A 72,089-nucleotide genomic window follows, 5' to 3' on the forward strand; every position below is an offset into this window, starting at 1 on the left:
GATTCTTGCCAATGATTCACTGATAGAAAAATACAGCTGAAGCCTTCAATGCTTTATTCACAATGACTCTTTTGTCCAGTTCTTTCACAGAAAATCTGACTACTAAAAAAAGGTTTAGCTTTTTTTTAGACCAGCTGCTTGTGCCACTATCCAGCTCCTCTGTCTAAAATTTCTTTTTCGCTTGTACATCTCCCTATTCAGACATTGCACTGACATCCACCCTCTCACCAACTCCTCCTCTATTTACTTGCTCTGAAGTTTTTCAAAGTAGTGATATCTTGGCATTTTAGTGAGGAGATGGATGACGCTGACGTTTGCCCCATGTCAGGTATCATAGAATAACTGAGCTATGAAGGCATCTCTGGAGATCATCTAGTAAAAATCCTGTGCTCAGACCAAGATCAACTGGAGTACATAAGTGTATATATTTTACTGTCTGTAAATAGAGTAGAATCATAGAATCATAGAATGGTTAGGGTTTGAAGGGACCTTGAGTGATCATCTAGTACATCTCCCCCTGCTCAAGCTGATCCACCTAGTCAGGTCGCATAGAAACATGTCCAGATGGGTCTTGAAGACCTCCAGGGAAGGAGACTCCACAACCCCTCTGGGCAGCCTGTGCCAGGGCTCCCTCACCCTCATAGTGAAATAGTTTTTTCATATGTTTAAATGGAACTTTTTGTGTCCCAGCTTTATCCCATTACCCCTTGTCCTGTTGCTAGCTACAATAGAAAAAAGGCATGTCCCAACCTCCTGACACCCACCCTTTAGATATCTGTAAATATTAATGAGATCCCCAGAGAGTAGGTTGTGGTCTTTCCACAACAGTTTGACTAGAGAGGAATTCATTGTACTTTGACTGCCTTCACGTTGCTAATGTGGTTAATGCAAAGGACTTCTTGTCATACCTTCTCCAGTTAGTGCTGAACAAGCCAGGTCCAGCCAGAAGCACTACGGGTGCTCCGCACTGCACACTGCCATGGGGGAACCCTGGCACTGCAGCAATACTGCTTTGGGTGCTCAGCAAGCCTGTGTGCCCAGGCACAGCATCAGAGGCTATCATGTAGACATGACCAGAGACCTGAAGATGTAGGATTGTCAATCACCTTATAAGCCCCTGAGTCCGTTCCTGTCTTTTTGAATGCACCTTCATACTGAAAAGCACATGTCCATTTCATGTTATCCTGAGCATATTAGGAAATGTTCAATGGTTGCATGTATTTTAACTATATATATATATATATATATATATATATATATATACAAATGCACATGATATTCTGGGACAAATCTTTTTAAGAGAGTTGACTTGGACTCTATTTTTGAAATTGCAATTCAATGCATAGTTAATTGCTGGCCCAGCTGATACCACTTATTTGTCTCACTTCCCGAATTAAAGGCACAATCAAGTAATAGGATGTCTAAGTGTCATTATTTGCAGATGAGCTTGATTACAGACGCAAAATATAGAAAGAGGGAAAAATATTCAAAATACTATGTTTTCCTGCATATTCTATATTGGATAACTGAAACTATCTTTGACTATGTTACTTCTGGATCTTCTGGAGAATATGATATTAAACAAGAACATTAAAAACAAAGCCTCTACAGATGCTCATAAAAAATAAGCAAAGCAAAACAAAATTCCCAGTGTTATTTTTATTTCATATTACCACTAAAGAAGAAAGAAAACAGTATACTAAAGCAGGCTAATCTGGAAACCTGCCTAGACTGGCAAGTTTGGCAGCTGGCATATTTCATGTCTCATTAACACTAAATGAACAAACCTCAACTCTTGATAAAAACTTTAAATTTTTCTTGGAGTTGTGTTAAAAGACCTCTCTTCAGAAGCTGGTAGAATATGGTCAAATCACTGGATATCCTTAATTAGCATAACTGTTTCTAGCAGTAAAGTGGATAAGCATATAAAGAGGGTCTAGATCCGGGACAACAGTGCAGTTTCCATTAGTTTGAAATATAATAAGTAAAAGAAGAACTTATCTGTGTCTCCTTGCTCCCAGATATCACTTGGCTACATGTGCATACATTGCTTGATACTGAGGTTCACCTGCTTAATTGATTTTTAAGAAATACCAATTGTCTTTGTGTTGCACTACTGAATCAATCTGTGTTACCCTGTGCTAGTGAAGAAGAGATGGTTTCTGTCTCTATTTGCTTTCTGTAAAGAGAAGCATTACATACAGAGACAACTGAATGGACTATATCTTTAGATTAGGAAGAAGTGGAAATGGTAACAGGAGTTATGTTTGCTTTCCTTTTTCTATTGCCATCACTCATTTCAGTTGCCATGGACTGTAACTGCTCAGACTGATTAACTTGCACCTTGGCTGCAGAAATGTTAAGTTTCTTTTCCTGTTTCAAGTTAAAGTTGCTCAGAAAGAAGTCAGGGATATATTAGTTTTTTCATAGTGATAATAAAATGTTATAAAGACTTTTCACTAAGTATCTCTGCTGTGTCTAATCTTTGTTTTATCTGGCAAGCATTAAAAGTGAGATCCAAAATGAATGATTATTGCTGTCCTTGTGAAAACCAACACAACATTAATTTGTTAGCCTCCTAGAAAAACCATTTTGTCAGGGTCAGCACTGGCACCTCTGAAGACTCCAGGTACATCAAGCATGGGCAAAGCTGAAGCTGCAGAGTCTATGTGTCCCTGGGACAATTTGTTTTTTCTCCCAGGGCAAGTGAGGGTAAACCCTTGGCCTACCCCGTCTTGTGCTTTCAACACTCTCCTGGTTGCTGCTCAAAAAAGAAGAGGGAAACACAGATGGTTCAGGGAGAGAGTGGCTAGGAGGGGAGGAATGAAGAGGAGGAGCATTGGTTAGGGAACAGACAAGAGGTAGATTTGGATGAGAGAAAAAGAAGGCAAAAGACGAAAAGATGAAATGGGGAAAAGGGAAAACTGGGACAGATTGAGGAGGGGATAAGGGCAGGGGCAGACTGAGAAAACGGTGATATGAAGCATGGAATAAATAGGGAAGGACTTGAAATAGGGAAGGACTACTGCCTCTAGAATCATAAAACCATTGTGGCTGGAAAAGACCTTTAAAATCATTGAGTCCAACCACTAACCTCACACTGCCAAGCCCATGATCCTCAGCACCTCATCTACATGTCTTTTAAATATCTCCAGGGATAGTGACTCAACCACCTTCCTTTGCAGACTGTGGCAGTGTTTAACAACCCTCTCAACAAAGAAGTTTTTCCTAATACCCAATCTAAATCTCCCCTGGTACAACTTGAGGCCATTTCCTCTTGTCTTATCATTCATTATTTCAGAGAAGAGACTCACCCCCACTTCACTACAACATCCTTCAGGTAGCTGTAGAGAGTGATCATGTCTCCCCTCAGCCTTCTTCAGTCTAAACAGTCCTAGTTCCCTCAGCTGCTCCTCATTGTTTTCTAGACCCTTCAGCAGTTTTGCTGCCCATCTCTGGACACACTCCAGCACCTCCATGTGTTTCTTTTAGTAAGCGGCCCAAAACGGAACATAGTACTCAAGGTACAGCCTCACCAGTACTGACTACAGGGAGACAATCACTTCCCTGGTCCTTCTGGCCACACTATTGCTGATACAAGCCTGATGTCACTGCTCTTTTTGGCCACCTGAGCACGCTGCTGGCTCATATTCCCCCAGGTCTTTTTCTGACTAAGGACTAAGCTGTCCACTGAACAGATTTCCAGCCACACATTCCCAAGCCTGCAGTGTTACATATGGTTGTGGTGGCCCAAGTGCAGGATGGGCTTGGCATTTGGCCTCGTCGAACCTCATACAGTTGGCCTAGGACCATTGCTCTAACCTGTCCAGGTCCCTCTGAAGAGCCTTTCTGTCCTCAAGTGGATTTACACACTGACTCAGCCTTGTGTCATCAGCAAAATTTCTGAGAGTGCACTCGATCGCCTCATCCAGATCAATGATAAAGCTGTTAAAACAGGCCCCAGCACTGAGCCCTGGAGAACACCATTGGTAACAGGCTGCCAACTGGAATTAGTTTCATTCACTACGACTCTCTCGGCCCAACCATCCAGACAGTTTTCCACCCAATGCACAGTGGGTCCATCCAAGCCATGGGTAGTAATTTTCTTCAGGAGGATACTGTGGGAGACTGTGTTATACACTTTATTAAAGTCCAGGTAGACACATCCACAGCTTTTCTCTCATCCACTAAGTGGGTCACGATGTCATAGAAAATCAGGTTACTCAAGCAGGACCTGCCTTTCATAAAGCTATGGTGACTGGGTCTGAACTCTTGATTATCCTGTATATGGTGCTCAGTATGATCTGTTCCATAACCTCCCCTATTACTGATGTAAGGGTGATAGGCCTGTAGTTCCCAGGATCTTCTTTTCCAGCCCTTCTTATAGATGAGGGTCACATTTGGCACAATGGCATCCTGGCCTGTATCAGGAACAATATTGTCAGCAGGAGTATTGTCAGCAGGAGGAGGGAGGTCATCATTCCCCTGTACTCTGTTTTGGCGAGGCTGCACCTCAAATACTGTGTCTGGTTTTGGGCCCCTCTCTACAAGAAGGACATTGAGGTGCTAGAAAGGATACAGAGGTGGGCTACCAAGGGGTCTGAGGTTGTTTAGCCTGGATAAAAGAAGGCTCAGGGGAGATCTTATTGTTGTCTACAACTACCTGAAAGGAAGTTGTAGAGAGGTGGGGGTCAGTTTGTTCTCCCTAGTAACAAGCAATAGAACAAGAGGAAATGGCCTCAAGTTGCACCAGGGGAGGTTCAGGCTGGATGTGAGGAGGGATTTCTTTCCTGAAAGGGTTGTCAGGCACTGGAATGGGCTGCCCAGGGAGATGGTGGAGTCATTGTTGATGGAGGTGTTTAAGAGGAACTTAGGGAATTGGTCTAGTGGTTGATAGGGCTGGCCCAAAGGCTGGACTTAAGGGTCTTAAAGGTCTCTTCTAGCTGAAACAATTCTATGATTCTAACATCCTTGTAGATCAGGTGCATTGACAATATATTCCTTTGTGTTGAAAGAGAGGGATCACTGTTCATGTTGATTTGTATGAATAGTCTGCAAACATGATGTACTAACATTCTCAAGCCTCCTTCAGGTTATTGATGAAGCTGTTAAGCAGGACAGGTTCCAGGATAGTCTCCTGCATTACTCCTATTGGCTTTCATATTGAGTACAACTCACCTGCAGAACCTAATCATCCAACCATGTTATCCATCTGGTTGTCCATCCCCTCCTTCCATTGGTGCCAGCTTGGATAAAAGAATTCTGGGTGAAGACATTGTCAAATGACCTGCTAAATCTACTCTTCTCCCCTTGTCCACAAAATCAGTGATTGTTTTCATGGAAGATTGATGAGGTTGGTAAGGCATGATTTACACTTGATAAGTCCATACTGGCTGTTCCCAAGGAAATGGGTTCAAGTTGCACCAAGAGAGATTTGAATTGGATATTAGGAAGAACTTTTTCACTGAGAAAGTTATGAAGCATTGGAACGGGCTGCCCAGGGAGATGATAGGGTCACCATCTGTAGAGATATTCAAAAGACTCATAGATGAAGTGCTGAGGGAAATGGTTTAGTTTAGTTTAGTGATGGGCTTGGCAGTATGAGATTAGTGGTTGGACTTAAAGGTCTTTTGCAACCATAATGATTCTATGAATCTTCTCCTTTTAGGCCCAGGAATTTGCCAAAACAGGAATTGCTTCATCATTTTTCAAGGAACCAAAGTGAGGCTGCCCAGATGTAATACTGGTCTCTATAACCTTTCAAAGATGATGATTCCTTGTAAGGGAATCAGCCATTTGTCTTCAGACCCTTGATGCAGTCCATCTGGTCCCAAAGACTTGTGTGAGTAAAGTGCTCCCAAGTACTCCATGACTGGATCCTTGTCTTCAGCTGGTTCTTCTTTTCTTGAAGTCTCTCAATAAGTGTAGAGACCTGGGAGACTTTGCTGATAAAGACTGAGGCAAAGAAAGCAATGAGTATGTCAGTTTCCTCTATTTCTGTTTTCACTAAATATTTGCATCCTTCAGTAACAGGCTCACGTTTTCCTTGTTCAGCCTTTTCCAACTCATATAGTAGTAGAAACTCCTTATATTTCACTTGACATCCCTTGCAAGTCTCAACTGCATTCCAGCTTTGGCTTTCCTGACACTGTCAAGTTCCTAGTTTAGTTGCAGGACTGGAAATACTTTTATAAGGTTGTACCTGAACTTTTAAGAACATTGTGCCTCTTACTCAGTCTTTTGTTTTCTACAGCAACTGCCAGTAGTCAACACAGAATGGTGAAAGAACAAAACAGTATACAGTAGCTGTGTGTCCTTTAATGTAAAGGTAAGTTGAAGGAAGAGTCATGTATCCCAAACCCAGTCCAGGTAAAATATACAATTTGTTGATTTGCAGGTTTAACAAATGCTTTTAATTTTTCCCAGGGGGCGGGACTGTTTAATTTTAGTTTGAATTTATTATACAACCTCTTCAGAGTCGAAACCAGCAATTTCCTGACCTTCCAGCTGTTCTGCCTGTGATCGTGGGACACACACCTGCAGATCTTGTAGTCTCAGTTCCTATAACCTATTCTCTTCTTTTTTTAGTGACACACACATAAAACACAGAACTAAACACTGCTACTCTTCCTGGGAAAAAGGAAGAAGCTCTATTGCTATGGCCAAGTCTCTCTTTTTTCTTTTTTTTTTTGTCCCACTGGACAGAAAAAGCATTTAAAGAGGAATAAACTACAAGATTATTCTTGCCATGAGCATTAGAAATTGTACTTCAGCATTCTTATATAAAAAATATCTGATATCTGATGTCCTCTCAGATTTCCACATGTTAATCTTCATAACAGCTGTTTCAAGTAATTATGTGTCTATTATTCTCACTTTAAAAGCAGTGAACTGTAGTTGTTATTTTGAACTGCTTGATTTAATGCTGAAGATGCATTTAGACACTTTTGGGACACTTTGCTCACTGGCCAGCCTGGCTTTGGGAGCCACTCATACCCTCTGGTCCAAAAAGAGCCACTGTGGGTCCCATGGGTGCTGCTATCCACTTATTTCACTGCCCACTTTGTCTATCAGCAAAGCAGGGACAGATAGAGAGGTCCCCTGGCACAGTCATCTCCTGAGGGACTTTGTCTGATGGAGGTTTTTTAAGCACACTGGAGACTCTCAGAAAGAGATCAGGTTGATTGAAGGGCAGTGGTTATACCCTCTTTCATCCTGGACTGCAACTGGAAATGAGGACTGAGGACTAAGGCATAAGGTGTGTGCTAGCTCAGAAATAAGTGCAGCAGTATGGCAACAGGGTGTCTGAGCTGTTTCACACTTCTAGCAACTGTCCTTGTGTATGACTGACCTGTTTAGTGAAGTCAGCCCTTTTGCTGCATTTTGTACTTTAGTGTTCCAAATGAAAGCAAGAGGGTAATTATACTCACTGGGCCTCTTACAGGCAGCACATGCATAGTCAGAGCCATCAAGTCAGGGACACAATCAAGCTTAGAAGTGAAAGTTAAACCATTCAAGCACTGGGTACTTGCTGTTTTGAATGTCACATGTCCAGTAGCCCTGATAATTTGGAATTAAACCTCATCAACCTAAGGGAGACAAGGAGAAACATTCCTAGAATGAGAATCACAGGGACTAGCAGAATACAGGAGGAAGGACAATATAGTGCATGCAAAATATCTTGGTAAAGTCCGGGAGATGGTCTACACACTTGTGTGTGCACATATGCATATGTAAAAGTATATATCTGTATTTAGTCACATTATGAATACATGACTATTCAGTATTGCAAAAAAGTGTATGCTAGTTTTATTTGACATAATTATATCAATTTCACTTGAGAAACTGGACTATTATAATGATTCCATGCCAGAGTTAAAAGGAGTTCACCAGCTAATTTTCTGTTTATTCATAACTTAATGTCAAAATACAGATTACTTCTGTCTTTTCTTGTCCTGAAAATATAGTGACTAAGATACTTGAATGTCAAGATTTCCAGCTGGAGAAAAGAAAGACCTTATAATCACAGAATCATAGGATGGTAGGGGTTGGAAGGGACCTTTAGAGATCATCTAGTCCAACCCCCCTGCAGAAGCAGGTTCACCTAGATCAGGTCACATAGGAACATGTCCAGGTGGGTCTTGAAGACCTCCAAGGAAGGAGACTCCACAACCCCTCTGGGCAGCCTGTGCCACTGCTCCGTCGCCCTCACAGTGAAATAGTTTTTTCTTATATTTAAGTGGAACTTTTTGTGTTCCACCTTCATCCCATTACCCCTTGTCCTGTTGCTAGCTGCTATAGAAAAAAGGGATGTCCCAACCTCCTGACACCCACCCTTTAGATATTTGTAAATGTTAATAAGATCACCCCTCAATCTCCTCTTCTCCAGACTAAACAGCCCCAGTTCCCGCAGCCTTTCGTCATATGAAAGATGTTCCATTCCTCTGATCATCTTGGTGGCCCTGTGCTGGACTGTCTCCAGAAGTTCTCTGTCCCTCTTGAGCTGAGGAGCCCAGAACTGGACACAGGACTCCAAATGAGGCGTCATCAGGGCAGAGTAGAGAGGGAGCAGAACCTCCATCAACCTGCTGGCCACACTCTTCTTGATAATCAAAATCATGTCAAGTCACTTTATTTGGAACATTTTCTTTGACTAGAATGAGATAACATGACAATAAGACGACAGCTTTTGAAGACTATTTTACTGCTATTTTTGTTATTGATCAGATGAATTAATTTTCTGCTTTAAATACCACTTTTAGAAATTAGGAACAGTGCATCTTTTAAAAAACACAAGCTTTCTTTGTTCAAGTGCTTTACTTTTTTGTCTAGCAAGCCTTATTTTTGCAGCTTTTTTATTCTTGATTTTTCTTTGAGAGTTGTGAGTTGATCATGGTTATTGCAGTTGTTTTGTTTTGATAGCCTTAAAACTAAAAGTCAAGTTTTCCAGACACTCCTTGCCCAGTGCCAAAGGGTTAAAGAAGAACATTTACTTGTTTGGTAGGATTTTCCATGCTTTTACGGCTCTGCAAAATGCACATCCAAAGCAGTAAAAACAAAAGGCACTGACATAGAGATTTGCTATGATTTTTCCACCCTCGTCACTGTACAAGATTTGCCTCTACACCCATTTTTACAGTGGGAGTAGCACTATGAAGACTTTCACTGACCAATCTGAGGATGATAATAGACGTTCTGTTTGATTCTCTTTTCCTCTTTCTATATGGTGTCTTCCTTAAATACGGGCATACTGCTGGGTGGAAGATAATTTTGCAGTGAACATCAATTTTTTGGTTTTCAAGAGCTTTTATGTTGTTTTTCACAGTGCTGCAGTTTCACATTTAAATTCTGTTATTTTTAGCTGGTATTCATGGGTCATTTTCCTTCATTCCTGTCTGATGCCCATACCATTCTATGAAACTTACTGACAGCAGGTATCCAGGGGTATCTGCTGCAGCATTGAGAGGATGACAAAGTTATAGTGTCTTGGTATGTTTATTTGCAGTGTCATATTCAATCAAAACTAACATTTATACCTCAGCTCCTTCACAGTATTTTCTGCCACAAGTCTAAATGCACAAGAATAAACATGCCATTTTGAGATAGAAGATCATGATAGTAACTGAGACAGATGGCCATCTCATCTTCAGGTTGAAAATTAAAATTTCTTGGTGTGGTTAATCTTGCCTACTGCTATGTTTACAGATAGAGAAAGAAAAAAAAACAGACCAAAATTAAACAAATGAGAATATATTTAGTATTAGATTTTGCAATGACACAAAGTACCTTGTCTGTCAGTAGAAAAATAATGCTCAGTTGAGCCATCATCCTTTTTTCATTGTGTTCTCAGTCTGGTGTGAGATTGCTGGTTCTGTACAGGAATATGTACTTCATAGGCATTAAGGAGAAAGAAGAACATTTTATTAAGTTTGTGAAGGTGTCTGGCTATTGCTAAAGCCAACAGAAACAGGCATTTGAACTCTTTCGTTCCTCTTTTCTATCTGAAAAAGGACCCTCCTTGTTTTTTTCCTAATTGCACCTAGTTTGCTGACACTCACCCAGTTCCTCAAGTAAAGAAACAGGGTAATAATAACGAATGCCAGGAATAATTTGTCAGTGTCTGGCAGATATGAATGCTGTCAATGTCCAAACGATCAGGGAAAGGACTGTCTAATAAAAGAGGTAACAGAAGCAGCTGGACTAGTAATTATCTCCCTAGCTAGAGCATACTGTAAACTAAACTATCTGTGAGTGCATTTAGGTCTCCTCATGCTAAGTATTCCTAAATTGAAATCCTCTGGAATTACACTTTTTAGGATTACATGCTTCTTTTAAGACCTTGTCTTTGTATTACCCGACATGCTTGAGATGACTAAAATGCACTGCCATTGTGGCCCCAAGCAGGCAGGCAGCCCCGCGACATCACCATTGCCATACTATGATGCACAGAATAAGTGTCTGGGCACTATTGAAAATAGTAACAAGCCTACAGTTTTTGCTGTTAAGGAGCTGGGTGAGAGCAAAGATAGATTAACAGATGTTTCTTTGCATTCACATATTTTCCATATGACAGATCCTAAGACAAGCAGCTGTTGAGTAAGAGGGAGGACAATGTTAGCATCTATGCCTTGGACTGATTTCTTATCTTTTCTCCTCAGGCCTGCTTGTGTTTCATGCATCACTGTTTCTAAAATTTAATCTATCTTCTATGGCATTTTGGTTGTGTGCATATGTAGCTCACATGTGATCACTATTAAGCTACATCAGAATTTATATTCAACTCTCAGATACAACCTTCAGAATATGGGTTGCATTTTTCTCTTCTTACTCTGAATCCCATTGGAACTGTGTATCTGAGTGAAGGGTGTAGAATTAGGCCTCATCATAATGGTTTCTTCCAAAGAATGTAATCTAAAAATAGATATTGCCTACAGTCTCAGTTTCCTACTGCTATAAATCGATGCAGCTCAATAGCACTGACTTGGATGGAGATACGTTGATTATTATGCCAGCCAAGAATCTTGTCCACATATACATAAATCAAAGTCTATATTAGTTCGTTTAATTATTGACATATTGATATTTACGATCTCAAGCCTTTAATTACCTACTTGGGTGACAATAAATGGTATCTCCTTTGGTCTTAGAATTCAATTGAAGAAAATAACATTTTGGTAACAAAAGAGAATTTCTGAAATATTTTTTCCTCTTGTTTGCAACAATCTGAAGATTCAAAAACGACCTGAGTTAATACATGTACAAGTTATTCATGGTAGTAATTTCTCACTCTTATGAGGCCCCTCTGATATAATTTGAATTAATGGCATATGGTAACCCTTTCACTTTCCATTGCTCATTGGGAAATGAGTCAATGACTACTTAATGTCATCTTACTATGATTCCCTAGTAACGTTAAGTTTAATCAGTGATGGCTGCATTTCTTGAGAGAGTTCTGCTTATGTTTTTCTCCCTTCTCACAGTGTATGTTTCCCCAGTACAGTAATTCTGAGCAGGCACAGAGTGACACATGAGCCAGCTGCCCAGCACATGTGGAAGGGCTCAAATTCACAAGTCAACTGTACTGCACAGGGTATATCTGTTTCTAAGACCTTTGCAAAAACACTTTCATCATACTTCCTTGCAAAGTAGACTTGACTGCATTGTGTTTGTGTTTCTTTATTTCTGTGTCCCTTAGTATTCTGCACTCTCACATCAGGAATGACACAGCAAGCAACAATGGTGGAGTAACAGACAGATCTTTGTGTTGCATATTAAGTTGGTGCAAAATACTGATAGTAGAAATAACTGCAATGAAAAGAGCAGTATAAATATTCCCATTCCAGGCAAGGAGATGCTATTCAAAAGTTGCTTATTTGATCACAGATACAACTGAGTTGTTGGTTCAGTAAAGACGATGTATTTAATGCAGAGGGTACTTAGAAACACACTTCAAGCACTGAGGTCCCAAAGATGTTATCTTTCAAGTACAATTTAGCATGATGAATAGAGGAATTAGAGTGGGATGAGGAAGTGATGAGTACTTAGGAGTATTTAGTGCTATTTTGATTTTTTAAAAAATACTTGATTTCTTATACTTCACATTTACAAAGGTATTGAATAATCACCATTTATTAGGAGGACTCACAAAGAGGAGAATGGACATAATCTGGAACAGAGAATATGAATTGTGATTAAATTTTTATCTCTGCATTCTAACTTTCCTGCTTGATGGCCTGCAAGGCTATGGGAAATGGCCTTCTGAGTCACCTATCCTCCATAATTAAAATTTCAATCTTTGGGATGGAAAGCAACCACAAAAAAAATTAATAGGTGACAGCTGGATGGTGACCTAGTATTTTAGGAATCACTGAAGAGGTGCTTGATCAATGCATAGTCACATGACTATGTAATTATTAATTATTAAAACTTACATGATGTAATTTTCAGACACAGGAGCAATACATGTGACTTCAAAGGAATTAACTAAAATATATTAGTTAGGTGTTAATATTCATACAAGGCATTGGACTTTCTTGGAGCCATACTATATTATCAAAAAGGAATGAAGATTTATGTAGCGGTAAAGGAAATATAAGGAAATTTTGATTAGTCTGTCAATTAGTTCCTCCTGTAAGTCCCATTTTCTAATGCTGATACCATGAATTGGTTCTCAGTCCTTTACTGGGAAGATCACACTTTGCAGATCATAACATACATGATGGAGAAGATAAGAGTTTCAACTCTTTTTCTGTAATCTTATAATGAATAAGAAAATTGGAAGGGAGGTGATTATACTTACAACTTTTCTTGTTTTCTAGCTCAGTAAATTCTTGCATTGGGAGCAGCAATACACCAAACTGAGAGCTTTTTAACTGCTTACTTGAGCTGTGGATGCTGCAGAGGAAACATTATAGGATGCATGTGTTAGTCTCTTAGCTCTAATTTCTTCATTAGGAAACCCTTGCATTTTCATCTTTTAAAGCTAAGGTGCAAATGAAGAAAGTATGCAGTTGCCCAGAAATGCTCAAACCACTGAAAAAGAAACCTCTCTTACTTGACATTTTGCTCTAGTTCACTGTAAGGATGAATGAGAAAACTAATTTGACAATACGAGAAAGACCCAACACACAATCATTTCTGTGTTTTCAGAAGAAAGATAAGACATAGAGAATTATTATTAGTTTTAGTTTGTTTGATGTAACTTGATTTTACAGTATATGTCTTTGATTTCTTTAAAGACTGTCAGGCTAGTCCTTGTCTATGAAGGGTTGTCATGATGGAGATTAAACTTTGTAAAAGATTTATTATGTAGGACTATAAGACTCTCTTCATGATGAGGAATTTACTGCCAGTGCAACTGATAGGAACTTTAAGTGGAAAAAGCTTTCTCTTTCTTTTGCAAATCCTGGCCAAGGTGTTAGGCTCAATGCTCCTGTCTGCTGAAGTAAAAACTCCAGAGTGCTCTAGTTGAGAGTAAAATATTTTACATGTATGAAGACTTTTGCAGATACCTCTGGTTTATCCCATATGTGAGAACACTTTTCATGAGCTGTGAGCAGTGTCACTTTAGCAAAGATTTTAATGTCCAGTGTCCCGCTTGGTGCACTTTGTTTAGTGTATGTGAACCTTAGAGTGTTCACTGCTGTTCTGAAGCTCCTTTGTAATTATAACATTAATAGCATGTAATTATAAGTTATATCTCTCCAGGCATTTGAAGGACAAGAGGGTCATTAGGAGCAGTCAACATGGCTTTACCAAGGGGAAGTCACATTTGACAAAACTGATAGCCTTTCATGAAGATGTAACCAGGTGGATAGATGGTGGTAGTGCAGTGGATGTGGTTTATCTTGATTTCATTAAAGCATTTGACATCATCTCCCACAGCATCATCGCAGCAAAACTAAGATGTGGGCTGGATGATCAGATAGTGAGGTGAATTGTTAACTGGTTGAAGGGAAGAAGGCAGAGAGTAGTGATCAATGGGCCAGGGTCTACTTGGAGTCCTGTATCTAGCGAAGTCTCTCAGGGGTCTGTGTGCTATTCAATCTGTTCGTTAATGACCTTGATGAGGGAACAGAGGGCACTGTCAGCAAGTTTGCTGATGATACTAAACTAGGGGGAGTGGCTGAGACACCAGAAGGCTGTGCTGCCATTCAATGAGACCTGGACAGTCTGGAGGGTTGGGCAGAGAGAAATCTAATGAAATTCAACAAGGACAAGTGTAGAGTCTTGCATCTGGGAAAGAATCATCCCATGTATCAGTACAGGTTGGGGAATGAACTGTTAGAAAGTAGTGTGGGGAAAAGGGACCTCGGGGTCCTGGTATACAGCAGGACGATCATGAGCCAGCAATGTGCCGTTGTGGCCAAGAAGGCCAATAGCATCCTGGGGTGTATTAGAGTTGCTGTGGGCAGTAAGTTGGGAGAAGTTCTCCTCCTCCTCTACTCTGCCCTCATGAGACCACATCTGGAATATTGTGTCTAGTTCTGGGCCCCTTACTTCCAGAAGGACAGGGAGCTGCTTGAGAGAGTTCAGCGCAGGACCACAAAGATGATGGAGTGGAGTATCTCCCTTATGATGAAAGGCTGAGGGAGCTGGGGCTCTTCAGTTTGGAGAAGAGAAGACTGAGGGGTGAGCTCATTAATGTGATTCTGTGATAACATAAACTATGGTACTTAGTACTATTTCAATTTCAGTTTGAGACTACTATTAGCTTAACTGGAGTCATGGATACATGTACTTTTTTGAGTAGGATCTACAAAAGAGCAGTTCACTCACTTCAACAAGTTTTACTTGTGTGAAGTCCTCCTCTTTGGTGGCTATTTGTCTTACACTGTGAACTCCATTTCTTGGGCAAAAGAAAGCTGAATACTGCTTGTTTAATATAATTAATAAGCATAAACACCTTGACTAAAAGTGACCATGAATAGAACAAAGAGTTACAGGAAATTGTTTTTCCTCCTATTCTTTTACCCCTATGTTCATTTTTTTGGACAGAAGAAATATCTAAGCTGAAACCCTGTATGTAGCTGCCATCTCGTTGAACTGCACTTTGAATCAGAGATCTCTCCATGGGAACATCTGTGGTAAAACACCTCCTTATCTTGACTCCAAGAGATTATTTTTTCCCTTCTTCAGAGCCACATTTACCTACCATTCTAGCTCCTCTCTCAGCTACATAATCAGTTGGTTCAGCATTTAGCATAGCTGGGTGGGGTAGAAACCCATAAGTGGAAGAAAAGCATAGGGACTGCTATCATTTCTATGTTGGTTTATTGTGTTTTTTTAATGTTTTCTTTTTTTTCTTCTGATTGTGTTTATAATAGAAAATTAATGAACCTGACAGTAGGAAGTTTTAAAGCTGTAGTGCTACCTAAACATATGTTTTTTAGCAAACTCAGATGAAAATAAATAAGTAGTCTGAACAAGTTTCATGAATTAAAGAGCTCATTCTGCCTTCTACTTGGTCAATGCATATTGTATACAAGAAAAAAAAATGGCAGGATATTTGGTCTGGAATCTGAAATGCTTGACACTGTCTGTCACAATTTTCAATAACCAGACTAACCAGATACCCTGTGATTATTCCTTCTTTGGCACCTATTCTGGTGCACCAACCCAGATGAGCTCATATTTATCACAACAGCAGTGAAGAACATCTGGCCTCAGTTGCATTCATCACGGGAACTTTTCGCACTGTACAATACTGTATAAAGGGTATGACATTATTAAACTCTTTATTTTTAACATCTTTTTAAATGCACATCTCCTTTCCCACAACTACCTCTGTGAAACGTTTCAGGTCATATTGGTAAAACAGAATGCAATTTGTGCTTTTGCATACTATTATTTTCAGACTAAACTTTCATGAGGGTGTATGGCTACTATGGCTAGCTGAAGGTATTGTTAAATGAATGAATGTTCTACCAATAAACACCTTTGTTCAGTCAACCATCTCTTTGAGCAAAGAGAGAGACAGTAATTTTTCCTTGTAGGACAGAGACAAGCACCATTAAAGCAGAACAAACAAAAAGCCCTATTTTACACTAACTATACTATTGACTGATGGTGCAAATTACATTCACAGATTAAAGTAATTTTCTGTGGCCTAAAGGAAACTTTCTGGATCCAGACATTAAATTTTTGTTTAAGCATTTTCATATGTGGAAAAAAGTGGTCAAAAAATATAAATTTTTATAAAGGTCCTTAAGAAACACATCTCATTATATGTAGAGGATTATGTACATTGACTGCAGACAAGCAATATAATGATATAAAGATAAAAAGACAGAGATCAGTAGAAAATATTTCACTGTATAGCACTTACAGAAATCCTCACAGGAAGGTTTTGTGAGCTTCAGATGAATATTTTTGTCCATTTTTGAGCAATCTAGTCCTACCATTGAAAGTGTTCAGGGAAACTATTTCTATTCAATGATGAAGGAAGCAATCCACACTCCCAAAATGCAAAGCACTGTAAGTTAAGAAACCTTAGCTACATTTGAGTGTTTTATAAGCTACCACCACAATCTGGATTGAATTATTAGGAAATTGTTGTTTACCAGGTGTTAAAAATGTTTCAGTTAATACTTGCATTAATACACAGCGGCTTGTGACAGAAGTAATTAGGTTATCTTTTGCCAATTTTTTTGCATGGTACCTTTAGCAAAAGTGAAATAACATAAAAATTCCTACAAATTAATCCTGTCATTTTAGAAATGCTATTTAAAAAATTAGGTCTTGTTTCAAATATATGAGTACTTATTGACCTGTTAGAAGGAAAAGAAAAAAAAAGCACTTGAATTTTATTTAATTTAGAAAAAAAAATCAAATTGGGAACAACTTTCTTTTAATTAAGTGCCCATTAATAACATTGGTTAAAAATACTGTTACTTCTTAGAATATTCTGTTAATTTCATTTTAAGAGGTAATGAAAAGCTTTCCCAAACGCAAACCTTAGTTCCAGAAAGGAAAACATTCTCAGTCTTTCTACAGTTTAATAGGTTTTTTAGGCTATGGAGACAGACATCAAGAGAAAATCTACATTACACATACATGATACATCTCTTGCAGTTGAGTACATTTTAATGTTCTTTTATTCTTCTGAGATAATTTTACTGGGACTTTGGAGTATGTAAAAATGATACTGTTTTAGTAACACCACAGGTGGAAAAACCCAGTGCCCCAGAAAAAGAGTTTTCCTTGCACATGCACTGTTGCATGCAGTCCTATTGATCCAATACAATATCTTATCTCTCTAAGTTCTCTCAAGCTACCTTGCAGATTTGCCACAGACTGCTGAAAGTGTCCGGTCAACTGCATTTGCCCTTTTGTTTTTTTCTCTATATACTCATAAACTTGTCCGTGTGCTCATTTTTGAGTGACATTATCTTGCATTGGTTTTCTCTTCTTTTTTCACAGTATCTGTGCACTTTGGCATCAGCTAAGGAACAGAGTGTTTTCCCTCCTTTTATTTTTCTTGCAAATCACTGATGGGGGAATATCAAATGCTCTGTTACAGTTCTCATGCTGGTTTTCATGTGAAATAGCTCCAAAAGTAAGAAAGATACAGTATAGGTATTTGTGAGAGCTGAACCAACCCAAAGTGCCTACAGCAGTCGTATAGTTCATTTACTATATAGATAAAAATACCTTGTACTTCCAAAGACATTAAGGAAAATTTTTACTGGAAGGCACTCTAAAATATAGCCATTAAAAAAAAAATCAGAATTTTTCTGTCTAATTGGATTAAGATCAACTTTATTAAAAGATGCCTGAATCAGTTAAGTTTTCTCTGATACAAAGTGAGCTAAAACAAAAACACCAATGATAATAGTCATGGTTTCTATTAACAGTTCACATCTGTAGTTAACTTGAAACAGATGCTTTTCAATACAAGCCATTGTTTTTAACTTGAATGTGACAGTATGTTTTGATGTTTTCTCCTTAATTGTAAAATCATGTAACGCAGTCCCTTTAGTATGTGTGTGGTAAATTGCCAAAGCCTCTGTTTTTCCAAAACTCTCTGGTAAAATTTCTCATGGTTCCTTAGTTCTGACTCTTCGTGACAATCAGATAGTTCCCCTTTCAGATCACAGAAGGTCCATTTGAGAATTCTGGAGAGGACTCAACAGGACTGGAAACATAAGTATGCATCTCTCAGGTTTCCCTGAAGCTGGACAAGACCAGGCCTCCCTGAGTGCAGGGGCTCCTGGTGGAGCTTGCAAAGAATATCTCCTGTGAAATATATCTCTGGGATTTCTAATGATCCATATGAAAGTACTTGGTGAAGATGTATGAGATCACTGAAAATCAAATGATAAGGATAAAAATCATCCTTAAAATAAGGACAAATAAATGAAATAAGCTGCTAAAAGCTGAGGGTGCCCTGGTGTCTGAGGATGCAGAAAAGGCCGAACTACTGAATGCCTTAGTTGCTTCAGTCTTTACGGCCAAGGCCGACGCTCAAGAAGCCCAGTCTGGCAAGGATAACAGGATGGCCAGGACAGCAGAGGACTTGCCCTGGGTGGAAGAGGAAGACATTAAAGACTTGTTGGCCAAGCTTAAGGCTCATAAGTCAATGAGTCCTGCTGGGATGCATTCTAGAGTGCTGAGGGAGCTGGATGATGTGATTGCTAAGCCTCTTTCCATCATTTTTGAACAATCATGGAGGACAGGTGAGGTGCCTGAGGACTGGAGAAAGGCCAGTGTCACACCAGTCTTCAAAAAGGGCAGGAAGGATGACCCAGGAAACTACAGGCTGGTCAACCTCACCTCCATCCCTGGAAAAGTGATGGAACAACTCATCCTGAATGTTATCACTGAACATATGAAGGATAAGATGGTTATCAGAGGGAGTCAACATGGCTTCACCAAGGGAAATCCTGTTTGACTAAGCTGATAGCCTTCTATGAGTGCATAAACGGCTGGCTAGATGAAGGGAGAGCAGCGGAAGTCATCTACCTTGACTTCAGCAAGGCTTTTCACACTGTCTTCCATAACATCCTCATCAGAAAGCTCAGTAAGTGTGGCTTGGATGAGTGGACAGTGAGGTGGATCGAGAGCTGGCTGAATGACAGAGCCCAGAGGGTGGTGATCAATGGCACAGAGTCGAGTTGGAGGCCTGTGGCCAGTGGAGTTCCACAGGGATCGGTTCTGGGGCCAGTCTTGTTCAACATCTTCATCAACGACCTGGATGAGGGGACAGAGTGTACCCTCAGTAAGTTCCCTGATGACACCAAACTGGGAGGACTGGCTGATTCCCCAGAAGGCTGTGCTGCCATTCAGTGGGAGCTTGACCGGCTTGAGAGTTGGGCAGAGAGGAGCCTCATGAGGTTCAACAAGGGCAAGTGCAGAGTCCTGCATCTGGGAAGGAACAATCCCATGCACCAGTACAGGCTGGGGGTCGAACTGCTGAAGAGCAGCTCTGCAGAGAGAGACCTGGGAGTCCTGATTGATACTAAACTAACCATGAGCCAGCAATGTGCCCTCGTGGCCAAGAAGACCAATGGCATCCTGGGATGCATCAAGAAGAGTGTGGCCAGCAGGTCAAGGCAGGTTCTTCTCCACCTCTCCTCTGCCCTGGTGAGGCCTCATCTGGAGTCCTGTGTCCAGTTCTGGGGTCCTCAGCTCAAGAGGGACAGGGAAGTGCTGGAGAGAGTCCAGCACAGGGCCACCAAGATGATCAGGGGACTGGAACATCTTTCATATGAAGAAAGACTGTAGGAGCTGGGGCTGTTTAGTCTGGAGAAGAGGAGATTGAGGGGAGATCTTATTAACATTTATAAATATCTAAAGGGTGGGTGTCAGGAGGTTGGGACATCCCTTTTTTCTATAGCAGCTAGCAACAGAACAAGGGGTAATGGGATGAAGCTGGAACACAAAAATTTCCACTTAAATATAAGAAAAAACTATTTCACTGTGATGGTGATGGAGCCCTGGCACAGGCTGCCCAGATGGGTTGTGGAGTCTCCCTCCTTGGAGGTCTTCAAGACCCACCTGAACATGTTCTTATGTGACCTGATCTAGGTGAACCTGCTTCTGCAGGGGGTTGGACTAGATGATCTCTAAAGGTCCCTTCCAACCCCTACCATTCTGTGATTCTATGATTCTATGAAATAAGGATAAGTCAGAGGAATCTTCTGAACCTGGTGACTAGTTTCCACAGAATGCAGAGGACTGAAATCACAAACAGTGCTTTGTCACCTGACAGAAAGTGTGTGAGACTAGGAAAAATACCCATGGCTTGTTGTTAATTCTAGGTCTGTTTGTGGTGTTTAGTAGCAACGATGAAGACATAAAAGCTAGTAATGGAAAATCACAAGTGACTTTAAGTCTTCTGACAACTGATATAGCAATAATAGTAGTAAAACTTTTACTTAATTTTTTTCAGTAGAAATGTAAAGTTCATATGATTGTGGTGGGTAGAATGAAGAAATAATAAAGATCTGAAAGCCTACCCAAAAATCTAAATCTCTGTCAGCTTTCAGAGATTTAGTGGCTGAAATAGAAAACAAAGACATATACACAATATATCTGTTGAACTTAGCCTTAAAGAAGAATGTGTTAGTTAAACTTTGAGGAAATTGGATAGGATTTTCATGACTAAGGAGCTCAACTGGGAAATTCAAGCAACACACAAGCAGAGAAGCTCTCTGAATTACGGAGTATTGTGCTATGTGGCCAGACTGATTAGTATGAAATTGACTAGAAAGCCAAGGAAAGCGATATCTGGATGATTGTTGTGGAGCTCCTGTACCTATTGCAGAACAAAGAGGATGTGATTAGGCAAATGACTACAGTACTGGTAAGGATATTATTGTTCAGATCAGACTACCAAAACCATTGCTTCAAATACAAGTGAAGAATCAAACAGTAAAATATAGGTCAGATAGTAAATTACAGAGAGAATGTTGTACAATGACTTCTGTTATTGAAGGATCACCTTTGAACATCCACCTACATGCTTCTTTCAGATAAGCCGTCAGATATTTGTGTTTCCATGGAATTGCAAGATTCAAGTTTTTGTGATTGCAGCTGTAATGGGCTTGGTGAACACTTCTTGCTGAGTGTGCACATGAACAGTACCTTCCAACAGAAGAGATATATTTCTCTATTTTCACTAATACATCTCATCTTTCTGTAGAAACAGTCTCTAGGAACTCATATGACTTATGGCCAATATGTAATATAGCAGTTAATAACAAAATCTCAACACTCATTTGGGATGTATAACATTAGTTTCCACTTGCATGGTGGGTCACTGTTTTACACTGAATTATGTAACTGTTTTGTTCGGACTTCAGACTGAATTTTTCAAGAGGCAAAATACAAGTTTTGGTCTTGAGTGTTTAGGATCAGATTTTATTGATTTTTTTCAATGGGATTAAGCAGACACTGTGAAAATCTACTACTTTGTTGTTTTCCCCTAAAATCTTAGAAAGCCTTGTGAAATATACTTGGCTATCCTAACTTGTCATAACCTCAGGTATACTTTACCAGCCCAAAGATCTGTCTAGCTCAGTATCTTCCCTTCAACAAAGTCTGGACAAGCATGTATGAATATTTTCTCAACCTCTGACTGTTGCCAACTCAACAAGCTCTCTAAATTGGATGTGGTTTTGTATTTATTAAGCCACAGTGGGTTGATTTTTATGTGCTTGTCTGTTCTCTTCCTCAATCGACACAAACTATTCAGAATCATTAAATCACTGGATGACTACTATCTTCTATGTAAAGAACATGTACTTCTAAAATTCTTTCCCTTTCAATATGATTTCTACTGTCTCCTTTGGAGTCTTCTGGTTCTTGTATTCAAGAAAACAATGAGGCTCAGCCTTTTAGTGACACTCATGGTTTTATAAGCTCTGGTCCTATTTCTCCAAAATTGTCTTGTCTGTGAACTGAGGTTTCTGCTCCTTTCAGCTATTCCTTGTACCACCCACACCTTTAATCATATTTTTTTGTCCTTCTTTGCACCTCTCTGTTTTACTTACAGTCATAGTGAGGCAAAGGAACAAGGAGTGTCCTTGATATCTAGGGTTTGGGAGAATGAGGGAACTTCTACAACAGCATAATAGTGTTCTCTCTTTTGGTTGGTATCTCCTAAAAATATGGAGATTTTTGATTTCTTATGAGAACTGATATGATGTTTCCATGAGTCACCTGTGATAACCCTAAGATCCTTCTCTTTCATCATAATCATTATTTCTTTTTAGATATCCAAAACTTTTGTATTGACTGCAATAAATTTCAGCTGCCATTTGTTGCTTATTGAGTTAGATTTTCTTTTTCCTCGATTATCCACAGCCTCTCTTTGTCCTAAATTATCCTCAGTAGTTTAGTAAACTTGTTGAACTTTCTTTTGATAAATTTTCTGCTTAGCTATCTCTGGACCAACTTAATTCTAGGGTGCTCTTTGCAGTCCTGTTGCTTCTTCTGTATTCTACACAAAAGAGTTAAGCTTGAGTTACTCAAGGAGTTGCAAAAAGGTTTATACTGTAAATGAACTCTTGGTTGGTTGAGGATTATAATCTGTTCTGTAAATTTACACTTCTTGACTCTTAATCCCTTCAAGTCATCTTTTACCATGACTTTTCTATGGCTGCTGTATGCTAGTATTATAGATCTTTGTGAAAGATGGCTAGAAGAAATTCCTTGTAGGTTTTTGCTTTATTTTGAATAGCTATTTTTACTGTTTTTAATATTACCATTTAGACTTAAGTGCATATTCATATATGAGTCTCTAATATTCTACTCCCAGAGCTATAGGTTAGAGGTTCATTTCAAATTCACTTAATTTTATTCAAAAACATGCAAATGACATCCCAGGATCAGCTTTATTGAAGGAAAGCATCTAGATTATTGTTTCATAAGGTATTATTCTAATGACTCTTCCACCAAATTTATGCTGAGCTTCTTCCTGGATGAGAATTAGGAACAGCTGAAAGTGGTCCCATCATATTTTTTTGTTTCCAATGAAGTGATTCCATTAGAGGTGAGAGCAAGGACTTAAAAAGCACAGAAGGAAAGCTACTTGCTGGTGGATAGGCAGGAGGTATTGAAGAAGAGTGTGGACTCATTGGCAAGGCTGCTGAGCAGGTGAGAGGATTTCAGAGCTTTTGCAGCAGGAAAGTGGGAACAGATGAATCCCGTGCCAATATCAGTTGTGGGGACTTGCTGAGCTGAGCTGAGAGCAGCAGTGTTTTGGGGAAGACTTTGAAGCGTTCCCATCAAGTAATGAGCAGCCTGGACACCCCCTGCTCTTATTTAAAGTTGAATTGCTTTCCCATCCCATGAACCAGCCTTATCACTGCAATCTTTAACCCTTTGCAGTAGGTTCTACATCACATTCATTTTACTAAGAAACAGACAAGGCTTTCTCTGACTGATGCAACCCTGCTGCAGCCCAGAGATCAAATGGGACCATTCCTACCCTGGGTTATGTTGATGATGCCGGCGGAGGAATGCCTATTCTCTCCTTCACGCTTGTACTTACACCTCTGGTAACTACTCAGGCTATGGGTAAAAGCAACACAGACCACTGCTCTGCCTTGAAGCTATGCTGCCTTTGGAATAGACAGACATGTGTGTTGAAGGGAATGAATATGATTTTACTTCTAGACCTGATTCAGGCTGTGGGACACACCTTCTCAGTCCCTGCCATGCCTATGGTGCTTGGTGTACGTGAGAACCTGTCATGTACATCCATGCTAGTGGCAGTGGGGGGACAAGTCTTTACAGCTCCAGTTGCATAACTGCATGGAAAATAGTGGGCTTTTCCATTTCCACAGCAAGTGGGGTTATTTAATCTCCTTTTTCATAGCCCTGGGATGCAGAAGGACTTCTAACTTCATCTGTGCCATTCAGTGGCAAACCCCAAGCAGACTCTCAATCCCAGCTGTCTTCCCACTTAACATAAACCTATGCTAGGCATTCTTTTAAAGATTATTTAGCAAGTGGTCAAATTAATATTTGTAAAGCATCCTGAAGATGGGAGCACATCCTCCAAGTGCCAAGCTTCTGCTGTTCTTGGCCTCTTTACATACCACAGCATTTGCTACTCTGGTATTTCTCTGCAACACCAGGGTACTTCTCTGTATGACACAGGTAGGTTTTTGGGGTTTTGTTCCTGGATTTGCCATTGATATCTTGTGTTCATGTCATTTGACTGCTCTGTACTTTGCTTTGTCAATGTGTACAGTGGTTATAAAATCTAGCCAGCTATCAGGAATTGTGAAATGGAGAGACCTGATGAACATTGCTGTGTGTTTTTATGGGTTCTTGTGAAAGAAATTAAAAACATGCCAAGTAATCAAAATTTTACTGTTATCATTGTTTAGTAGGTTTTTACTGTTTAGCACGGCAGAAAAATATCACAGTATGATAGAAGACAGCTCTAGCAAAGGGAACTCTTCCTCAGTCAGCCTGGGATCACATACCAGATACTTAGCATATAGTGTACTTGATGTGTCTGGCAGAAGAAAAAAGAGAAACAGAGGGAAAATGTGGATGCTGCAATTCTGTTTTCACCAGGCACTGGCCAATAAATTATGTCTAGACTTTGTCGCTCAACCACTATGAAGAAGGTCTGGACTGCACTACCTATAATAAATTAATTGTGGTGAGAAAAAAAAAAATACAGTGGGAAAAGAAGCAGGATCTTCATTTCAACTTCCCATAGAATGTCTGTGCCAATAAATAGCTTTACTATCGTACCTGAGCCAACAGGCACTTTTTTGAAAACTTGTACCAAAGCCCAGACTTTCTTACAATATCACAGTTCACTGACTTGCCAAATAGTTTCTGGGTAGATAGCACATCTGTATTTGGATCCATCCCAGTATTTTCTTATACAACTTGACTCCATGTAAAGTATTTTACATAAAACTCTCTGTAAACTCATCTTGTTTCAAGCTTTGAAATCAAAAGAATGATGAAATATTTAATTATCTGTGTGTCCTGCCCAGACTTTTTCATTACTTACCTATGGTTGTCTGTGTGCAAGGAGAAAAAAACAAACAAGGAAGACATTTTATGAAACCAGAACTGCATCTGGTGGGTCTGTCTTCATCAGCCCCAGCTTTCTTTTAAGGTGCAGTATTCCTTTGTCTCGTGCTGAGGGGAGACAAAAGATGTGACACATCTCAGCTGAGCTGTGAGTGGGCTGTATAGGAGCCAGCTCCCATCCATTCTATGGTATGGAAACTGGTAAAGAAAAAGGCCCACAAATTTTAGAGTCTGTCAATTTGCATCTGCCAAATACATGCCCACATTTTTGAGGCCACAAAATGAGTTATAGATGTGAACCTCAGCATGTGCCACCCCTACTCTCTGATTTATATTCCCGCCAAGGCAGTCAGAGACACAAACACCATCAGGTTTTGGCAATGAATTGCAGAGGCCAATCTTCTGACTAGAACTTGTCCTTTTGCAACTGTATCCCACTACACAGCTTTATTTCAGTAAGATGGGACAGTGTGAGTCAGAAGCAGAAGAAAATCAAATCTATAGCAGTAACTTTAAAACCCACTCAGCATTTCTGTGACTTTGTGCTTTTACTCTACACCCATGGGCCCAACCGGCTGCTGTGGGACATGGATGGTGGAGCAGGTTGTCATCCTACCTTAGGATTTTGTAGCCTAGAAACCTTTTAATAAAGCCACCACTATTTAGTTGTATAGCAGTAAGCATAAAAATATTAGTCAAAAGAAATTCAAATGAAACAGTGAATTTTACCTAGTTACCTAGAGCCCAAGAGACCCATCATAATTGTTAAGCTAACAGGCTGACCTCTGAGACCTGCCAAAGAGTTTCCAATCCTCCACCTACTCTCCCAAGCAACAACTCGCTGTCTCTGGAGGCATTCATGTGAAATGTTACCAGCATCCTTTGTTCTTCCATCCTTGGATAGCTGTTGGTCCTCGACCTTCTCAGACAGAGCCAGAGGTGGAACCATCATCAAAGCTATTGGTTCTGGCTAGGCCTCTTGCAGATTTTTAAACATTAGGGTTTTTTTTTTCGAGGCAGAGACTTGATGAGTTAGGCCAGTATAGTCATACAGAAAACATTTCAGTAAACAAACCAGCACACAACATGAATAAATTGTTGCATGGAAGAGCCAAGTCCATTATGGATTCTCTCTGCAAACAACCTTAGAGCAGTGTATAAGGCATTAAACTTGCCTATTTAGTCATTCATAAGCCAGGGAATAACAAAGTTGAGTCACAATGATTGGTCATAAAGCCTTTAGTGTGTTATTTAATGTAGCATGTCTTCAATGGGTCTTTAATTACTCATTAGCATACTATTTCTCAAAGAATGTCCTCCAACTTTCCCTGTGACCACAATTATTTCCATATGCAGTTTTGTAGTTCTTTTCATCACTACATCTTAATTACTTCCTTTGAATATATAATTAATTTGATTGGGGTATTTTTAGAGACACATGAACACTCATTCCCCACTGTGCCCCCCGCCCCAAGCATTTTTATAGCTGTACCTTAATGCTATTTCGTAAAGTAAATGATATATATCTATAACCAATGTGTGAAATAGGATTTTTGATTTCTGTTTAAGATTTAATCCTGTTTTCATTGAAGTTCACAGTACAAATGTATTTGAGGTCAATGATTCAGAATTATATTCTCAGGAACCAAACTCCCATCAAAAGTCAAGGGGATTGCACTGCTAATTTTCTATATCTATTGAAAATCCATGCATATACATTACATATTTTTAAATGACATTTAAAAAAAAATAATTATATTATCAGTACTTAGATATTTTAACATTGCCTGCAATGAAAGTGACTCAAACATCTTTGAGCAATAAAAATCATAGATGGGACAGACTCCTGTACTGTAGAAAGGCATAACTCAGCAGCAGGCTGGCTAATACTGCAACATATAGATATGCTTAGAGTGGCATTAAATGTGGTTGGTCTCAGTTTGATAGGGCTTCTTGATTAGCACTGTTCTCACCAAGGTCTCTGAGGATGACAGTATTTCATAGAATCATAGAATGGTAGGGGTTGGAAGGGACCTTTAGAGATCATCTAGTCCAACCCCCCTGCAGAAGCAGGTTCACCTAGATCAGGTCACATAGAAACATGTTCAGGTGGGTCTTGAAGACCTCCAAGGAAGGAGACTCCACGACCCCTCTGGGCAGCCTGTGCCAGGGCTCCCTCATCTGAACAGTGAAATAGTTTTTTCTTATATTTAAGTGGAACTTTTTGTGTTCCAGCTTCATCCCATTACCCCTTGTCCTGATCACGTGGGAACTAAAGGTCTAACAGAAATGCTGTAAGGCTGCCAGTCTCTCTACGGTATGGTTGAAGCACAAATGGCAGTTGGAAGTGGTGTGATCAAAGCTGTCTTGTGCAGATCTCTAAGTGCAACAACCAAAAGTTCACAATAAGGAAGGACTTGGTGTGAGTCATCATGAAGTCCTATGTCTAAAGGACCCAAGTAAGTCTCACCACTGTTATTTATTGTTTTCCCGCTTCGTGGTTTGCTATATGTTCCAGCATTTGAATGGTGAACAGAGTACTTTGTGAGTAGTAAGAATGGGAAGGACAGGGAAAGCTGATAAGGGAGTAACAGAAGAAAACCTGAGAGAAATCATCTGAACACAGCTGGTTACTGGATACGTTGTTAGATGATCAAACAAGTACATTGAAGTGTTTAATAAAGGCTTGAAAGAGCTGGCTTCTGTGGTGCCGCCCACATAATTTTGGATGTGCTGAAACCTGCTGGGCATGACATATGAAGTATGGGATGATGTGAGATCTGCGAAGCCCAGACAAAATACTTGAATTGTTGGAAGATTAATTTACACTGAAATGTTAAAATGTAACATTCTAACATTTTCAAATTCACTTTTATTGTTTACTTTCATTCCCTTTTGCTCTTCCCCCAAAGCCATGCTATTTCATTCTCTCATCCAAATCTGGGGCAGAAGTATGTGTAAAATACTGTCATTTCCATTTGAACAGCATTTCCTGGATTTGCTTTTTAATCAGAACTTCTTGAAGAGGTGAATAAAGAGACTCAATTGGGATGATCTGTGTACCAGTGTGACCACAGGTACAATTAGAGACCTGGGAGTGGAGTTGTGTGCATAGTAATACATATTAAATCAGTGCAAGTTAAGAAGACTTGCCCACTCATCTTTTCTTTGCTGGAATGAATCTTGTGTTTCCACTACATCGTACCTTGATTGTCAGGATTGATTAAATATATTCTGTTCTCAACTCTGAGAAGATGCTTTGAATATTTTTTTTAATATTTTGTCTGAACACTATGGATGCTGGCTCCCATTAGTAATGAAATTTGTCCAGTAACTTTTGGATTTGACTGACAGCATATTTTTGCCTATTTTTATTTACTCATTACTTGTGCACCAAAGACTTGAGTGTTTAGTGGCAGAAGGATAATAGACATTAAAAAAATCCCCCAAATTATACAATGAGGTCACCAAATACAAATGCATATTGTACCATATATTTCAGATCAATGTGAATGTTTTGACTTTTGTTACTCATTTCTTTGCATCTGGTTTATGATTTTAACCGATTTTTCACAAATCTATGTAGTGGACTCTACATAAAAATGCCTGTCATTAAAGAATTGTGCAGGTTATGCACAAGTGTATGGGTGACTGGGTGCAGTATATGTGTTATGCAGAGGAGTAAGCTTATCACTTCTTGGGTGTTTTCAGGCACCTGTAAATGAAAAGGGCACTTTGGGGATAAACTTACCTGTTTTGACCTTCCAAAAGCTGTAATTGCCCCCTTCCTCTGTGACTGATGCAAACCAGGCTTTCCTATCTTGTCTGTGCATTCTCAGACTCCCTTCAGCCCATGCTGTCTCCCAGCACTTTATTTTTCGTTACTGGTCAAGCAATATCGTATTCAAGCTTTTAGGTAAATGCCGTCCACCCCTGGCTATTTATTATAAATTCTTTTGGCCAACTTATTCCAAAGCGTTCTGTTAACTTCACATCTATCTGAAGGACAGAAATTTTCTAGCAGAAACACTTTTATTATGGCAATTCTTGGATCTGTTGTTTTGGTGGGAAAATCTTTGCTCTCTTATTACACATCTACCCTGCAATCTTGAGCTGTTGGACTGGTTAGCATATTAGTAGCTACTCTCTATGGATATAACTACTTAATTTCTGGATGGTGATCATTTTCAGTAAGTTCAGATTTGTAACAATTAGTCAGGTTAAAACAGGGAAATATTGTCCTCAAATGACCTATGACAATTTGAAGTATCTCAGCACTGAGATAAGAAATGGCAAAAATGATAGACATAGCAGATGTGTTGCTGATTTTCGTAGTATACTTGACTGTGAAATTAAAATAAAGATGAATTGAGAAAAAATGCAATTTTTTACATATTTCGATTTTCATGTTAAAAAAGGCTGAGTAATCTGAGAGCATTTGGAAAGGAATGAAAGGACTCTTTAGCAGAGCTAGAACAACTAATTTTAATGAATTAAAGATTTGGGTTAAATTGCAACAGACATAACAAATAGTTAAGGCATTAAATAATCATCACTGGGCCTGTTAACAGATTTAGAAACTTTCTGACTTTTGAGAAGTCAGGTTAATTTGTTACATTGTTTGTTGGTTTTTGTTTGTTTTTTTTTTTTTTTTAATCAATAATTAACTTTTTCTCTTTTGAAACTATAGATTTTCATGAAGTACTTAGATAATTGCCCTTTGAAGAGATGGGTGGATGAAGTACCCCTATTGCAACTCAAATCTGCAATAATTTTCTCTCACGATTCCTTCAGCATGTCTTAGTGCTTGCTAAATCTCTTAACAATTTGTAATTGCCCTTTGAAGAGATGGGTGGATGAAGTACCCCTATTGCAACTCAAATCTGCAATAATTTTCTCTCACGATTCCTTCAGCATGTCTTAGTGCTTGCTAAATCTCTTAACAATTTGGAAGTCTTTTCATGTACCAGAAAGTTGGTGTTTTCTTGGATTTAAATAATGATAGGCTTCCAACCACTTTGATGCCATTAGCTAACATTTCCAAATGTTTGGTATGTGGACAGATCAATGGCTTTATTAATTCAAACATATTACTCTCCTCACCCTACCCTTTTTCAAACCTGGCTTTTGTTTAAAGCACCCCATAACCTCAGCCTTATTCTAGGTTAAATGTGATATTAATCAAGCTGTGGATAAAGGCCACATATATGACTGAAGCTGTGTTTATTAGCTTTAGTGAAGCCTTTGATTTGGTCACACATTCTTTGCTCTTAACAAAGCCCCAGAATAATACAATATGGGTTTTATGTCAATCCCTAAATTGGTTATCATCATATTTAAGTAATAATGCAAAACAAACGATGTTCACTATAGTGGCATATGATCTGATTTTAAACTCTCTCATGCAGGTGTTCTCGATGGTACGCTGCTTCTATTTGCTCTGGTTGTTTTCTTTGGAAATGTCATATCCAATGTGTGTAGGAAACTAGAGTATCTGCTTTTGCAAAGAGTTTCTTTTTGAAAACAAATATCTTCTTTAATCATAGAGCAGACTTTGTACTTTGCAATTTATGCAAGGTACGTTCAGAGGAAAGAAAAAAACTGCAGATGTGCAAATAGTTAATTACAGGTTGAATCTATATGGTGATATGAAGAGCTGTTCTGAGACTGCGTACAAGTACAGCCGTACTGCTGGTTAGCACCTGCAGAGCTGGGTGTCCTGCAGATGTTACTAGTTTGATATCTGCTTTTTGATGTGCTGGGTATAATCCCAGGCAAATGATGTAAACCCAGATTGGATCCCTTGAAGAGAAGACTACAGTTTCAGGTATCATCCAGGAGAGAGGAGTCATAGATGTCACCAATGTGCAAAAAATGAATATACTTGTAGCTTAACAAAGTTCTTTCTGTAAATACCTGCCCCTGTGCTGAAGGAATAGGGAGCAGAGGGAACAACTGTGATACCCTCTTTCAGCACAGTGATATAACAACAGATTATTATACATATTGATATACCAGCACTGCAACAGATTTGTTAAAAAACATCATTATATCTGTGAAGAATGTGGTCCCCAAAACTCAGAGTATGGTTGTGCCTCCCACAGAGACAGGGGGTAGAAAGATTAGCCTTCGTCTCCATCATGGACAAATTGATATTATGCCTGTAGGGCACGTTTCAGGACTTTGTTGTGACTTGGTCTCCATGTCCATTTTCTACGTATATGGACAATAATTTCCCAAAATACAGGGAGACCCAAAAGTTAACATAACTCTCCCTTTCAATAATAAAACCTTGCAATGTATATAGCCACTAAAGTGGTCCCTGGGACAGTGACTCAGTCGGTTACAATGAGCAAACCTGTTTAAGAACATAGTTTTCTAAATTGCTGATGCTTTTTTTTTGGGTTTTTTTTTTTTTTTTTTTCATTTTACATTCCCTTGCCAGGACCCAGTGGCTGGGTGCTGAAGGTAGAAAAAAAATTCCAATTGTAAACGCAGTACAATTTTTAACAGGAGGAGAGTTAAGATCTGGAACCAACAGTGAGAGCTATGGTACAGGTATTGGCACATGGATCCTTCATGCTTCTTCACCAGTCAGAGCACAAATTGATTCTGTGAGCAAAGAAAAAGATGCTTTTGTCATCCCCTGTTAGCATTTTTCTGGTAATTGACATAGACTGGTTTATACTAGGGGCTGGGAATAGCGGACCTAAACATTTTCATCTCTTAGAATGTGTGCTTTGTGGAGTATCTGAATTTAGTTTTCCCAACTGTTATACTGTTACCATTAACTAAAGCATAAGACTGTCTGTGTAATATTGTTTCCAGTGATGCCTGATACTGTTGCCTGGATCCCTTAGAGAACTGCCTTCGGCTTTGATGCCCTCTGTGTGTCATTTTAATAAATTTTCTTTAAATAGCAGACATACACTTTTAAACCTTCAATCAAATTACTTTTTTGAAAGAAGGGGAGGAAATTTTTCAAATACACTAGTTTCCAAATATTTTCTGGAAGAAAGCACGGTTCAGGACAGTTAATCTCTGCAAAATGTAATAGCTTCCATGCAGCCACCTATTTGGTGGAGCTCCAGAAATGCCGAACTAAAGCAATTGGATTAGGAGGTCTCACAGTATTGCAGTTGTGACATTCCAAAGAGTATTCGGACCAGGTAGTACAAGGCTCCACATCCAAATGAAACCTGAAGATATTTGGGGATTTTATAATCTGAATTTCCACTATGATTTTATCTGGAGAGTTCCATCATTCAGACAAATTTTCTTGCAATAAATCTTTTCAACATCATTTGGCAACTCTTTTAGGACTGCCTGATTTTATATTCCTCAAAATAAAAGCATCGAGTCATGGTCTATGGAGACATATGGTCTCCTAGAGTAAGCCATGTAGTCAAGAGCATGCTCGTGTGTTTGTGTCTCTCAGGAACCTCCTTTAAGTCAGTTTTGGGTTGCACATACTGCTTTGATGAGATCAAAACCACATTTCTGACTACTGTCTGTCTGAATGTCCCATGAGACTTTGTCCCTCATATAACATAGCTTGAAAGTGAGAAGCAGCCAAGTGAAAACATGGCTGGGAGTAGGATGTCATTGTCAGAAAAAGGCTACCAGCTTGATTCCTAAGTCATGGGAATCTCCTGGTAAAAGGTGACCAAAGCAGTTTCTGTGAATAGCTCAGGCAATGATGGATGGATCTCAGATGTAAGTTTTCTACAAAGGTGATTTTGAGCAGATGATTCTGTCGTTTGAGAAAGGAGGTGGTATTATAAATGATCTCTCCCTGCCACTTACAAATGTCCCAGAGGACTGCAGACTTTTGCTTTACAGATATTTTCCCAACAAAATTCTGCATTGTTGCTTGATGTTTGGAAGGCAGATTAAGGAAATGGACAACTTTATATATCAGAGATGACAGTAAGTATTTTAGTATGATAATGTATGAAATACAATGTCTTGGCAGTGTTGCTTGTTTTCTAAGGTGAAAAATCTTGGAGGACAAAAAATAAAATTGAACAAACTATAATTTTCAGCTCCTCATCAGCAACTGAAGTTTAAATGAAATGTACCTTCATATTAAAAAGCTAAAGGCAATACTTGGTGATGTCTGATCTTCTCAAATAACAGAATATCCAAATCAATGACAGTAAGCCACTAAAAAACAACTTTGCCTATATTTGCTATAAGGTAATTATATCTTTGTCAGCTGCTGCAGTTTTCAGAGGTATTTTCAAAATGTGTGGAGCTGTCAGTACTGCAGATTTGCAAGGCTGGTAATTGTGCTGCTCTCCTGTCTGTCTTTTTAGATAGCTTTGTTCTATTGATTGAAGGCGTCTGCTTCATTATGAATGGATGTGAGTCAAGGTAAATGTTTTTTCTACCACTGACATTCTCTGGCCTGTAAATGGTGGGAAAGAGAGCTTACTGGATGTGTTTGAGCTGGTTTATATCCCTCAGAATATCGCTGTTGTGACCTTCCTTTCAGGTTCTTGTATTCCATAGCACGTTTAATAAACATCTTTTATGGGTCATTTGTACCAACATAAGCTGAGGAGGAAGAAGAAGCAGTATCTCGTATCAGACTAAATTTGTCTCAGATCTTTACTTGATATCTCATTTTCCTCTTTAGCACTGCCTTGAGGAGGAGCTATTAATGCTAACCAACAATCATAAGATGGAGTGGCTCCTTTGACACTTTTTCAGCACATTGTTTTACACAAGTACATAGGATAAGAAATTAATAAAATGATGGCAGAAGTATTATAAAGCTTGCCACCAGAAAAAGGGCACAGAAACCAAATAGTTTTCAGAAATGAGCCAGAGATCTGAGAACAGAAGTCCAGCCTAAACACCTTTGTTCTGAGCAGTGAAAGTCCAGATTCCCAAAAGCCACCCCTGTACTGGCAAATCACACAGCTGTGGCAAATAGTCCCAGTTGTTGAAGCCTGATTGAGATTGGTCTCTGATATGTGTTGGTCCTACTGACTAACATCTTCCCAAGCAAGTTTTGACAGAGTTTGAGAGTCAACACAGGCAGGGTGGATTCCTAAGGTGCAATTGACATGCGACCACCCTATTTTCAGTGAGTAAGTGAGTTTAGTAGCACAAATGTGGGCCATTCTTTATCAGTTGACCTCAGTGTCAGGAGTTAGTTATGGATATATCAAAATTTACTGATCTAGATGTAGCCAGGAATAGTGCAACGTTGCTATACTGAGGATGTGTCAGAAAGCTCTTGCAAATGTAAGGTAGACCACTAAGTCCCCTGGCAAGAAGAGTTCAGCACTTTAGAGTGATTCTAACAAAGCAAACATACTGGATGGAAACAAAATGAAACGAGATCATAGGAAATGTCAAGGGGACAGATGTGTCCGAAATCCTGCTTTTTTTCATGGTTTTAGGTGCCTGCCTGCAATCCTGAGATATGCCCTGAATTAAAAGGGCAGTGGCAATCCCTGGGGCTTAATTTCCAGATGCTTAAGTTCAATATTTGGGACTTGAGCTTGTTCTCTTTTTTTTTTTTTTCTTTTTTTTTTTTTTCCTTTTTTTTTTTTTCCTTGAAAAAATGGTGCTAAAGATAGTTTGATTGTAGGCTGAAAGAAAGTGGCCACTCAGGCTATAGTTCCCAAATTCACCTTTCTTATCTCTCAAGAACATCCTGGTCATTGCAGCTGTTGCTGAGGCTGGGATGGTGCCAGACTACTAATGGTATAGAAGTGGGGCCACTGTGTTGAACAGCCAGAAAGAGAATTAAGCACTGCACACTGGAAGTTCCGGATTTTAATTTCTTTGCAAAGTCATCCACAGAAGTCATTGTCGGGTGATCTATGAAGTGGTGTTAAGTATCTTTGTGTAATATTTGGAAGGTCACTTCCAGAGAGCAACATCAAAACTTTCCAGTGCCGGACTACCCCTTCCCTCTTGTCTCACTGTCGCTCCATCATGTGGAATGAGAGCAGCAGGACCGGGTCAGAGTTAAGGTTGGTTGCCAAATTTCAAAGCTTTTGAGACCTCTTTATTTCATAACTGCAAAATTGTAATAGCTCTACTTTAAATGAGCTGATATGTATTTACTAACTCAGTACAAGGCAGGGGCTTAAGGGTCTGAGAATATTGTGTAGCTTTGATCTCCATAAACCCTTATTAGCACAGGTACAGATACAATTATCTGCCAGGTCTCTCTACATACTTACAGGCTAGCAGTCCAGTCAGCAGATTAAATTACCTCATTTATCATTGTGGGATCTGTTTCTAATTAGTTCACTCCTATTAATGGTTTCTTAAAACTGTTCTTTTTAAGTCACTTTTTCAGAAACACATAAACCACTTGAAATAACTTCTTGAGGGTGGCTAAATGTATTATTTATTTTCTGGCATGTTTCCAGTTGTGTGACTTACACAGACTTCATGTATTTCGTGAAATAGGTCATTTCTTTGCACTCAGAGATCGAGGACACAGGACTGTGTCGTGATGATAGTAGAATCTGACAAAAAAACCTTTCTAGCACATTCATTACACTGTCCTGCCTCATGGAGTTTGACATTTACAGTTGTGAAATAAGTCTAAAGACAACTAGTTTCCTTCCAGGAAAGCAAAACTGAGTCTTATTGAATGACTAGTACTCAAGGAATAAATGTTCAAATAGATTTAAAAGTGCAAGTTGTGGTACTAGTATGGGTTGGAACAAAGAGGAAATATCAACGGTTTTGCATGCCAGTCATAAATTACTTGTCTGAATTAAATTGTAATAAAAATTTTAATTTGATCAAAGCATGTAGCACCTATTGTAAGTCTACTGTTTCATGAGGGAGATTTATACCCTTTGCTTTCTTCTCCGTAGTCCATTAATTGCATTCAGTTATTACTAGATTTGCTATTGCAAATATACCTGTCCTGATAGTCTGTGGGTCAAGATTTAGTGTTAATAGGCTCAACATGTTTTGATTCTGTCTCAAGGAAAACCCTCCAGTTTTGTGGAAATTCTTCTTTTCAATAAAAATTTAATAGAGAAGGTAACATCTGAAACAAAATGGTAGTTAGCACTGGCAGATACCTGCATATGGATGGTGCCAGGATACAATCTATACCTTCAGTCTTTGCATGTAAAATCTTGATATCCCAGCTTAAACAACAGGACATCTGCATTGTGAATGCATACCATGCAACAACCATAATTTTTATGAGAAGAAGCCAAAGACAGGGTAAGAAAAAGTCAACACCAGAGGAAAGAAAGAATTTGGAGAAGGAAAAAAGGTTAAAAAACTGTAGCTAAGGAAAAAAGTGAGGAAAAACAGTGTTTTGTCTCATCTAAATGTCAGTGACTCAGGCACTGAAGGAGAGTCTTGCCCTCAGATGTCCAACCCTTGCCAGGAGCACACGCAGTCCAGAGTGACATCTCCCAGTTTCACGTTTCCTGTTAGATCACCAGAAGGTAGAAAATGGGAGGAAAAAAAAAATAGAGCCTTTCCTCTTACATTCCTCTGATTTGGAAAATACAAATTCTCTATGAATATCGATCTCTCTCTCCAGCTACATCTGTACAGTTAGCAGGAACAAGGATTCAGAAACGCAAACTCTGCGGTAAGAGCAGTATTCACGTCCCACTGTTGCCTGGTTGGCAGTTGAAGATGGCTTTCATATCCCATGCTTATTTTCCATTGTAAGGAGGAGTTCCTATTAAGGCAATTATTGCTCCTAAGCTCAGAAAAATCTCTAATTTTTTTAACACTCTTTTTGTAGGCTTCTTTGTTTCCATGGAGAAATTTTGTGCAAAGCCATTTTTTGTTAGCAGCTGGCTCCTCTAATTATAGCTAAGTGGATACTCCCAAAACTGAAATAAAGGTTGCTTTAGCCAGCTTTTCATCTTAAATACAGTCTTGTCCTTTTGGAAACACCTAGTGCCTCGTTCTTAACTCAGGTATAAATGCTACGTGTTGGTTTAATGTCATTTTAGATAGTGATTTCCTGAGTCTGCTGAATGTGAGATTATAACATGTCCCTTCAAAATTCATGCGTTTCCTGACCTCTTTTTTTTTTTTTTTTCATGGAAATTAATTGGCAAAGTGGGAAATATATGTGCCCTTTTAGGAAAGCCAAGAAAAAGTAATGATTGGATGTCTGTCACAATGGTACAGTCCTTGAAGATAGATCGGTTTTACCCTAGTATAATGGATATGGTATTTTCAACAGAGTGAAAGGATATTGTTATAATGTTATAATAATGATAAATGTGAGGTAATGGTCTCTGTCATAAAAGAGCAACTTTACATCTTTTCCTCTTCCTGAAGTTTTTCTACTCTCGATTCCTTGCTGTTTGCGTCCAGCCCAATGTGAGTATGTTAAGGACTCTCAAAAAGTTTGTTCAACTGTTTAAACTATTAAATGCTTCATGATTCTTTGGTTCCAGTGAGAGCCATAAACCTCTTACAGTCAGTACTACAGAATACTGTAAAACAATTACTATGTCAAATTGGCATATACCATACATTTTGAACCCTGCCAATATTGTGGTTTGGTCTGACCCATTGCTTCATGAGTGAAGCTCATGCAGATGTTCTCATTCATACCTCCACTCTAAAGTCTAAACTTCTAAAATGACTTTTTGAATAATAAATAGACATATTTTTAGCTTTTACTTGAATTAAGGTGACATATACATACAAACCACAAAAAAACACATTTAAATGTAGAAATAGATATTAAAAAATCACCTGGTGCATGAAAATTAAATGCTACAATGTTCATGGAGCATAAATGCCAGAGTTTGTATAAGGAAATGCTAGCATAAATTTCATAGGGTGAATAATAAATTCCTCACAGTACATCCAAGACCATCATGCTGAAGACTTACAGCAATGGGTAATATTTTTATTTTACATTTTTTATCCTTCTTTGGTGTGGAAGAAGCTCTTGTGTCATGAAGACAGGCAAGAAAACAAATTTCACTAGGTGACTGGAATTAAAGAAGTGAGAAGGGAAAGATATAATATCTCAAAAATATCTGAAGTACCTATATGTCTTAAATGAGTATTGAGGAATAGTAAATTCACAGCCTGGAACTCGAATCATCTTTATTTTCCATAGTGATTGGCTTCTCCTTCAAGAATGTGGAATTCCTATTTCCATTTTCACATACTCACACATGAAACAGTTTTGAAACACGTGGTGTAGCATATGTCTAGCCCAGCTGTTCTGTCTACTTACATGGTCCCATCACATAAATCTGAGTGGATCACCAGTAAAACCAAAATTACCCTTGCAGTACCTATGACTGGGGAAGCATTTCGTGTCCACTGTTAACTAAATGGCTGAATTGGAGAAGAGAGTTATGAAGTGCTTAGTATCAGATCAAGCAAGAAGTCTCTGGCTCTGCTTGAAATTGATCCTCCTATTGAGTCACAACTAAGGGCACCTTCTTCAATGCAGCCCTTTCCAGGAAGCAGAGAATTTGAGTGTGTATTTTCCGAAGTGACATGTATTATCATTCCTCATGTGGCCACTGATATCTTCAAAGAAAAAACAAACATACCTCAAGTCAATGTTGTGCACCTGTATTTTGCACAGTCCCGGGAAAGGCAAAAAAATCTGGTAAAAGAAACTGAAAGCAGCTAGCTCTGAATTTTTGTGTGTCATTTTTAGTACATTGTTTGTACATGGTAAGTACCTCAGTGAGCCATCAGTGCTTATATACTTTCTTCTACAATAATTTCTAGTTTTGAAATTTAACACAAAGATCAGTTCCAGCATATATTTTTTCCCTTTTCTTATGCTATGCTGTTTTACATTAAAAGAGGAACTATGTTTGTTGATCAATGCATTTTTCTCTGACACAGCAAGATGCAATTGTGTATCCTCACAAATACCTAAACATTCAAATGCAGAAGGCACTCTCACATTTATACCATAGAAGGTGCTTTTGGGATATTCCAAATTCCCTTCATTCCCAAGAGATCTGCTAATCTCAGAACGGAGTTAGGGAGGGAGTTTGCTTGGCCTCAGATTTCACAAAGCTATGATGCACTTTGAGAACTTCAAGTAGGAGGACCCAGGCACAGGGTTGCAGATTTCTCTTGCACCTGAGTTTACCAGCAGCTGGGCTCAGAGGAAAACCTCAGACAGGCTAAATTAGCCTCCAACCACTTCCTAACAGTCACAAACTTTAAACAGCTCACCCTCCATTCCCTCCCAGTGAACCTCAGCAGGAGGAAAAGGTTGCTCCAGGAAAGGAGCACACATCTGAAACCTTCTTTAGGCTGGACAGAAAAGTCTAGTTTGAATTGAATGTTGGCATTTAAGTACATGAAATTACCCTGATTTATACACTTAGTAAACAGGCACATCAAAGAGGAGGTGTCACAACTGCCTACCAGAAAACAAAACTTTACAAAAACAATCTGGAGGAGCTTTCACAATGCCTTACACAATTCCGGTTGTGTTTCCATTTCAAGATAAGCAAGTAGTCAAGCACTGGGGAAGTGGAGTAGGTTTCAGGACAAGTGGGCTGTCCTGTCTCAGTAGATGAGTGTGAGGTCATTATTTTATCTCCTTGGTAAGCACTGCCTGAAAACAAGTTTTGAGATTTATTGATGTACCGTGTAGTGGATGGTAATGTATTACCTAATCAAACATTTATACTGTACAGTCAAGATCTTTTTCCCCTGACTAATGGCTGGACTACAGTGAATATGTCCTGCGTGATCCCTGCTGAAAACTTTCTTTTCAGAAAGTCAACCTGCAAATACCAAGTTGTATCAAAGAAAGATATAGCAAATAGTAGAAATCATTGAAAGATACATAATAAAGATATGTGGATGTCTGGAGCAACTGCTGCTATGAAGGGAGCTTCAAGAACAATAGGGTGTTGCTATCAAGCCAGGAAGATGATTTTGTTTTTTTTTTCTTCTGCAATCTTGGTGCTTAACTAAAAGATTTTCATGATATTGTAATTAGTAAGTTCTTAAACAGTAATCCTCTTTGCTTCCTGAGAATTGTGGTATGCAGGCAATACAGAAATATTCAAACTTAACCCTGACAGGACCTGACAGTCTTGAGAACAACATTACTAATCACAAGAAAGGTCAGTTACAAATTCTTGATGAGTGTCTTGAATAATATCTAGGGAACCTAAGACAGTCATGAAAGACTGGCATAGAGGGAATTGACACATGTTGTCCAAAACATTATTAACACAGAACAATGAAATACAGTATGCTTTGCACAAAGATTTTAATAGTGATACCAAACAAATCCAAATTAGGTTTTTTGTCTGGTATAAAGATTTTTCTGGATAAAAGTCTTACTTACCTTTCTCAATCTTTTATCTGTATTTCTATCACTGAAGGTTATTAAGAGGGACTGGTAGTAGAAATTGTCTTTTCACTGTAGTTAAGATTCAGCTTATGCACTCTTTTTTGTTCAGCTTCAACAATGAGCCTCACCATATCATGTTAGACAGCTTGTGCAGCTTTGCAGTGCTGTAGTGTTTGGACTTGGCTCTTTGAAGATAGTCTTTCCTCACCAAATCTTGTATTTATACTTTCACTCACCCTCTTGTTCCACTTCAACTGTTCTTTAAAATATGTGAGCACATTCATTTTCTGTGTTTCATTTAGTGAAGTATTTGCTTTTCACTATTAATAAAATGCCAAAATTAATGTTTAGAATTTAAGCAAGTTATTAAAAAATCTGACAATGATTGAAAAGAAATCACTGATACAAATCATAACTATCAGATGCCTCTAACCCTCAGACTCACATATGCGTACTCATCCTACTCACCTCTAGTGCAAAGCCAACCTCACTGGCCCTGTGAGCTGCCATCACACACACAGGCACAGCTGTTGGTATTTCTGGCATGGCGTTGCACTGACATTCTCAATATCAATATAAAGGTTGTGTCTGACTCCTTGCAGGTTGTAGAGAGGAACAGTTTAGTATTTCTTTACCTATGAATGTGTAAATTGTTTTCATGAAACATTTGTGTGCATGAAATACAAATGTAGCCTCACTTGGATTTTCAAATGAGACTGGCTGACAGGTTGGCTCTATTCAGGCTGTATCTAGAACATCACAGTACCTCCCAGTATCCAGAGAGGCTCTGACCATACTCTCTGAAGGAAAGGCTGTAAGACTGCTGGAATACTGTATGTGATAGAAAGGCTCCAGGAGGTAATAGCTCTAATGCACTGTCTGACAACTGACTCCAGAAATCAGTGTGGCTGAATAGCTGAGGCAGACAGTTAGAGAGAATGTCTGACTAATCCATGCTCTTAATTTGGAGGGCAGAAGAAAGCTTTGAAGCAAATAACAATACCTCACTCCTTTTGATCAATGACATTTATTTTCATAGATACATCTGGAAAGAAGAGAGGACCATCATCACATCATCAAGGCCACCAATGCCCCAACTTTGTTTAGACACCATCAGCCTGGAGAGAGATATGTATTTTCCCACATCAGTGACATCAGTATCTACTGGCTTTCTGTCAGGCTCTGGACAGAGGTTTACCGAGTCCTCTGACAGGGATGCAACTGCTAAGAGCTTCATTTCCTTTTCATGGGAAGGAAAATGGCAATCTGGATAAATTTTTCTTCATATTTGGAAATAGCCTGTGGGAGCTGAGTGGTTCCCATTTCACAGATTGAGAAGTCCAGCACTCATCTGAACTCCTTTGTAGCACAAGCCATCATCCAGTTACTTGAGTGAGGTTCCCCAAGCATTTATAGAATGGTAGGGGTTGGAAGGGACCTTTAGAGATCCTGCAAATCTCCCACTCAAGTATTTGTGTGCCCAGCTAGCCTAAACAGAACCGGGGCATAAGCAGTGTGACTCACTTTCAGATGTAAGAAAATAGTTCTTGAAAGGACTACTATATACAGCAACTCTGGCAAGTGACTCTGCAGCAGTCCGAGGTCTCCTTCCTGGCTTCTGTGCTAAGGAATGTGAAGTTATGGCAAGATTAGGCTCTTTTTCTCTGCAGTAGTAACAGCTGTAAGTAGAGCAGATATGAAGAGTGAGACAACCTCAGGAATTTCAGTAACTCCTCTGAGACAGATTTTAGAGGTTATATTCAATACATCAACATACTTTCCTTTCTTATGTTAATAAAATATCAGTCAATATCTCTTGTGTAGAACAAATCCTCTTATATGTATACACATGTAGCTGTAACTCACCACAGTAGCCCAAAGCACTAAAGCAAGAGATCTCCAGCAAGGATAAGTCAGCTTAGCTGCACTGCAACTTTTCCATTTGACATCAAATGGGAATCTGGCTGTATAAATGAAGTTAATGTTAATGCCCTAGTGCTGCAGGTTTCTGTACTCTTGCTTTCAGTGGTGATTATCTAGACCATTAATAGTCCTGGCTTTTACAGCAATTCTTGCTTCCCAAATCCAGCTGGTGTTGGTTCCAGTTCAGATCTAGACCTGTGAAGCCTGAAGCTGAATGTGGGGACGTTCCTCCAGGATTGGGATAATAATGCCTTCTCTAGTATGAACTGTCTTTGTATTTATTCTGAGCTTTATTTTGAGGTGGTTTTGAAATTACATTAATTGCTACATTCTTTAAGAAGTGCTAAGAAATAAGAAGCATTTAATTTCCAATGATTTGCTCTTTCTCAACATCGAACAGACAGAACACACTGGAGATGACAACAGCAACAGAGTAAACAGACCAACAAAACCCCCACACCATCAAAATACCTACAGTGACTCATAAGGCTACCAAATTTTACCTACTAAGAGATACAAGGTGTCTGAAATAAATCATCTAAACTCAGTATAAACCAAATGTGGCTGTTAATAATGGTATTTGACAAAAACAATACAAATTTAAGAAAATAGGTTTTATATATTTCTGTAATAAACACATTTATTATTTGTTTGTGTATTTTAGGTCACATCTAATTTAAAAGGCAGGTTTTCTGTCATAGTTAATTAAAAACTGAGATACTTATATGTGACCTGGTCCCAAGAAATACAGTGAGATTATTTAGGTAGCTAAATCCAATGTAACTGCAAACAGAAGTAGGAACTTAATATGCAAAATAGACTCAATGAAATCTGATATCTGCTTACAATCATTAATATTTTTTCTTCAGACTAACTGATTTATCACAATAGCTTAAATACAGATGCATTTTCCCAGGTCAGATGATCCCTTGGACATCTGATCATCTCTTCAGCAGTATACAATAGCCAAAACAAACAAACACACAGACTTTGCATAGTTTCAGAAATCAAATCAAATTGATGTATGGAATATATGGAAAAAAATAAGACAGGAACTTATATATTCTCTCACCTCAGTTCCCCTGTTGCTTTCAAGATTTTGTCACTTAGAATTTTAGTCAAAGTTTTCTGAATCTTTTATTCTAAATCATGGACATTGTCTCTCATAAAGTTTTACTGGTATTTTTCCACTTTGTCTCAGCTTCTGCTCTCTCTATGAATGACAGAAGTTTTCCAGTCTCTCAATTTTTTATTTGAATCCAGACTCAATATATAATATTGAGTATATTATAGCATATATAATATAATAGTATTTTTTATATATATATATATATATATATATATATATATATATATATAATGAGTATAATAGTTCTCCGTTATCTCTGACTGGGAACGATATGACAGGAGCTTCACATATATACCTTAAATGGGATTACACCTTGGTAAATGCCATTCTGATAACCACTCTGACTACACAGAGCAGATTTCCCAAACCCTGAGACATCCACTAATATGATGTAGTACATTAGTCCGAACTGCTAGAAGTCATAAATGTCCCTGGGACAAATTTTCCAGGTCATACCTTCTGGGATTTAGCATTAGTAGTCAGAGAACTGGAGAGAAAGCAGCAGGAGATCATCACTGCAAAAAGATGAGGCCACTTGTGTGGCCTTGCTGAGTAGATCTGTGTGAATGAATGGTGGGTTTCTGTGAAAGACCATGTGTATGAAAGGGTAAAACTGAGGATGAGATGGGAAGGATGGTGTTCTGACACACATAAGTACTGCACCCTCTAAACCTCACAAAAAGATACCCCTTTCAGTGGAGTGTACAAGTATTTTGACTAATGACAGTGTACATCTTTGGAAAGATATGCTGTATTATATGTTAGGCTTCTTGAAGGTGTGACAGGATCTATTTCCAAGGTAACATGTTCAACTCATCAAACAAATCTGATAACAACTTGACAACATTAAAGCTATGGCATTGAAAGCATCACAAGTTTGAATTACCACCCCAGATAATGTGCTCTCTGTTTTCTCAAATCTGTTCTTTCAGGCTCTGTGCAGACTTGGGCTTTATGCTTTTCTTAGCTTTTGGAACTTTGTAACTACAATTGTGAAAGATTCACTTCAAAACCAAAATCTGAAATTCAGAGAAGCTAAAGGGAATTGATTGTGCCTAGGACTGAACTAATTTGCCTGAAAGAGACTTTGTCTTTCTGCTCTGTGCATATGTGCAAGTATGAATGAATTTGGCTTTACTCTGTAACTGTCATTATTGTGTTTGATGGTGATACATGTACTGCTGTAAAAGGGAAAGCTAGGTTTTGGAAACTCTGGGATGGCATTGTACCTCTAAATATAGCTATGCAAGTTGCTAGGTTTATCCTTCATGTTGTGGAGGTGAAGGGAGACAGCTTTCTGTGCTGAGCAGGAAGGGCTGTCTGCCTGAGATGCTGAGATTAGAAAGTTGCTCCGTGTGTGTGCAGGGAACAGCCTGGAGGACAGACAGTGTTTGAGGAGGAAATGAAGCTGCCCAAAGGCTGACATCTTTGGCACAGCAATCCGGGAGAGTGGGAACATGTCAACAGACATGTGACGTTCTGCAGGGCCCTGAATGTGAAAAGAAGAAACTTAACAGGAGTGGTAAAGGGGAAGCCATTGAACTGAAAATTATTGTGATAAGATCTTCCATGGGGGAAATAAATAACCAAGAAACATGTCTTTTGACTTCAAGGCTGTGAAAAGCTCTCAAATGAGATCTAAGATTGTTAAGAACAACTTTTTAAGCTGGCACTTGTTAAAGAAAAGTTCTGAATGCTGCTGAGAGCTCACAATTTCTACAGTGTAGACTTAAATTTATGAGTGCTGCTGAGCATGCACGTGGCATGCCACATCTCTGTCACTTGTGCCTAGAAATGTCTGCAAGTCTTTAATCCAGGATGTGTGGATCTGATTTTTTTTTCCTGGTTTTACACTCTGCTTTTCAAATTCAGTTAGTTTCACTGGTAGTCTCCTCCTTAGCTAGATTGGAAAGATGACTCAGATCCTCAGCACTGACATATGTACCAGTCCAATCCCCACTGCAGATATTGACCAAGGTCTTGAGAGGATCCCAAAGCAGCCCCTAGAACAGCATTTGGTAACTACCCTGCAGATATAGAGAAACAAAAAGAATGCTGTTACTTGTATTCACTTCAAATTATGAAGAATAACATTATGCTGTCCATTCACATCACTGCTCTCCACCTTCAACTCCTTTTTTCCACTTGAACTGATAACCTTTCCAAAGAACAAAGCTGGAGTTTACAAGAGACTGTTAGATGCCAGTCCTACAAATATCTTTCCACATGGTTAATTTCATGCACAGGGGTGCTCTTGCTGATGTCAAGTTAAGCACATGCCTAAGTGTTTAGGAGACAGCGTTTACTTCTGACATCTAAGTAAACAGATGATCATCTTAAATTCTCTAGGAATTTCTGATCAGAAAGGGCATTTTATTAAAGACAAAACAAATCTGTAAATGTATCTAAATTCAGCCTAAAAATGATCTTTTAAATGAATCTGATATTCATATATTTAAACCTTTATTTAGTGAAATCCTTCCCAATAGACTGAAATTTTAAACCTCACCTATAAATGCTACTTTATAAATTAGAAAAGGTCAAATGAATCTCCATTAAACAGAAATTATTCTAGTGCTATCACACATCTTCGTTACAATTAAACTGATTCTTTCGTGCATCCCAGGACTTCCTGATCGAAACCTATTCTAATGGTGATTAATTTGCATTATTATGACACCCACTAGTAATAATTTGAAAGACGGTCTATTATACTTGCACAGTCTCCTCTATCCTGTGATCCCAAGCCACTTTGTAAGCCTCACACAAGCACTCCTCAGCAAGATGAGCATTATCGGCCACATGAAGGTCGACATTTACAGACAGGAGTTGTGAGGGTGGGTTAGGCCCTTCACCGTGTACTTGAGGATCAAGTTCTTAAAATCTAAAGAGCATTGTTAGATTTCATGATGCTTTGGTGAGGCAGGAATTCAGGAAGGCTCTGAGCAGTAACAGATCATGGCACTTACAGACAGACAGAACAGTGGCTATTTTGTGGTCTCAGGTGTCCGCTGTGTGCTTTATTCTGAAAATGAGGACCCAGGAAGGGGCACATTACCAACAGTTTTTGCTTCAAAGGCACAACAGGCTGAACAAATAGCTAGGTGACATTGTTTGAAGCTAACAATTTAGTTGATAAATTTAGTCAGCATGCTCCATTTTCCTGTTTCTAAATTGTCTGTAAAGTAACTGACTTTTCCAAATCTCTAGATACTGCAGTAGTGTTTTTTTGGCCTGTGGGCTATTGGAAAAATGGCTTCTCTGACTAGTCACTGTGTTGATTACTGCTTGTGCCACATGGTTGGTCAGCTTAATGGTATAGTATTTCTGTTTCCTGATTGCACACTTCAAGCTTTATGAGCAGGAATAATCTTTTTGTTCCTTCTGTGTGAATTAGTCATGAACACATAAAATTTCTCAATGAAGACACAGAGGTTAAAACAGCAACAAAATAATTCTTAAATGGCTTTTGAGACTAATGTTGTTAAGCTTGAAAATACTTATTTAGTGCATTGCCTTTGCTTCCTTGGCCTTCACATCCCAGGGATATTAAAAAAATAAGATCTTTCATCTCCCAAATTGCTGGGATGAATGAGTTTGCACATACCAGTAAAGCAAGTTTTTGTTCAGGAGACTCAGATCTGGTTTTGTAGCTGCTATATTTTGCCAGATCTAAACTATCCATTTCCACTAAAGTAGCTCAGTTTAAAATAACTTAAACTTTGGTTTTGCCATAGACAAACACGGAAAAACAGCTCTGAAGAGACTCTGTAGCTATACAAGGGAATATAGGAAGCTCTTTGAACTACAAACCAGTTTTCCTATCTTACTATTGAATTAATGCAAATGTGACCCAAAAGTTATCTGATACCCCTCATCAGAAAAGGCAGGTCTTAATTATAAGCCATGAAGTTTCAGAACACTTCTAGAGGTATTTTAAATGCAACAAGAAATGGTTCATCTGTTTTTTATATGAATGTCTAGAGGTTACCAGCAAATTTACCCAGTACATGGAATATAGAACCCATGATCTTGACTTCAAAACCATGCAGTTTTATTCTCCTTTGACCAGAAAATCAGATCTATTCAGTCAAAGAAGTATGCAATCACATCAGCTCATTTGATGTGCCACGCAGAGGCCTCTCTGGGAATGGTATCACGGTATCCAACAGGCAGTATCAGCATATATGCAGTGCCTTAACAGTGCAATGATGTCAAGGTCCAACCAAGTTTAGAAATGAATAAAGTAGGTCAGACATCTTGTCCATTTGTCTTGCAGTTTACATCTTTACTGTAAAGATGATCATAGAATCATAGAAAACTCACTGATTCACGTCTCTTACGGTCTTGAAAAGCTACTTATAAATTTGAGATTACACATAACTGACTGCAAATTGCCTTCTATTGCATCCCTGAAAGAAAATGTGTTGGATAAGTTCATTGTGTAGGGTTTTTAATTATTTTCCTGGAACTTTAAAATGAGCCTTTTTTACATTATCAAAGCTGTATTAGCCTATCTGTGTTAAAATTAGATTAAATGTAGCTAGGAGAAATCCAGGTGAAAATAAATGATGAGTTCTAGGAACCTCTAGGACACAAAAGCTCGGTAACTGACTAAAAAAACAGATTATGCTTTTCATAACCGTATTTTTAAATTTTGAATGCTAAAAATGGTGAAATTAACATCTCCTTTCTCTGATATTATTTTATGTGGTCCTGAATGCTGTGGGTCAGTTCAACCTGATACTGGAAAAGGACCTTCAGGGTAAGTATGAAGACTATGCCTGAAGAGTGTAACAGTAGCCTTTGCTCAAAACACTGGGGAAAACACATCTGAGTCAAAGAAAGTCCCCAGGAAAACATCTTGGCCCCTCATTCTGGGTACCTTGCTCTGAGTCAGGCTGACAGAACTGATGGGATGCCTCCTATAAACTTTCATAGAATCATAGAATCATAGAATGGTAGGGGTTGGAAGGGACCCTTAGAGATCATCTAGTCCAACCCCCCTGCTAAAGCAGCTCCATCTAGATCAGGTCACATAAGAACATGTCCAGGAGGGTCTTGAAGACCTCCAAGGAAGGAGACTCCACAACCCGTCTGGGCAGCCTGTGCCAGGGCTCCATCACCATCACAGTGAAATAGTTTTTCCTTATATTTAAGTGGAACTTTTTGTGTTCCAGCTTCATCCCATTACCCCTTGTCCTGTTGCTAGCTGCTATAGAAAAAAGGGATGTCCCAACCTCCTGATACCCACCATTTAGATATTTATAAATGTTAATAAGATCTCCCCTCAATCTCCTCCAGAATAAACAGCCCCAGTTCCTGCAGTCTTTCTTCGTATGAAAGATGTTCCATTCCCCTGATCATCTTGGTGGCCCTGTGCTGGACTCTCTCCAGCAGTTCCCTGTCCCTCTTGAGCTGAGGAGCCCAGAACTGGACACAGGACTCCAGATGAGGCCTCACCAGGGCAGAGGAGAGGGGGAGAAGAACCTGCCTTGACCTGCTGGCCACACTCTTCTTGATGCATCCCAGGATGCCATTGGCCTTCTTGGCCACAAGGGCACATTGCTGGCTCATATTTAGTTTAGTATCAATCAGGACTCCCAGGTCTCTCTCTGCAGAGCTGCTCTTCAGTAGTTCGACCCCCAGCCTGTACTGGTGCATGGGGTTGTTCCTTCCCAGATGCAGGACTCTGCACTTGTCCTTGTTGAACCTCATGAGGTTCCTCTCTGCCCAACTCTCAAGCAGGTCGAGATCCCACTGAATGGCAGCACAGCCTTCTGGGGAATCAGCCAGTCCTCCCAGTTTGGTGTCATCAGCCAACTTGCTGAGGATACACTCTGTCCCCTCATCCAGGTCGTTGATGAAGATGTTGAACAAGACTGGCCCCAGAACTGATCCCTTTGGAACTCCACTGGCCACAGGCCTCCAACTCGATTCTGTGCCATTGATCACCACCCTCTGGGCTCTGTCATTCAGTCAGCTCTCCATCCACCTCACTGTCCACTCATCCAAGCCACACTGCCTGAGCTTTCTGATGAGGATGTTATGGGAGACAGTCAAGGTAGATGACATCCACTGCTCTCCCCTCATCTAGCCAGCCGGTTATACACTCAGCTGAGGCAATCTCTTCCTCTTCCACCCAGGGCAAGTCCTCTGCTGTCCTGGCCATCCTGTTATCCTTGCCAGACTGGGATTCCTGAGGGTCAGCCTTGGCTGTGAAGACTAAAGTAAAGAAAGCATTCAGTAGTTCGGCCTTCTCTGCATCCTCAGACACCAGGGCATCCTCAGTGTTTAGCAGTGGGCCCACATTACCCCTCACCATCCTTCTGCTGCTGATGTACTTGAAAAATGCCTTATTGCTGTCCTTAACATCCCTGGCTAAATTTAATTCTAGAATTTAACTCTAGAATTTTAATTCTAGAATTTAATTTAGTTTTAGAAATTTAATTCTAGAAATTTAATTCTAGAATTTAATTTAACTCTTTGATCATCTTCTTCCTTTCCAGAACAGTTGTCTACAAGCATAATGATGTTCCATCATTTAAAATGGAACAAATGTTCTTTACTCTTTTTCCTGATTTTCCAGCTGTCTCAAAATATGTCTTTTCTAAACAACTGTACCACATTTTCCTTGTAAGTTTCCAAGTTCTACACATGCCCTTCTGCCCTGTAGCCTAGATGATCCAAGTTCACCAGTCTTGTCCTGCTCCAATCTCCTCTCCTCTCCTCTCCTCTCCTCTCCTCTCCTCTCCTCTCCTCTCCTCTCCTCTCCTCTCCTCTGACCTCTGACTTACTGAAGCTCATGTTTGGACCTTGAAACCACAACCTCTGTTCTCACATTCCCAGACAGTGGCAATGGCTTTGCTCAGTCTTAGCAAGCATGCCATGTGCAAGCTGAAGGTACTTCCCCAGTAGCACCTCTGCTTGTCTGAGAAGTTGCCTGTGGTCAATCATACAAGGCGAGGCCACAGCATGGTGCCTGTTTTCTTGCAAATATGATGGTGAAAAGAGGTAAAACTGCTGGTGTACATGGCCTTCTTCCCCAGGCACACTGGTATTACCATGGGGATATAAGGGTCTTCAGGTCATCTTTACCTCATTGACTTTATTTTGGCTTTAGATTTTATGGTGGATTGACCCTGTCTAGATGCCAGGTGCCCACCAAAGCTGCTCTATCACTCCCCCTCCCAAGCTGGACAGAGAGAAAACAAAAAAAACCTTGCTGTCTGAGACACTTGGTGATTACCATCATGGATGAAACAGACTTGACTTGTGGAGAATTACTTTAATTTATTACCAATCAGAATAAAGAAAGGTAATGAGATATAAAAAACTGATCTCCAAATACCTTGTCCCCATCTCTCTCTTCTTTTCAAGTCTCTACTTCCTCTATCTGCAGCAACGCAAGAGGACAGGGAATGGGGATTATTGTCAGTTCATCACAGACTGTCTTTGCTACTTCTTCCTCTCAGGGAGGACCTGTCACCTTTCTTCTGCTTGAGCATGAGGTCCCTCCCACACATGACAGTCCTCCATTAAGTTCTCCAATGTGGGTCCTCACCACAGGTCACAGTTCTTCCCAAACTGCTCCAACGTGGGTCCCTTCCGTAGGATGCAGTACTTCAGGAACAGACTGCTTCAGTGCTGTTCCCCCTCCAGGGTCACAAACCTGCTCCACCATGGGCTCTTTTCTCCATGGTTCTGCCAGGAGCTGTTCTGACATGGGCTTCCCATGGGATCACAGCCTCCCTTGGGCATCCACCTGCTCCTTCCAAGTCTGCAGGTGGATCTCTGCTCCCCTGTGGCGTCTATGGCTGCAGGGGCAGGGCCTCACTGTGAGCTGTACCATAGGGAAACCTTTGCTCCAGTGCCTGGGTGCCTCCTCCCTTCCTCCACTGACCTGATTGTCTGCAGAGATGTTTCTCTCACATTCTCCATCCCTTCTGCTGCAGTTTTATCACCTGCTCAGCAACTTCTCCTCCTTCTCAGATACGTTACTCACAGAGGCGTTACCACCATGACATGAGGAGTTACCACCTGCCATCATCAGGTCCATCTGGATCTGTCTGACATTGGCTCTATCAGACGTAGGGGCGCCTTCTAGCAGCTTCTCACAGAAGCCACTCCTGTAGCCCTGTGTCTACCAAAACCTTACTATGCAAATCCAACAAAGATTGTAAGTGTGGCAGGTGGGGACTTATTCATCTGTTTTTCCTTCATTTAGGTACCTCCTCGTGCATAAATCACCACCACACTACCAAGTGTACTTTTCTGTGTAACTCAAGGCTTTAGTAGCTTCTTCTCTCATTTTAGCATGTCATAGTTTAGTGTGTTCAAATTTTGCAGGTTTGTAGGACAAGTTTTTGTTAAAGTGACCCACACTTAAAGAAAAGCCTAAATCCCTTTCCTCTTTCTCCCAGCACAGCTCTGTTGAACCATTTTAGCTGTGAAGAAAGCCATGCCACTGACAGTGTTGCTTTTTGTTTCTGCCAGCATTTCCACCAGACAGTGGGTTAAACTCATCCACCTTCTGCATTTCAGGAGCTCCTAGGTCCTGTAGACACTAATACTGAAAAAAAAATGCAATTTGTCCTTCAATGCATTTCCTTCAACCATGTTAATGATACTTGAAAAAAGATTCCTAGCTGTGCCAGCAGCTGAGCAACGCATATGGGGCTGGGGATGTGGGGCCCAAGTGGTGCTGGCCAAATGTCTGCACGACCACCATCTGTCTGCCACATGGGAGAGTGATGGAGCTGGTCACCACAGGGAACTCACTGCTAGAAGCACTTTATTTATCCTCTGAAAAAAAGTGATACACCTTCATATCACTGCTGATGGGCCTTGCCACAGCTGCTCATAGTCAGGACATAGTCCTGTGGGGATGCCATGTGTCAGCTCTGTGCTTGGTCTGTGAGCAGGGAGAAGGTCCCTTTTCCTGCCAGTGCTTGGCAGGGCTTGGCAACAGGAATGAGAGAGGGTCTGAGGCAGATTTGGAGGTGGTAGGCAGAATGAACCCTGGGAGAAGACGGTGTTTGTGCAATGGTGTATGTTTGTACAATGTATGTGGGATTCACACCTGCCAAAGGAAGGGCAGGATGCAGAGGGGCACCCATGGACATGGGAAACTGCTTTGTGCCCCGTATTCAGGCTCCTTCAGTGAGGTGGATGCAGGCTCGTTCCTTATGGAGAGGAACTGAGGCACCTCCCTTTCCTTTGATGATTTGATTAGGATTGTGAAATATAGGAACAAACAAAACTGAGATAAATGGAGCGTTAAAACAAGGAAATTATAACAGGTCGTAATTCCTGTTAGTTGAAAGTGTTTAAAAGTCCACATTAAATAGCTGAAATTTTAATACAGGCCTCAGAAACAGAGCATACATATAGTAGAAATCCTCCTCAACACAGCTGTGTCTCCTCTTATCTCTTGCAGTAAATAATAGAGGCTCAAATAAAAAATCCCTTTACGGTGTTCTTCAAAACTCTGCCATCCTTGGAGGAATTATCCAGAAGCATCAGCTAATGAGAGTTGTCAAATGCTGAGCTGCTCTTCCTTGATCTTGTGGTGAATCACTCATTTTGCTGGCAGGTTCAGAAAGGCCTCAGTTCAAAAAGGCCTCACAAATCTTATATTGCCTCAGCTGAAGGCCATGTTCTGCCACTTCTCAGCATTGCTGGTGCCAGCTGCACCATGGGCAAATTTGTTTGCTAAAGATCTCTCTTAAGTATATAAATGATAATCAGACAAGAAAAACTTCCATAGCCACTAATAAATCTTATGCTCTTGTTTGGAGCAATATTTTCTGTATGGTCTGTTTTAGTTCAAATAACAAATGCTAAAGGTCTGTGAAAAGTGCCAACAAAAGAAGTTTTTATGTTTGCAGGTCCTTTTTGCACTGCCATCTTTTTTTCCTTGACTGGACTAATTTGTTCCTCCCTCTTACAGCCAGGCAAGAAGAATTTCTTGTCCAGAGTAACAATGTATGCCAAATATGAGAAAAAAACAGGACAGATAGGAATGGGATCATTTTTGCAACTTTTCTTAAAGGAAACAAGGAGTGGTAGTCAATGCTGTTATTTTTTTTTTCTGTTACATTAAATAAAGAAAAAGTCATGAACACAGTCCTAAAATTCATTTAAATCAGAAAGACATTGTTCAATTAGTTCCTGAGACAGGGACTCTGCAAAGTTGTATCTCTAATGGCAGAGTGGAGGCCACAGGGGTTGCAGGAGGAAGGGGTAAGCATGCAACCTTTAAGCAAGCTGTGGATAGGAACAGTGTTCCCTAACCACCTGCCAAACACTTCCAAATCGGACCAGATCCTGTTCTTGGGGCACTCTGCTTTTATACATTACCCTGGACAGTGTTCTTACTCATGTTGTTACATAAAAATCACACTGTGTGCTTGCAAGCTGGTAACAATAATTAAGTAGTAGAGAAGTGTTTATCACACAAAATGACTGACTTGAGCAGTCCAGAATAACCTCTGGAAGGATTTTAGGAGTATATTGCAATCAGTAACATTCATTTCCCAGTCAGTAAAATCTGTGAGTCTTTCCATGTCTATACTTCAGTGGGTGATCAAAGAGGCACACAATTTGGAATAAGCTTAAAGAAAACACAGATATGTGGATATAAAAGCATAAGGTCTAACATGCAAAACCGAATTTCAGCTAGAGCAGGGGAAAAAAGACAGCAAGAAAAATTTCTAGAAATAAAGCACAACGAACAGTACAGATCCTGTGTAATAGGAGAGAAGATCAAGACAGACAAGATATAAAGAAGTCTAAAACATTTCATGTTTTAGTCTACTTCAATGAGGAGATGGGAGCTCAGGAAAAGTATAGCACAAGACCATGTTTAAGAAAAGCTAGATGGCAAGGCCTGATAAATAGGCCTGTATGATCTTTGAAACATTGCTCAGTACCTGCAGTATCATAAAAGACTGCAAACATGGTTTTTCTGGAAAAATCAAGAAGTTACAATCAATTCCTTATAGCAGCTCTTGGAAAAGTTCTGAATTTCTTTGTTAAACAAGCAATAAATATGTTGCAGGAGGATCCAAAAGAGTTAAAATAAGCATGCCAAGAATACACTGTGTCAAATCAATCTCAATTCCTTCTCTCAGAGCACTTGATTTAGTGAGTAAGAGGAAAGCAGTGTATGAGATGCCTCTCTACTTTAAACAGACTTATCCCACACATGTCTTCTACAAAGCCCAGGAAATAAGCCTAGAATTGTCAACCTAAACTGACTGAGCAGCTGTTTGAAATGCTGCTTTCAGAAACTGCAGAGGCTTTCAAAGGCATCAGTGGTTTGCTGGTTAGGTGTGGTTGCAAGTATAGTCTTACAGGACTGGGGAGCTGGAAAGCATTTTTTGCTAAGAGCTTGGCTTGCAATATAAGGAAGGAACTGATAGATTTAGCGAAGACACTGCAAGAAGTTTGAAGGACATGATCAAAATTTAAAGTGACCTTGATAAATTAGGTAGATGATCCAAGGTCATTGAGATGATCAATGCAGTTAAGACCCAAATGTTAAATTTATCGCTCAGACAGGGAAATATAAAGGCTGTAGGACAGCAATACTGCATAAAAGGAGAATAGATGTCACGTGAAGTGAGTCAGCAAGGTGAAGGTGATGCAGAAACAGCAGATCTTTTTCTGGGAAGCACTATCAGGCTGCTGTGAGGAAGATGGAAAAGGCAGCTACTCTGTTCAGCAAAGTTTTGGTGGATACTTGGCATCTGTCCCAATATCCAAGGCACAGTATCTTGGAGCAATTACATTTTGGTAATGACTTAAATTGAAGAGACTCTGGAAGAGATCAGCAAGAATGACAAGAAGATATGACCTCCTTCAATGCAAGATTCTTAAAATAAGTCAAAGAAAACACTGTCAGGGAAAGCGTTAATATGTTAAATAGAGAATACAGTTCCTTGAGGTCCCTTCCAGACGTACTTTTCTGTATGTACATCCACCATTCAGTGAAAACCTCTCCTGTGAAAGAGGAAAAGAGGAGGTAGTTTGGCAACAAAAAAAAAAAACAACCCAAAACCAGCAAGAAAGACCTTTAACCAAAATTCTTTACAAAAATAGTACTGTCTGCTTTGCCCAGCTCATGGTTACATCTACTCTGCGTGATACATAATAAATACATGTGTGCCTCTGACATCTCTTCATGCCACAGAAAACTCCTTACTGTTAAATCAATGTTTAATCTCCAGTGAAAAGTAGTATTTCAGTCCTTTACTTCAAGATTTTTTAATTGAATTGACTGCATTCTGCTTAGTTTAAAATAGTGCATATTCACATTTCCCTTTTCCAAGCACAAAATTGGATATAAGGGGAAAATATGTGACATAAGTAAACAGAATTTAAGACATTCAAAATTCATTTGTCTCGTTTCTTTTACTTTTCCTGAGCATTTATGGAGGAAGGAGCCATTCCCAAACTGCAGAGCAAAAGTAGACCATTCTCCACATTGCAGCATTTTCCATTCACAAGTTCATTGCTTTCCTGCTTTACTGTCTGGAAATGACGTCAACTGGTGCTCAGTAAAACAAAATGAAACTATGACATAGTGTCTATAATTTAATCACAAAGAAATGTGAAACATTAACAATTTGGGATTTCTAAACAAAATCTCAGAAACACCAGTGGTGTTTAGGTTCATTTCAGATGTTCTGAACCTGTGAGATTTGGATGGATTTAATTTTTTTTCCCCTCAAGTGATTTGTAATGAGAACTGCTAAATTTCAAAAGCACCTAATTTGGTCTCTGATCTTTATTGGACATTTTACCATATTTTCAATTGATTTATTAAAGTCTTTCTCTGGACGTGCACACATGAAGAATCTCCATTATTTGAAAAAAAGAAATAAATTTGTGCAGCCTTTCAAAAATCACTGGCTGCATGTCACAGCAGTTAAAACAGAGCTCTAACTAATATACAGCGCAAGCCAGAAACTGTCTTCCAGAAATTAAAATGTCCAATAAAACCACCACTGGACACTTAAAACAATGTCAGTTCCCTTGCCCAAGGTGAGAGGCTGCTGTAGCTAGATTTCTCAACTGGATAGCATATTTCCATTGCTTGTAGAAAATTTCTCAGGAAATTGCAAGCCTAGCTTCTAAACTTCCGGCCATTCAATCTCCATTTTCCATTATCAACATACAGATAGACATTAGTCCTTCTGAGTGGATATAAAAATATTTCACATGTTTTAAACTGCTCTGAGAGCAGAAGACAATCTAAACAGAAGTGTTGCCTCCAGAGTGGATGAATGTTACGCTTTTCCTAGGCTATAATCTCTTTCTGGACATTTCTGACAGGGAAGAGCTGCCTTCAGGAGTGGAAGCCACATCTGCCCCATGAGGTAGCAATTCAAGTTCTGTGTAAAATACACTGAGACTAAGATATTAAGTTTGCAGAATTTATGTTAAAAACTAAAAACTTTTCAAAGGCCATTTTATATTTTTCTGTGTTTCTTTTTCTTTGTTTTGCAACATGAGATCTAGAGACTGGATTTTGGGAGAGAAGTGTGGCAGATTTCAGAATAATAAAGACTTCTTTCGTGTTTTATGCAAACATTTCCTAGTAATAGCTAACATATATCTTGAATAACATCGGTTCAGACAACTATCTGTCTCTGTTGAAATCCATGGAAGTGTTTTTGACTGAGATGGGAGTTGAAAAAATCAGGCCATTAACACCAAAGTTAACTATAACTTTGAAAGTCTACTGCAAACATTTCCTTGGAATTCCTAGGCATAAACAGTTGTATTTATGTACATATACATATGTACCTCGTGCATTTATGTACATATGTATTTACATGTATAAAGTCTAATTTAGCTTTTGTATACATTGATAGTCACAAATGCTGATATCCAACACTCTGAACTGTTTTCTGGTTTTTATATTATGTGCCTGGAAACAAATTGTTTTCAAATATATATCACAGAATGGTTATGGCACCTGTCGAGGTCATCTGGTCCAACTTCCTGCTCAAGTGAGGCCACCTAGAGCCACTTGCCAGGACCATGTTGAGACAGCTTTTGAGTGGCTTCAAGGAGGCTCCACAAGACATGCGTAATGATTTATCAACAGATCTAATGTAATATTAGGACCTTGACTTTTGTGCATTTCTTAGAACCCAGCTAAGCCAGTCATACATACAACATCCATTGAAAAACAAAACCACATTTTGTTTTCCCTTAGGTTTCCATTTTAATGAATTTCTGAAGCATCCTTTCTTAGCACTTAGTTTTGATGTACAATCATTTATATCAATTCCTATTTCAGTTACCTATGCTATATATATTATTTTCTTCCCTTCAGATTTTTTACTGAAAAACCCTAGACCGTTTGGCTTCTCCTGGAAAATCATTGTCTTTCAACTGACTCATGAGGAACAGGGGATAAAATTAACTGAAACTAATATTTATTTTTGTATTTATCTTTCCAACTCTCCATTGACTTAACTGGCACCCTAGCTGTTATAAGAACACCCTAGCTGTTATAAGAAGTCACCTAACTTCAGTAGTGTTCACTTTACTAGATCTTCAAAGCTTAGTCCATTAACAGATCTTCCGTCATAAAACTTTGATTTCTCATCCTGGATGGATATCTGGAAAGAAAGAAGGCAAGGAGGAAAGATGGAGGAAGGAATGGTGGCTAGAAAGGAAAGTAGAAAGGGTTCAATCTGTTTCATTGCAAAACTTCGTCTCTACAGGTTCCTCTTCTCAGCAGTAGCAAGAGAAAAAAAAAATGGAGGGAAATGAAAAGTGATAATATAGTCAACTATCATGTTATATTTTTGAATTTCAGAAATGCTCAGGGGCAAATAGAAAATGAGTTACACCCAGATCAAATATAAATGTATGAGATAGGGAATGTTTCCAGAAGGAAACATTGTCTTGCAAAGCTAATGAAAGTATTTTCAAACTCCCTGCATAGAAGTATAGTGTAGCTCAGCTGAAGTTTGTGAGGATTTGGATGACATTTCTTATTTTTCTCTAGGCTTTATAGAATAACACAATGAGATAAATGATCTGTTATAGCACATACACAGGCATGTCATGGGGCATGCGCGACAGAAAAAAGAGGTTGATATGTTCTTGCAATTGTATTTGAGATCAATGTCTAACAATTACTCATTCTCAAAAATGCCATTTATGTCTCATAAATGCCTATATACATATTTTTCTTGCATTTTTATGGTTAGTATGAAAAACTGACCCTTATTTATGCTTTTTGATCTAACTACAGAAACTCTATAGGCCCATAATATGAAAATAAAAAAGTTGTTCTGTGAGAAGAGAACCAAGACAACCTGATTTCCTATGTTTTTCTGTCACAGAGACAGCAGTCATGCTACTGAATGTGCAAAGGCTGCTGTGTTTCTGTGCTGAGCTGCACAGCGTGGTGGCACACAGCTTTCCCCAGAAAGGGGTCCAGAATATGTGACCTGTGTGAGAGGTTCACTCAGGCAAGTCTCACAATTTGATGTGAGAGCAGCAAGACCCCAGCTTACATCAGTGTGGTCCAGCAAGAAGATCTGTATGTATATGTAGTTATTTATCTGAGAGCCTTGCTGTTTAATAAAGTATGTGTTTTTACTTCTGCCTTCCCTCCTGTAAAGGCAATAAGCTCTCTTTTCTCTATCTATTTGTGTGGAGTGTGTAAGGGTTTAATAGTCATTAATTATCTCTCAAATTGGACTGCAATTGGCCACCTGTGTAAAATTGCTTTAAGCATCTACAGAGGGATAGAAAAACAAGTTTGCCAGATGAGGCTTGCATTTGGAGACTACTGGTTAAAGCCAAGATCTTAAACGTCACTGAACTGACTATATAGCTAATCCACTCAATAATAGTAATATGCTTAAAATACAAATGCAAGGAAAAAAAAATCCTTTGTTCCAGTCTCCAAATTTTGGATTACATGCCAGTATTGTATTGGTAAGATGGAGAATGAATTTCAAAACTTGCTGTAGTATTGAACATGTCCATATCTCCCATGGAAATAAGTCAGGAAAAACTAAGAATTACTCTGTATTTGTTAATATTAGATCTAAAGGTGTGTTTTAGTAATAAAATAGAAGTTCTTCTTGCATAACCTCAGATATGTAGAAGAAAATTGTCTAATCTGAAGTGATTGTCTAGGTAAACTCTGCACTTGAGAGAGGTGCCTGGAGATGGGTATCTTCAAAGTACCATTTTTCCTGTGTCCATTGTACTCTTATTTCAGATTTGCAGCGATCACTTGCTCAAGATGCCATTTTTTTGTGTAATTCATGTAATTACTGAAAACTTTGAAGATGAGGTTTCGGTATATTTGAAGAATGGCTGTCACCGAACACATTTAGTGTGCTAAAGGTGTATACAGGAATTTGCACTGTGAACAGGAGATTAAATACATCACTATTTCTTTGTATAATCTTTCAGATAGCACCCAGTCTTTAGAAGAAGAACATTACGTTCTAGGCACAGTCTAGGCTACCCAACCTTCTCTGTAGTAAGTGCAGAGATGGCCTGAGAAAGGGCATTGTGTCATGCACTTGCTTTAAAAATAATTATACTTGAGAAGAAGCATCTTGAATGTAGCAAATTACTTCATCTCAAGTGGACCACTGAACGAGCCATCTAACAAGATTGAGTTCCATGTCTGTTGGTCAGATATTGGTGGAGATGGTTAACCATCTCATGTCACACAAACAGGGGTTGTGGGTTACAGCAGGATGATGTTTGAAGTGCAAAGCAGCTCAATACCCAGGTGTTGTGGATTTACCAGAGTTTATTGTCTACATTCCATTAAATGACATCTGTGAAGTAACATAGTGCCTGGCATTTGGAGTTTAAATGAACACACAGCTGCATTAACCTCTTTAAAAAGATATTAATAATATCAATACTTTGTCCTGACACTTCACTTCTATGTTGAAGGCAAAAGTGCAACAAGAATTGTTTTGCAAAAGAAAAAAAAAGGTCATATTTTATAACTGAAGTGGAAATTCCAATAAAAACTACAAAGAATGTGCAGAAAAATAATGGGGAGCAAAAATGAAGATGATAGAAGGCACTTCCATGAAATGATGAGAACTCTGAGGTCAGGAGTAGGAATAACATGGAAATGAACATCCTGGGAGAAAAACAAGCTGCATTACTTTCAGTAAAGGAATTTCTATCATCCTAGGATATAAAAAACCTGGCTTAAGAGGTTCTTTCTGATAGTCTGCATGCAAAACTTATTTTCAGTGGGAACTTTCTTTTTGGCAACAGCAGCCCCCTTGAAAGTACAAGGATTTGCCTTGGGAGTCCACAGGCTTCTCTGCCTGACAGATTGACGGCTCCAAAGAGGAGGATGGGACAGTGTTTATAATGGGACATAGTGGAATGCAGCTCTATCCAAAAATGCTATGGATTTACATACATTTAATACCCACATTCCATTAAGTGACATCTAAAACCTGGGGAAAGACTTTACTTAAAAAGAAAAGAGACACTGGATGATTCAGAGGCTTAGTAACGGAATACAGAGCCATTCACCTCTAGGTCAACTGTCTGAGTTCAGCTCGAGTTATTATTGACCAAACATTTATACTAACTGCAGGCTGTGTGGAATATCAGTGGCTTTATGACTCTGCTAAATATATTATTTGTCCATGTCTGAGGTGTCCATATGGCAAAAATCACCTCAGACTCCCTTTACAGTCAGAGAAAAACAGGTACTTTTAAGGCATAAATCATCTGGAAGATGTCTTCTTTAGGATGAGATTAATTGCACCCTAGAAGTATCTATTTCTCTCTGTTGACTACAAAGGGAGCACAGGGTGACTTGCTTCTTCGTAGATGTTTATACTGCAGAAGTCTAAATTTGGATAAGACGAATACCATACTAAGTGATTTCTCTATAGTCACCCAGAGGGCTGCGGTAGGTCGGCAACTGAGCACGGGTATCATGGACTCTCCTTCAGGAAAGCACTAGCTCATTTCTGCCTTTGGTCACCTGAACCTCAGACTTACTATGTCTCAGTGTCCCCTGGGAAATTACCAGTAACCTTGCTTACTCCTTACTGGAGAGATTAACTAATCTAGGGGTAGGCACACCTTGCTATTAACAATGCTGATTTTCTTAATACTTGTCAGCAAAATATGTTAGTGGTAACGTGTGTGGTCTTCAGAAGGGCTGTGGGCTGGCATGTGTGTCCCTATGTTTCCATCATGTCTTTTCTCTTGCTTAAGCACGTGTGTTCAGTCAGGGGCAATTTGCTGCTCTAACAGATAGTGTCAAAATACATGAAGTTGGCACTTCTACTTTTAATCTGTGAATGAGTAAATTACTTCCTCTTGCAGCTTTTTACAAGCCTCTGTTGAGTGACTGAAGTAAGAGCAGATTGTGTAAGCCTCTGCCAAGACATTTAATATTAGTACTAAATAATAACAATTGCATCTTACCCAAGGAAGTGCATGCAGTGGCAGGTTAAGACAGTATGCAGAACATGACATGCATGGATTGGCCATTGCTCTTGAAACATTGACTCTACTGTAAGTGGCAATAAAACCAGATGAAAGTCTTCTGCTGGTTAGCTATACATTTCTTTGATTTAGAATTTTTTGACGGTATATGGGTTGCTATATCATAGAATCATAGAATTGTAGGGGTTGGAAGGGACCTTTATATGACGCGTATTAGATTGTGGGATGTTAAATATATCCAGCCTGTTTCTGAAAGTTCTGGTTAATGTTTGGCAGGTGTTTCCTTCAGGAATGCCAGTGATGTCTTGCCTCTTGCACAGCAAAGTGTCCACTTGTCTTTCCATCAGCTAGTATGTGCAGATGACTGGACAAACTCTGCTTTTCATATGTACTCTATCGTAAAGCATCTTTTGTTAAGATGACTACAAAAAGCTGCCCAGATGCATCTGTGCTGGGTGGAAAATAATTTCTAGATGCAAACTAGGACACTTCTCCAATCTTGAGCTATTTTGTCTCTCCCATGAAACATTTAACCTCTTTGCTGTACATCTGAGCACATGCAGTGTCTCAGTTAACCTTGACAATTATGGTAGATCTTTATATTCCAGAATAGAGCTCACGTTTATGTTAACAACATTGCTTGTTTGGTATCAGATCTTTCTAAACTAGCATATACATCTTTCATCTCTGCATTGAAATAAGCCTATGAAATGTCCCTATGAGTTGAAATCATGGAAGCAAGCACCCACTCACCCAGTTAAATTGATATTATTTATTAATTTACAGACATCTATCTCTGTCTCTGTTACAGGACAATAAGATAGTGGTTTTACTAGTGGTTACATTTACCCAGAACAACACTTTTAGGGCTGTAGCACAAAGCAGTTTTTGTTCTGACAAAAGTCCCTGGGCATCATGGTTACATCATACCTACCAGAGAACTGTAGACAGAGGGAGATGCATATGAAAATATTTAATTTAACATTAGTCACAGGTAAAACTTCCACTCCTTTGGCTGCTTTGCTTGAGTAGTCCCTGGATTTGTCCCTCACCCAATAAAATGGAGAGCTCTCTCATTGCACTAATTGCTTTATACTAATACTTTACTGTGCAAAATGGTGCATCTACATTTGCATTTCAGTTCATACTGGAATTCATACTTCAATTCGTACTGAATTCAATAGCTACTGAATTCATGCTCCTGACTGTCCCCATCTACTGTTCTGTTTGTTACCTTTCAATATGTTTTGTTTCACATTACTGAGCAGCCCTGACTTGGTTTGGGTGAAACTAGACTAGAACTTGGGCTCAAAATGTCCTTCAGCTGCAAATATACCTTTACTTCATGGAATCAGACCAGAAGTGACCTGAAGTAAAGGCACCATGATAATGCTATTATGGCCCCCACAACTGTTTTGGTCTACAAATCCTCTATTACTCATCATAACTTAGACATCTCCTAAATGTCCTTCTGTGCTTTCGATAGTGAGGAAGGTGACTGCAACAAGTATGCCCTAAGAGCTCCACATTGGGGACGGGCCCATGGTAGCTGTGGCCTCAATGCAGCTAGCACTGCATGACTGTACTCAGGCTACCATAGCACTGCAGTTGAGGACATTGACCAAATCCAGAGCAATTTCAGTCACTATTTCTGTGGTACCTGTATTCCAATTTGCTGTAAATAATATTAGTGTTCTTTATGTGCTGCTTCAGTCATAGATCTTGCTTTGAGCTAAAAGTCCTTGCTATGTTCAGCTCAGTCTTAAAACTACACTACAGCAATGCTACACTACTATGTCCATTTATTGTACATATACTGCAATATATCTAATATCGTCCTTTACACTAAGGAATGCTATACTATTTTAGCTTAGGCTTTGCACAGTAGGATGTATTTCATTCACAAGTTCAGCTACGTAAAAATGCCAACGCTAATCTAAGCTGTGACACGAGCTCTATGGAGACACAAAGGACATCTTAGGATTTCAGTTCCAGGATATACATCTGAGGACAGTGTTTAAGGTACATGGCATTAGTCATCATTTGGCTATTCAATGGGTATAGACGACTGGTGTAGGCAAAAGCCCTGACTTTCAGATGGATCACATAGTTTAGATAACTCTAGACATAGCCTCTAATGAGGTAAAGTCTACAGTGAACTGACGAATAGAAACTCTAACTCAGTCTTTTCAGGAAATCAACAATAAATAGGTGAGCAAAATAGATGAAAAACAAATACATCTCATAAGTCAAGCCAAATGCTTTCCTTTTCCAATAAAAGCAGGTGGTGAGGAGGTGGTGAAGCTATATTGTATGGTGACTTTAGGAAAGCATCTCTCAGACATTCTCATAGAAAGAAAAAAGTGTGCTACAGTGAAAACCCTATGGAAAGGTCTTTGCTAAAGAAAATGATAAACCTTGATGTTTGGTATTGGAAAGGAGTCTGTGGGATCTGTAAGAGGAGTGAAGAACACATTAAGATGTGGAACAATGAGACTCAATTTAAGTCAGGCTCTGAGTATATATCATTTAACATATATCCAGTTATATTTTCACAGTTATATTTCTTTATTTCATAGTTTCTTTTCCACACATCCCTCCACCACTTCCCCCACACTACCACCCCCAGTACCTGCTTTTTAAAATTCAGTACAGAGCTATAATATTACCTAGGTAGGATTTATGTCCCTCTACCAAGCCTCCTGTGCCACTGAATCCTGTATGATGATTTTATCAAAAAGTGATGTACAGATTGGAAAGCATTTTTAAAGAAATGAAATGATAAGAAGGATGAAGGGATAAATTCGGAGACAGAATGGAAATCTTACTGTGTGTGTTGTTTTCAAAAAAGGATGTAATTCACTGTAATCTATGCACTGTAATCAAAACAGGTGTTTGCAAACACTTTTCTTTCTGCAAAGCCTTGAAAAAAACCCCATAGTTATTAGAAACCGGTAAGAAAAACGAAACTTATTTTAGTATCCATTATTCAGTTTTCACCTCTCTTTTCTTCCTTTTTCTACTATTCTTTGTAATGTTTTGTTTAATAATTGCTCCCTCATTGATTTGCGTTAGGTTTACTAGCATGGTAAATCCAACTCTTCTGGTCCAAATGACCTATACCTGTTTACCATCAATACTATTCCAACTTCAGGCTTCCTGACCCCACTTTAATGTGAATTCCAGACATTAGCACAGCACTGCAACATTGATCTGACTGATGCTCATTAATATACAAAATGAACATATACAGATGTTGATGAATTTTTTCTTTAAATGCTTCAGATATTTTTCTTGTCATGATAAAATATTGAAATGTAGAGTGTATTCTTCAGAAGAGTGGATACATTTAGTAAATCTCTCATTTACTTTAAAAATAATTTGTTAAACCCTGTTTGGGAAAGTAGTTAAGCATATTCTTTAAATATGTTGACTGAAATTTAAAGCCATGCCATCACATGTCTGGTGAAGCTCTTTCTTGCTAAACACTCACCAACCTGAAACAGATTGTCACAATACACTGAGTCTCTGTGGTATCAAATATTGACTAAGTGAATGGCTATGTTATTTACTCCCTTGACCTCCTGTTACTCTTCCTGAACTCAAGCTCCCTATCTGCCGTTTCTTCCCAGCTATGGAGACACCCAAACCAACTGTCCCAGGTAAACAGAAGAAGTGATATCTGACCCGTCCCTTCATCTCCTCAGCTCTCAGCAACACATACATGAACACTTCCAAGATTTTAGTCACATGGGGTGAATCGGTCATACCTTAGTGTTGAAACACTAACACCTTTTTGTCTTCTATCCAAAATTCTGTTTGTGGAACTTGAGATTCTTTTTTCTTTGTTTTGTTTTTCCCCTCCCTCCTGTTAATGTCTTGAAAGTGTTGCTTCCTCAGCATTGTCTTTTTGACTAACAGCAGAGATTGCAAAGCAATAATTTGTTTTTACCTGACCTGGTGGACTCAAACAACCAGCGTGTTCAGCAAATAGTGGACCTCACATAATGCTGTTAAAAGACACAATATCTTTATAATGGTAACCAGAATCCATAAGCTGTATGAATATTCTCAAAATAATCATCTAAATTTTAATAATGCATGAAATCAAGGCTCTTGAAGTAGTTCATATCCTCATCTGGAGTCTAGATGTACCAACTGTGGGTATGTTTCATGTCTACATTACACTGTAATGCTCATGGGACATAAATGTCAAATATATTATATGAATGCATTTTAAAGAACCTCATATATAATAATTGTGAGATCTTCTTTGGACTGAGTTCCATGTTACACATCTGATCTTCTATACTTATCTCACAGGCAAGTGAAAGACACTGTGGTCACACTGGTGCTATCAGATGTAAATTGGGGTATGCAGAAGAGGGTGATAAACATGGAGACTTTGCAATTTTGGACATAGTTGCTTGTTAGAGTGGATCGTGCTGGTCTTAGAAATAGTGTAGCAATGGCAATACTCTTTAGAGTAAAATATTTACTATTTGAATTTTGACTCATTCAGAAAAGTAAACCTAATTTAGCCAGTGCTTCTTGCAGTACCAGGAAAATTTTGTAAAAATTCTTTGAGAGCTGGTCCTCTATATGACCAAGTCTTCCTCCCCTTTCCCCACAAGAAATATGAACTTCTCTCACATTTAATTAGCTTAACATTTTCTGACCAGAGAGAAAAAAGAGATAGAACAGCATACAGCCAGAAAAAGTTAGAATTTTCTCAGTATGTGACTATATGTGACTACATATTTAATCGATAACTCCACAACAACATTCCCATTTGCTTTCAGTGGGACAGGAATTTTATTCAACATTTTCCATCTGTAGCTGTTGTGTTTCCTTGTCGTTGCTATCTGTTTCTGACAAAGAGATAGGTTGCTATAGGGAGCTACCTGTGTGGTCTCTCAAAGTGCTAAGCTCTATTTTTCTTCATGCTTAGCTGATGAAAAGTCTTTCAACATTTCTGATAATTTGAGGAAATGCCTATGTTGTTCTTCCTCATACTTTGTGCACTGAAGTGAATAATGTCTCCATTTTAATTTTTTTTTCTATCAAGTTGATTGCGCAAGTTCTCCAATTTGAGCTTTTTATCTCCAGGTTCCATCTCATGTTTATAGTCTTTGATACTGTACTTAATAAAAGTTTGCCATAGCCCTAAACGTTTAATTGTGTGGTAGTTCCAGGAGAAGACTGTGGAGGTGGTCTGAGTAACTTTTAAACTATCTTTCCCAGAGGCCTGTGCATTAACTTATATAGGCCATACTTTGCACATTTTCTGCTTGAAATTGAAAACTACTTCTCAAGAATTATTGAGAGAAGGAAGTAATGATATAAACTTGTGTAAGCACCTGGAACTACTTTTGCATCAAGATAAAGGAAATACTTGCTGCTTTAACCAAGTTGATATGAATACCTGGTAATTAATTTCTCTACATTTATTGTGGGTGGGAAAGTCCACCCAGGATAAATATGCTGTAAAGTGAGAGATAACTTGAAATACAGCATTACTGAGCTACAGATGGCATTTCCTGAGGGCTGGATAGCTGGTGAAGGAAGTCCTGACAACAAGAGAAAAGGCAATGATACAGAGTGTTTCTGGAAGACACAGAGAACAGGCTAGGCTTTGGAATAGCTGAGAATTGCAGCAATGCTGGGGAAAATTTGGAACAGCAGAAAACAAGCAGCAGATCATGGAGCATTGAAGCCAGGCTGAGTAGAACAGCCATTCACAGGGAAAGTCAAAATTTTCCTGTTAAACAAATAGAGAATAGTAAATATAGCACATTAGGGTGGGTAACTGAGACTGCTTTGGTAATGCAAGAACCTGCACAGGCAGCTGATGTCATCAGAGTTATCATAATGAGTGAGATTAGATATAAAGGCAAAATGGAAAAGTAGAGAGAAGGCTGAAAAGAACAAGGGATTAAAGAAAAATGTTTAAAATGATAAATGGAGGTCATAAACTGCATTTAATCGGCCATTGCCTATGAAAAGGAGTTCTAAACTACAGCAGCCAGAGAGAAATCAGATAGGAAGGAACTAAATGAGAAGACCTACTCAGATGCTCTGGGGATTGCTATTCTGAGATGAATGGTATGAAATTGCCCAAACAAGAATTTTTGCATGCTCATGGGATTTTTTTTTTTTTTTTCCAGACAATAACCTCTGGGCAGGTAAAAACTTTGGCAAAAAGGGAGTGCATTGTAATTCTGACTTCTCTTAATTAATGAAGAGGAAGATATGATAAATCTAGAGCTGTAGGATGTGGATCCCCGATTATGCTATCATTCATTTTCAGTTGTTCCATCTTAAGATTCTTTATCTCGTTTCCTCAGGATTGTCTAGTTTAAATTCAGCTGTTAACAGTATTGATTGCTCTGAGCAATAAGAAAAGCTAGTAGACATTTCACACTCAGAACACTTTACATATCTGTAGCTGAAAATTTTCTTAGGAAAACTTGGACTGATTTTAAGTTCACACTGTTCCAAACTTTTGCTTTCAAATTTTAGTAGAAAGTATTCCAGGTAGAAGGAGATCCTGATTTCAGTCAATCCTGTACAGTATATTTTTCTGAACTTCCTCTGAATAGCTGATGAGATTTTTCTGTATCCATGTGGCAAAACATTTCTAAGAAATAATTCTTTGTTTGTTTTTAGCTATTCTCAATGCAGGGAGGGAAATAAATTGCTGTCAGCCCACTCCAGAAATAAATGTTTCTGGTCAGTATGATGAGAAGTATCTAGATCCTGCTTATCCCACTCTAAGCCTAAGAGAGGCCAGGCATAGATGCAGAGGACAATTGATGTTCTGCACACCCATGTGTCACAGGCCACCACTGAGTCCTGCACCTTGGCAGTGGCTATAAGCCAGCAGCTGAAGAGCTTATTGTAGGAAAGTCCTAAACAATATCTCTTGCCTTTACTTATTCCAGATTCAGAAGAAAACTCCATTCCAAGAACATAAAAGAGTCAAATGACGACTGTGGTGGAGGTTGCAATTTTTGGAAATTGTAAAAGATGGGGTGCTGTTTTTGGAAAGAAACAGAGAGAGAGGTTTTCACAATAGCAACATGGCATTTAACTGAATTAGTCAATGAGAGAAAGATATAAAACCTCTCAAAGGAAGCATGCAAATAAAGAAAACTAAATCATTAAGGTTTCACAGATCAAAAAAGGATTTTTTCATGGAAAGGGGCAGTGCCGTAAATGAAATCTTTCCAAATTCTGTATTCAAGACCTTGGCAGAACTGCTGTCTTTGCAGCACGTGTGCACATACCAAGGGACAGGCCCTGAAAGCCACAGCAGAGCACTGCTGTAGATTGTATCCTTGGCCCTTGAGGGATTCCGAGTAACAGCAAGTGGCATGAAACAAACTTATTTGCATCCTACCTGTTCCTGTCAGAGATATGTGGGGTCACAGGGAGTTCAACGGATCCCCTAAGGGGTTGTAGGTAAGAGTTGAGTTTGCTTCCTATGGTCTCTGGGAACATCCCTGAGGAGGTCACCTTTAGTAGGAACAATTCATCGGTGCTGTCAGCTCAGGGCTGCACCTAATAGTACTTTCAAAACCACAGTTAATAACTGGTAGATAGCTTTCAGCAGCCAAGGAGATATTTTGAGAAGAAACACATGCAAACATACACTCTTAAATTTCTTTAGAATACAAAAATACTACGTAGGACAGGTTTAGCATCTTAGATGGTTATCTTTCACCAGAACAGCTAAATAAAGTCTTCAGCATGTGCGATGTTGTTGATGATTCAGTGAGAGACTGAGCCTTTGAAGTCTGTCACCAGCTTTGAATCCTGAGAAGTCTGTTTCTGTCCATGTCAGTGCCACCCACATGTGTCTATGCATCTGTGTCTGTCTGTGGTTTTGCTTCAAATTGTTAGTTTTCCTCACGGCAATCAATGCATCATCATCAGGTCTCTGCAGTTAAGAGCATGGAGAGCTATGAATAGTGATACCCCGGGGAGCTGCACGCTGAGTGTTGCTGAAGGGAGCAGGAGCATCTGGACTCTTGCATTGCAACTCACCGTATAAATGGAAAGAGATCTGCAATAGAGGAAGCCAAATTACAGAACCAATGCGCTAGGCACTTTGACTGTGTTTGCATCTTTAGTTAGCAGTATTTCAGCATTGCTTCTCACAGAGAAAAGCCTGATCATTGGTATCAGCAAATAACATCTCATATTCTGCAGACCTTCACAAGAAAGGCAAATCTGTTTGTGTTCATTTTGCAAACAAGGAACTTAGCTTGAAGTATTTCAGTGGTTGCACACAGCATCTGTCAGTCTTTTTTAATATAAAACTTGCATGAAACATAAACATAATTTCCAATCTGATCCATTAAGTGCTATTTTAAGCCTTAAAACCATGTATTAAAAACATTTATGAATACAACAATGTTGTATTGTTACAATATTGTTTATATACAGATATGATATAGGACATTTTTTGTCTTGTTACAAGATATAGTTAATTTTATTTGTCCTATTATTGTAATCTTAATTTTCTATAGTCATAAAATGCTATTTGCATTGGAAATCTTACTCTACTGAACATGGTAAAGTTGATGCAGTCACAAATTCATTGGAAAAAGTCACTCTTCAATCTGACCAAAAGCCTAGAATATGAGAATGTGAAAGCCAAACATACTTCCAGGTTACTAAATAGAAAATCGGAAGTGGATTTTGGGCCAATTAAGATTATTGCTTCATTATCATCTGTATTTTAGTTACCCTTTGGAGGCTTTCAAGGGCCTTTGTCTTTCTCTACATAGGCAGGACTAGGAGCCCAGAATACATGTTATTTGTTGGTGCTACTCTCCACTCACTGTAAGTAGTGTTTTCACCGAGATACACAGGGTGGAAAATCTAGGATGGCAAATGGATATATTGGTCTCAAAGGAGAGTCCAGTACTACAAAAGGTTCTTATGACAGCATCTTTGAGATTTAGCTCGGGCAGATGGATGATAACATAGTCCTCAATAATTAGGGATGATTTATTATTCAGAGCCCATTCTAATATCTGTTGACTATTGGTTCTGGTTAGCTGTTTTCCTGATTGTTTCTAGCCTACTTTAATTTACATCAGGTGAAACGCTGGGGGGATGTCTTGAAATGTTTTAGCTCACTCATGAGGAACTGAAAACTATGGAAAAAAGCAGGCTGTTCACAAGTGAAGTCTGTAAAAGAAGGGTCCTTTGTTTAGAAATCATAGACATAGAATTCACCTAAACATAAAAGTACCATTACATAACACCACTGTGGCTGGGAAAGGTGAATAGATCAGTTTTCCTGTCAAAATAATTATTACTTTTTATCTCTTCACTGGGTTCTGATAATAGTGCTTATAGCTGCTTATAAATGTAAGGACTTGCACTGAGGTAATAGAATAATTTGATTTAACTGCTATTGCAGTACTATGGAAAAGGTTGACTTTTATTACAATAAAAAATAAAGAAGATACTTTGACTGCTTAAATACAATTTCGAAGAATCCCCGTGTTCTAAGGCACATGCAGTATTGAGGTGTTTTTTCGGCATGCATGATATGGAGCATCAGGATCAGAGTACGATCTTTGTTTCTTAAGTGTTCATCTGTTCCTGCCACTTTCTGGCTTTGCTGTGCAGTCTCATAGCAAAGCTTACATTAAGCCCCTAGATAGCTATTTATACATCATTACTCGGCTAAGAACCACTTCCTGTCTTGGGTTTCTTACTCAAAATCTACCAGGTTTCCTATAAATAGGTCCAGTGTCTTGTAAAAGTGAGCACTGGTGTGCACTTTTTATCTCTGAAAGGCATTGTGTATAGTTGTTACTATACACACAGAGAAAGAGCGACACTCATTTTAAGGTATTACCTAATCATTATTAATTTTAAAGCCGTTTTTATCGTACAGCTGTAAATCATGGTGTTACTAACCAGAACGTGCCAGAACAGGGAATCCACAAAAAAATCAAGGATCTAAATATAGGTTCTGCTGGCTGTTCATCAGGGTCCTCTTCACTGGACAGAAAAGTCCCATAAACAGATGGTATAGGCTATTGATTCAGCAAGATTTCATATGAACTTTGGAGTTGATGGGTAAGGCACTAACCATTAACCTTGATGTGAATTACTTTTCCTACTATAGAGAACTGAGAAAGCTCATAGAAAATGCAGCCTCAGAGAGGCTATTTCCTACATTTAGCAGAAGGT

The sequence above is a fragment of the Colius striatus genome, chromosome 1 (genome assembly GCF_028858725.1).
Source record: "Colius striatus isolate bColStr4 chromosome 1, bColStr4.1.hap1, whole genome shotgun sequence".
Lineage (NCBI taxonomy): Eukaryota > Metazoa > Chordata > Aves > Coliiformes > Coliidae > Colius > Colius striatus.